At 50.4% G+C, this 68,375-nt stretch overlaps 2 protein-coding genes across 6 annotated transcripts; one reads left to right on the top strand and one right to left on the bottom strand.

Moving 5' to 3' along the window:
* Nucleotides 1–9,210: 9,210 nt before the first annotated feature.
* Nucleotides 9,211–45,468, top strand: TLE2 (TLE family member 2, transcriptional corepressor). 5 transcript variants are annotated; one of them, XM_053580563.1, is made up of 21 exons: nt 9,211–9,301; nt 9,761–9,814; nt 9,894–9,991; nt 10,292–10,355; nt 10,800–10,844; nt 12,812–12,874; nt 16,927–17,001; nt 17,181–17,364; nt 17,682–17,701; nt 26,647–26,754; nt 28,500–28,544; nt 29,278–29,427; nt 32,186–32,321; nt 35,398–35,522; nt 36,140–36,216; nt 37,692–37,941; nt 38,088–38,335; nt 38,449–38,596; nt 41,998–42,148; nt 42,771–42,847; nt 45,177–45,468. In XM_053580563.1, the coding sequence occupies exons 1-21, from the start codon at nt 9,251–9,253 to the stop codon at nt 45,282–45,284; spliced, it is 2,277 nt and encodes a 758-aa protein (XP_053436538.1). In that variant the 5' UTR covers nt 9,211–9,250; the 3' UTR covers nt 45,285–45,468. The 5 variants fall into 5 exon arrangements, with proteins under 5 accessions (XP_053436538.1, XP_053436545.1, XP_053436522.1 ...); XM_053580570.1 differs by having other exon boundaries at nt 35,452–35,558; XM_053580547.1 differs by having other exon boundaries at nt 9,212–9,301; nt 35,398–35,558.
* Nucleotides 45,469–47,704: 2,236 nt separating this feature from the next.
* TLE6 (TLE family member 6, subcortical maternal complex member) lies at nt 47,705–59,488 on the bottom strand. The gene is made up of 16 exons (XM_053608673.1): nt 59,437–59,488; nt 58,724–58,811; nt 57,548–57,630; nt 56,823–56,868; nt 55,268–55,309; nt 51,965–52,027; nt 51,602–51,866; nt 51,460–51,486; nt 51,005–51,229; nt 50,694–50,913; nt 49,893–50,145; nt 49,564–49,814; nt 48,790–48,931; nt 48,297–48,447; nt 48,027–48,103; nt 47,705–47,948 (listed from the first exon to the last, which is right to left on the bottom strand). Exons 2-16 carry the CDS (start codon nt 58,772–58,774, stop codon nt 47,844–47,846), a joined length of 2,001 nt encoding a protein of 666 aa, XP_053464648.1. The 5' UTR covers nt 58,775–58,811; nt 59,437–59,488; the 3' UTR covers nt 47,705–47,843.
* Between the last annotated feature and the right edge of the window lie 8,887 nt (nt 59,489–68,375).

Genomic DNA, 68,375 nt, shown 5'->3' on the forward strand with positions numbered 1-68,375 from the left:
AATCGCTTCAGCCCAAGAGTTTGAGGTTGCTGTGAACTGTGATGTGACAGCACTCTACCGAGGGCGACATAGTGAAACTCTGCCTCAAAAACAAACAAACAAAAACAAAAATAGGCCAAGATAATTTCAGAGAACATCAAGTTCTAGGAAGAAAATTCCAGCAGGGGCAAGAGATTGTGATAAGCCTGCTTGGACCTCTTTGAGGATGTGACATTTGAGCTGACAACTGGACCCTATTGTGGGGTGATGGCTGTTAGGGAGGGGAGGGTGCTCCTGGCAGAAGGAACTGTGAAGACAAAAGCCTCCACCCACCCCGCCCCCAGGTAGGAAGGTTCCCATTCTGTTGCAGGTTGTCAGCCTGTGGTTAAGAGGGCTACTGTGTGGGGCAGCGCCTGTGGCTCAGTCGGTAAGGCGCTGGGCCCATATACCGAGGGTGGCGGGCCCATATACCGCCCCGGCTGAACTGCAACAAAAAAATAGCCGGGCGTTGTGGCGGGCGCCTGTAGTCCCAGCTACTCGGGAGACTGAGGCAGGAGAATCGCTTAAGCCCAGGAGTTGGAGGTTGCTGTGAGCTGTGTGATGCCACGGGATGCCACGGCACTCTACCGAGGGCCATAAAGTGAGACTCTGTCTCTACAAAAAAAAAAATAAAATAAAATAAAAAGAGGGCTACTGTGTGAGACCCAAGGTAAAGTGAAGCCAAAAAGCTAACAAAAGCTGCAACAGGTTGCATTATCTAGGGATGTAAACCAGAAACTGAAAGAATAAAATTTAGATTGGGCCCTATCTGTGCTGCACCTCCCTGGGGCTGGGAGAGAAGGCAGGAATGGAGACACGGTCTGTAAGATACTAGGGAGTTGAGCTCCCCCTTGGCCACAGAAGAGTGGATGGTGTGGGGGTCGGAGGCTGGTGCAAGGACCAGAAGACCCCAGGTGTTTAAAATGGGGGTTCTGGGCGACACCTGTGGCTCAGTGAGTAGGGCGAAGGCCCCAAATACCAAGGGTGGTGGGTTCGAACCTGGCCCGAGCCAAACTGCAACTAAAAAATAGCCGGGCGTTGTGGCGGGCGCCTGTAGTCCCGGTTACTTGGGAGGCTGAGGCAAGAGAATCCTGTAAGCCCAAGAGTTAGAGGTTGCTGTAAGCCGTGTGACGTCATGGCACTCTACCTGAGGGCAGTACAGTGAGACTCTGTCTCTACAAAATAATAATAATAATAATAATCATAAAATTAAAAAATAAATAGCCGGGCATTGTGGTGGGCGCCGTAGTCCCAGCTACTAGGGAGACTGAGGCAAGAGAATCCCCTAAGCCAAGACCTGGAGGTTGCTGTGAGCTGTGATGCCACAGCACTCTACCGAGGGCAACAAAGTGAGACTCTGTCTCTAAAAAAAAAGAAAATTAAACTAGTGCCAGCCCCACTAAGCCCATTTCATCTACTGAGCTATTTGATACTGATACATCTCCATGAAGAAGTTTCAATAATTTACCCCCATTTTATAGGATGACAGTGACTCAGCTGTAGAGGTCGGGTTTGAACATTGTACGTATACCAGGTACACTGGCTCTCCAGGGGTACCTCTGAGATCTCAACTGACCTGTACAGCCCCACAGAGTGTGTTAGCACACAGGTTATTAGGGGACCTGGCATTCTGCCCAACACACTGGGTGGCCTTGGCAAGGCTCTGTCCCTCTCTAGGCTCATTCATTTATTCTCCCAATAAATATAGTGTAGCCAGCACTGTGTTGGGCATTAGCAGACAATAAACACAGAGGAAAATATACAGTAAGTGTTCCCAGAGCAGAGTCCTCTGAAGGAAATGCAATGAGAAAAGCTGACCAGGCAAAGCCTCTCAAGGATGTTCATATATATATATATATATATATATATATAGAGAGAGAGAGAGAGAGAGTATATATATATATTCCCCCCCCCAGGTTTTTTTTTTTTTTTTTTTTTGCAGTTTATGGCCAGGGCTGGGTTTGAACCCGCCACCTCCGGCATATGGCACTGGTGCCCCACTCCTTTGAGCCACAGGAGCCACCCCTTCCCCCAAGTTTTTGGCCAGGGCCGGGTTTGAACCCGCCACCTCTGGTATATGGGGCCAGTGCCCTAGTCCTTTGAGCCACAGGCGCTGCCCAATGATGTAATATTTGATTCCATACTGGAAAGAAGAGAAAGGGTGGCCATAATCAGGCAGAGGAAACAGTAAGTGCAAAGATAAAGAGGCTAGACACCGGGCAGTGCCTGTGGCTCAGTGAGCAGGGCGCCGCCCCATATGCCGAGGGTGGCGGGTTCAAACCCAGCCCCGGCCAAACTGCAACAAAAAAATAGCCGGGCGTTGTGGCGGGCGCCTGTAGTCCCAGCTACTCGGGAGGCTGATGCAGGAGAATCGCCTAAGCCCAGGAGTTCGAGGTTACGTGAGCTGTGTGATGCCACGGCACTCTACCGAGGGCAATAAAGTGAAACTCTGTCTCTACAAAAAAAGAAAAAAAAGAGGCTAGACACCAGCTGGTGTGTTGGAAGAACAGAGAGGAGGCCTGTGTGGCTGGAGCAGAGGGAAACAGTTGTGAGGGGCAGTGATGATGATGAGACAGTTTAGATTTTTTTTTTTCTCTGAGACAGTCTCACTTGGTCACCCTTGTAGAATGCTGTGGTGTCTTAGCTCACAGCAACCTCAAACTCTTGCGTTCAAGTGATCCTCTAGCCTCAGCCTCCCAAGTAGCTGGGACTACAAACACCCACAACAATGCCCGGCTATTGTTTAGAGACAGGATCTCACTTTTGCTCAGGCTGGTTTTGAACCCCTGAGTTCAGACAATCCACTCGCCTCCCAAGTGCTGGGATTACAGGTGTGAACCACAGTGCCTGGACCTGATTCACATTTTAATGGGTGATCAAAGATGTGGGAGGACTGGAGAGTGTATAGCCCAGATAGATGTGGGGTGTAAGGCCAGGCTGGGAGAGGGGCCCTTTACGTGATAGGTGTACAAGTGGCTACCCTCCTTGAGCATTTATTATGGTTATTTTAAGTACTTTTATAGACCTTAACTTCTTTGAAGATTCTATATCACCTTACTTTCCAGATGAGGGAACCTGGGGAGAATGAATAAACCCTTTATGGATGTTTGATGTTTTGTTTTCTCCTAGTTTCCTGACTGGCCAGAATGCATAGTGACTTTAGGACCCATGTGAAAGTAGTGGGGGTGGGGGGTGTCCACCTTCCCATTTCACAGCTGGATAATGTTCAGAAGTCTACACAGTAAGGCCAGGAGTCATAGCTCAAGGCTCCTCAGACCCACATAAGGGATTAAGTTTGTGCCATCTTTTTTTTTTGGAAGAGACAGTCTCCCCTTATCGCCCTCGGTAGAGTGCCGTGGCGTCACACAGCTCACAGCAACCTCCAAATCCTTGGGCTTAGGCGATTCTCTTGCCTCAGCCTCCCGAGTAGCTGGGACTACAGGCGCCCGCCACAGCGCCCGGCTATTTTTTGTTGTTGTTGCAGTTTGGCCGGGGCTGGGTTTGAACCCGCCACCCTCGGCATATGGGGCCGGTGCCCTACCCGCTGAACCACAGGCGCCGCCCAAGTTTGTGCCATCTTTCTTCTTCTGTTCACTTTAGGGTAGAGAGATGTAAATACACTGCTCAAATAAGGCAACTCCTATATGCATTCTGCAAAACCCCAAGTTAAATACCCACCATCCCAACATCTAGGCAGCCTTCCAACTTCTCCCGCAGAGACAGGCTCTGCTTCCCTTTTCTGCCCCACCCCCACCTCTTGTCCCTCCCTCTGCCCTAGCCCAGATCAGGATGGGGGAGGCGGGCTAACCGTGTTCTGTTGTCTCCCTTCCTCCCAAACTTCTTCAGTTCTCAGAATGGCTACTCCTGGCTCCTCACACTCAGAACATCAGAGAGCACTGATTTCGTGAAAGTCTAGTGGAACCATCTAACCATCTCACTTTATGGGTGAATAAACTGAGGCCCAGAGAGAGCCTCCCTTCCCAGTCTACCAAGGTCGGGGCTAGAACATGCATAGGGAGACGAGCTTCCCATGTTCCTGGGTGAAAGTAAATCTGTGTGATTTTTCCGGGGGGCTCACTGCCAAGCATGGCAGGGAACTGAGACTCAGAGGTCACCCGTGAGCCCGGGGCCAGCGGGAGGGGACAAGTCTGGCTGGTGGCCCAGCAGCTCAGCTGCGGGGGTTGGCGGGGACGCGGTAGGCAGAGGTTGGCGGTGTCGGAAGCCAAAGGCTTGGCCTCCCCGAGGGAGCCGCTTTCCCGGCCTGGGTCGGATCAATGGGCTGTAATTATACCGCGCCGGGCCTGAAGGCGGCAGGGAGGGAGCGGGAGCTGACGGGAGGGAGTAGGCAGGAGGGGGAGCGCAGGCGGGAGAGAGACCCACGTTACTTTGATTGACAGCTCGGGCAGGCACCGCGCGAGAGTTTCTGGGGATCGTAGTCTTTTTCCGAGAACTCCTGCTTGTCTCCAGGTTGCGCGCTCGGGGAAACTGAGGCACAGGGACCTGCACCCTCCCCACTGTCACCTACATACAGGCCTATTCCTCCTCCATCTGACTTCCTGGGGACAAAATCGACCCGGGCCAAGAGTCTCTAGATTCGGCTAAGGATCTCAGATCTTCCGTAAGCGCCCAGCGTAACTCAACTTCTTTACGTCAGTTTATCTATCTGTGAATAGGGCAAAAGGGGCATTGTCTGCCTTTCCAGTAGGCCGGGCTTTTGCAGCGTACCATATTGGACCAGAGACTCATGTTTTAAAGGGGAGATCAGCCAAGCTTAGGGGGTGACTCACTTCCTCCCGTTTTGGGGTAATAATGGACCCGGACCCCTCCCCGCCGCCCAAGCACCTAGGTCCACGAGGGTCTCAGATTCTCTTAAAGGGAGCCCCACTCTCCCAACCCGCGCCAGGAGCGCCCAAATGCCTTCCGATTGGCCAAACAGATCCTATTGCCTCCTGCCATTGGTTGCCGGTCTCCTGTTTTCCATTGGCCAATTCTTATCGTGACGTCACAGACCCATGTGGGAGCACCTCCGACCGATTGGCTAGAGTGCCTAACCAACCACCGCGAAGACAGGAATTTCCACAGTAGCTGGGGTGGCGAGGCTGATTTAAGGTGGTCTGAGCAATCTGAGGTCCCAGCGATGCTTCTCAGCTTTTTCCTTTAAAAAAAAAAGAAAAAAAAAAAAACCCCACATCCACACCATAAAATCCCAGTCAGGAACAGGAAGCTGAGCCTCTCTATATAGGGGGAGGAGGGAGATCGGAAGCAGCTAACCTCCTTTCCTCAGTTGCAGATGGGAAAACTGAGACCCTGAGATGTGTGTGATGTCATGGATAGCAGGGGAATTTGTTGGGGAAAGGCTTCTTGGCGATATAAGGAGGAAATTCATGCCTGGTGGGTTTTCATATTTCCTGCTGCAGGCGGATGTAGCATTTGAGGGAGTTATGGAGTAGTGGGCTACCCAGGGTCCCCCATCATTTCAGAGTGCTCTCAGCTGGGGGGGGCGCCCCACCCACTGCTGCTCAAGGCAAAAACACCCCCTTCCTGGCAGATCACACACGCCAAGGGATGGGTGTGTGTGGTCTTGTGGCTTCTCAGGCAATCCACAAATTTGACTTTACCCTGACCTGTGGAGTGTGCCTGGCTGAAAGATCTAAAGACCAATGGGTAAAGATCCCTTCCTCCAGGAAGCCTCTGACTCAACAGGCAGAGCCCCCTGTTCCCCTGTCTGGGTGGAGCCTCCTGTCCTGGCACTGACTAGGTGACCCTGGAGGGAAAGTGTTCAGCTCTGTCTCCCCTACCTGTCCTGGGAGGCCCTCCCTGGCAAGGCCTGAGTCTAAGTCCTCTCTAGGGCCATGAGAACTGTTTATAGAATAAATAGCCATTTATCTACCAGTGTTAGGCAGCCTGTGTTCGGTGTTGGGGGGTGGGGAGAAGGGAGGCTGGGGAAACGTTTTTGGAGGTTTTTTGGGTTGTGCCTTGAAAGAAGGGACTTTCTCCAGGCAGAAAAGGATGGGGAGGGAATTCCAAAAAGAGATAACAGCACAAGAAAAGGCCCAGAGGTGGAAAGGACAAATTAGATAATCTGGCCAGTATGTCTGGAGTTAGGGGAGGGGTGTGAACTAATGGAGCAAGGTAAAGCTGGCTGGGCCATTAGGTGCTGAGCTTCTAACCAGTCCACAGAGCTAAGAATTTGTCCCTCAGGCAATAGGGAGCCATGGGAGGGTTTTGAGTGAAGGAAATGCCAGGCTCAAATTGAAGGTCACAAAAGCAAAGTTTTCAGAGGAAGGAGGTGGCTTGTGGTCCAAACAGGAGAGAGGACAGAGGGCTGGTCCTGGAACAGGGGAGAGAGGTAGAGAGAAAAGTTAGGCTTAGGCTCTGGGTTGAAGTATCAAGGTGGGATGTATATGGCCTGTTAAGGAAAGGAAAATGCTGAGACTTGAGGGTCTAATGGGCATTCTAGGGGAAGATATACCCAGTTGGTGGTTGGACCCAGAGGGCTAAGTCTCAGAGTAGGAACCCTGGGTGGAGCCAGAGCCTGGAGCCATCCTCATGAAGGTGGTCACTGAAACCTTGAGGGGAAACTGGTGTCTCAGAGTGTGGGTAGCTAGAAGTGTGGGCCAGTGACTGGGCTAAAGGACAGAGACTTGTGCTTAGAGAGGAAAGAGAGCTGCCAAGTCAGAAGAGCACTGGAGAGGGGGTGAGGCTTCTCTGAGCAGAACTTTGAGGGTCCAGAAGGAGCCATTAGGCTGGGTGGGCATTCACACCTGTAATCCCAGCACTTTGGGAGGATCCCTTGAGTCCAGGAGTTGTAGTCAAGACTAGCCTGGGGTCCAGGTGGGTGTGGTGACTCACTGCTGTAAACCTAACACTGTGGGAGGCCAAGATGGGAGGATTGCCTGAGCTGAGGTGGTCTAGACCAGTCTGAGCAAGAGTGAGAACCTATCTCTACTAAAAACTGAAAAATTAGCAGGGCATTGTGGTGGTACCTATAGTCCCAGCTACTTGGGAGGGTGAGAGAGGAGGATTGTGTGAACCCAGGAGTTTGAGGTTGCAGTGAGCTAAGCTGCGGTCACTACACTGTACCCAGGGCAACAGAGTGAGGAAAAAAAAAGAAAAAAAAAGACAAGCCTGGGCAACATAGCAAGATCCCATTTCTACAAAAAATAAGAAGAAAAAAGAAGAAGGCATTGAATTTGAGGAGTCAGGAGCTTTGTTTGCTAAGAGAAGACCAAGGAGAAGATAAGGGGTAGAAAGGGACAGAGGAGGGGGGGAGCCACTGTTTGCAACTCATGTTGACTTCACAGACCCGTAAGAACTTGGAATCATGATGCCTTGGCAGTGTGGAACCTTGGAGCTCACTGTTTCTTACAGCAGGGAGTGTGGCCCCAGTGATTTCTGGCCTTAACTGGATCCACTGTTTCATCACCTCTCCTTTCTGTTCCTTTATTGGGTACTTACTATGTGCTAGGCCTTGAAGGGACCAAGAGAGGGTCAGTTCCTACACAGACTTAGTGAAGGAGACAAGAGTTGAACAATCTTCCATGGGCGGCACCTGTGGCTCAGCGGGTAGGGCGCCGGTCCCATATGCCGGAGGTGGCGGGTTCAAACCCAGCCCCCACCAAATTAAAAAAAAAAAAGAGTTGAACAATCTCCCAATAAACATAATCATGTCCCCCCCCCAAAAAAAAGAGGTAGGAGAGAGAGCGAATAGGAGAGAGTGTTAGAACATAATATGGTGAATGAGCAAAGGCTGCTTAAATGGTAGTCAGGAGGGGACCATTTTGCACAGCAGGCATTTGAGCTGAGACCTGAATGGTGAGAAGAGAATGCTCCAGGTAAGTGCAAAGGCCCTGAGGCTGGATTGTCCCTAGTGTGACTAAGACAGAGTGAGGGTGGAAATGGCTGGGCACTATGGGTACTTTAACATACACTGCAGCATTAATATCTTTCTTTTTTTGTTTTTCACTGTGGTCACAGCTCACAGCAACCACAAGCTCTTGGGCTCAAATGATCCTTTTGCATTAGCCTGCCCAAGCGCTAGGATTATGGGCTTGAGCCACTGTGTCTCGCAGCATTCATATCTTTCTCCTGTCAGGCTCTTTCTCCCTCTCCCTTCCTGTGGCTACCCAGTCATACACATCAGGTCTCAAATGTCAATCTCCTCAAAGAGCCCTCTCCCAGACACCCCAAGTAAGTAGGTATCCTCTTATTAATCTCTATTAATGCTTCCTAAGCTCTCCCTCTGTCCACACAAATAGTTCCATAATTACCAAGCCATGATTTTGCCTAGCCTGTTGGTCATCTCCCACAAACTCAGGCAGGATGTGCTGTCCATCCTTCTTTATATTTCTGGTGTCTTCTGGAAGGCTGCCTGCTTATGTAGTAAATGCTCAGTAAATAGCCTTGGGCCAAAAAACAAAGCCTTTAATTTTGATAAGGGCTTTTGTATTCTTTACTTGCTTCTCTACTAACACAAGTCCAAACATGAACACAGGGGCTACAGTACATGTTTGTTGATTGACTTCACAAACAAACCTGACCCTCTCTTATGCAAGATGGAAACAAGAACTTTTCTATCTCCCAGGTGAGTATGAGGGATTTACCCTGCCCTTGCAGTGGTTCTCAACCTTCTTAATGCAGCGGCCCTTTAATACAGTTCCTGTGGGTCGTGACCCACAGGTTGAGAACAGCTGCTAGAGAAACTTAAGTTTAATGGCAGAGTTGTGGTTCCCATGCCACGTGGGACATGGCTTCTATCTTCTGGAAGCCCACAGCATCTCTGAGATGGGAGACAGCCCAGAGCATCTCTGGGAGTTTGCTCTGTGCAGGGCCAGGCTGAGGGCTGTTCAGGTGCCATCACTTACATTTTTTACAGAGAATACCGAGGCCCTGAGCAGGGGAGGGCCTGGCCGGAGCTAGGAAGTAGAGCCAGCTGTCACCACTCTGCTTCGTCCCTCCCCAGGGTGTTTGCACATGCTATTCCCTTCCTGGCAGGTTTCCCCGCCAGCGCTTGGCAAGGCTGCTTCCTCCTGACCCTTAAATCCTAGCCCAATGTCACTTGCTCAGAAAAGAAGCCATTTCTAACCCCAGAATGGCCCCCCCATCAAGTTACTCCCCACAGCTGGGCCACTTGGCGTTCATTTGTTTACTTGCTCTTCTCACCTCATCCCTTGGTTCCTCCGGGAGGGGTAGGAGCACAGACTGCACACCAGCCTCAGTTTCCCCCCGGCCAATGGAGAGCAGCGGTGGATACACAGGAGACACAAGTTCCAGTGGGGCGCAGGTGTCGCAGGAGGGGGTGGGGTGTGCAGGCGGGGCGGGAAAGAGGACCGGGAGTGATGGGGAGGAGAGGGAGCGAGGTGGGGGCGGCGGCGCCACCTTAAGGCGGCTCAGCCCGCGGCTCCCGGCCGAGCCCCGCCGGAGGGAGGCGGCTCCGCGCGGGGGCCGGCCGCCCGCGCCGCCGCCACCGCCGCCGCAACCCGGCCGCGGCCGCCAGACCTTCTGCTCCGGCTGCGGCGGCCTTCGCAGGGCCCCCGCCCGTCCCAGTGCGCCGCGGGGAAGGGGCTTCTGTGCCCCCGTCCGCGTCTGGGCGACCCCCAGGGCGCGCGAACGGGGCGGGGGTCGCGGGGTCTCCTGGGTCTCCTGCCCCACGGCGTCTCACCCGCCTTCTTTCTCTGGACACCCCCCTTCACCTTCTTCCCTTCCCTCTGCTTGCTTCCCCCCACATATTGCCACGATCCAGTGGAGCTGGGGGGCTCATCGGATCAGCAGGATGTACCCACAGGGAAGGCACCCGGTGAGTGGGAGCTGTGGGGGAGGAGGACCCCCGGCATCCAGAAACTCAGACCCTGATGTCTCCCCCACACCACCCCCAGACCCCACTCCAGTCCGGCCAGCCCTTCAAGTTCTCGATCTTGGAGATCTGCGACCGCATCAAAGAAGAATTCCAGTTTCTCCAGGCTCAGTACCACAGGTGAAGGGGGCTGCCCCGCCCCGGGGCTGGGAGTTTGCCTGGGCGCCCCTGGGGCGGAGGGAAGGAGAGGGGGCTGAGGTGGGCAGGGCGAACCTTCCAGGTGCAGCTGAAGGTGGAGTGGGGTCTGGGAACCACCGGCCTTGGGTGCTGGGCATTTTGAACCCAGGAAAGGACAGGGAGGCGAGGGTAAGGGGGTGAGGGGGAGGTTAGTAAGGAAGTAGGGGGGGAGTGCCTCACTTTGAAGCTGGCCCAGATGGAGGCTACATATGGGACCCCCTCCATGCCCTCTCTCCCTCCCAGCCTCAAGCTGGAATGTGAGAAGCTGGCCAGTGAGAAGACAGAAATGCAGCGACATTATGTCATGGTGAGGGAGGTTGTGATGGGGGGCAGTTTGGGGTCTTTTCGGGATTGACTCACCCTACCATGACTGTGACCCTACCCCTGCTCTGAGCCTCCTCTTCCTAGTGTGCAAATTGGGCTGATGGGAGTTATAGGCTGTCTTGGAAGGCCCTCCTAGGAGCTGAGAGTGCCAAGCTGAGGATGTCCCCTCCCTTCATGGACATCTCTGGGGGACCAGGGTCTCTGGGCATCTTATACCTGCCCCCACCCCTTGGAGACAGCAGAGGGACCCTTCCAAGCAGAGTTCTGCTTCCTCCTCCAAGTGCCTCCCTGGGTCCCCCATGGGACTGGGGGACTCATGTCCTGCAATGGTTTCCCTGCCTAGGGACTCTTAGAAGACCCCAGTGTCACCCATCACAAGCCTAGGCACACAACTGCCCTATACTCAGACATTGCTTTTCCTTTGCAGTATTATGAGATGTCCTATGGGCTCAACATTGAAATGCATAAGCAGGTAACTGCTGGGGATAAAGGTGTCCAGGTGGAGGAGGCAGATCTGGAAGCCATGGGAGGGACCTAGTATGGGGCAGAGCAGACCCAGGGAACAAGGGTCTTGTCCTATAATCTCTCTAACAGAGGCAGATTTCAGCCTCATGAGAGGAAAATGATTCTCAACTTCAAGAGACATTGTCCAGCTGAGAGGCTAGCATTGGGCAGGGATCAGGCAGTGGCCAGGCATCCCTGTCCCAAGGAATGATGCTAGCAGAGACTGGGCAGCCAGGTCAGGGAGGCTGTGGCAGTGACTCCTATCACAGGACAGGGCTGGATGGACAGTCTTAGAGGTTACTTTTAGCCTAGAGAGTCTGAAGTTTTGAGGCGGACCCTGAGAATCAGTTGCTTTTTGAAAGTTCTAAGATTGATCCCAGTGGAATTTACCAGAAAATTCTGAGATTGTTCTCAATCTGAATTTGATTGCATGGTTCAGACTGACCCTGTCATTCCAAGATAGATCTTGAAATTCTGTGGCTGTCCTCAGGGCACTGAGATTGACCCCAGTGGTATAGTATGAGGCACAATGTTCTGAGACTTCCTAAGCAGAATCTGAGTTAATATGAAGATTCTGAGATAGACCTTAAGGTTCTGAGATAGACTTCAAGTTTCTGAGATTGACTCCTATGTACTGAAATGCAACACAAGATTCTGAGACTGCCCCAAGCTTCTCAGTGTGATCTCAGTGATCTCAATTAGATCCAAAGGTTTATTGACTCCAGTGGTCCAAGATAAAACCTGAAATCCTAAGATTGACAGATGGTTTCTTTCTTTCTTTTTATTTATTTTTTTTAAACAGAGTCTCATTCTGTTGCCCCAGGTAGAGTGCAGTGGCATCACCATGGCTCACTGCATCCTCAAACTCCTGGGCTCAAGTGATCCTCCTGCTCAGCCTACCAAGTAGCTGGGCCTAAGGCACTCACCACCATACCCGACTCATTTTTCTATTTTTTGTGGTGGCAGGGTCTCCCTGTGTTCATCTGGCTAGTCTCAAACTCCGGGCCTCAAGCAACCTTTCCATCTCGGCCTCCCAGAGTGCTAGGATTAGAGGAATGAGCCACCTGGCCCAGCCCTGACAAGTGGTTTCTAAGGGGATGAGAATGTTCCTAAGATTCTGAGTTCAATGAACTGTTAGATTTTATCCAACAGAATATTAGAATTAATGGCAGGAGGTTTGTGTTGGGGCTTCCAGGTGGGTGGGAAGAGGAGTGGACTGGGAATGTGTGGTGCCTGGGGGTGTCCATGTGGCAATCTTTCATGGGTTTGTTTTTGTTTTGCTGATTCTGATGTGGTAAGGAGGGGGCTTGTCTGCTGGGGTATGGCATGGACCCATGGGTGCATGCAATAGACCCCTTAATGGGGTGTAGGATACAGGGTAAGGCCTTCTGGTAGGGGGTAGGACACACACAGCACACCTGTAACTCAGGCAGAGAGGCGGGGTGCATAGCTATTATATACATACCCCCTTCCACCACCCTACTTAGCCTCTTTGGGGGACCCTGGCCTGGACCATGTCCTGGCTGAAACCCTCCCCTTGAGTGTAGGGTGCTAAGATCTCTGTCTCACAGTATCCCCAGATGCTAGATCAGCCCCACCTAGTCATGACTGGAAGGCAGAGGTGTCTCTCTGTTTGTTCCTTTATGTAAAGTCTTAAGTGTCTGTGTCTGGCCAGTGTGTGTTTGGTCCTGTAACTCCTAGGACCTCAGCCCTGGTCTTCTGGGCTCCAAGGCCACTAAGGGTTCTCTGCAGCTGGGCAAACAACCTGGCCAGGCTCTTAAGTCCCTCCCTCAGCCCCTGCCTCCCTGTGCACTCTTGGGGTGACAGTTTCCCTAGCCCTCAGTGTGACTTTGCAAATGTTCCATCTGCCTGGGAGTTGAGGGTCTGGGTCTCAGGTCTCCATCCTCCTCCAAGCCTCTTCTTGCTTTCTGCCAGGCTGAGATTGTGAAGCGCCTCAGTGGTATCTGTGCTCAGATTATCCCCTTCCTGACCCAGGAGGTGAGTGACAGCAGTGGGGAGGAGGGAAGGGGAGGTCCAGGCAGATGCCTGCGGCACTGATTCTGCCAAGTAGGCAACAGTACAGAAAGAGAACATTTTCTCATGTCAGAAAGTCCTACAGCCCCAAGAGGGAGGGAGGGAGAGGGGTGTTGGCTGAATATGAGGACTGGGGGCTTTATTTCCCCTTTGATTGGTAGGTAACAAGGTGTAGGGCTGAACCCCTCAAGCCTGCTGGTGCCTAAGTCTGAATCCTGACTCTGTGGCCTTGAGCTAGATGCTTGCCTTTCTGTGCCTGTTTCCTTATCAGTGTTGTCATGAGGTTTAAATGAGCTAATTAATACTTGGGAAAAGCTGAAGATGATGCCCAGTGCTTAGTCAGCACCCGACAAAAGCTAACTCTTACATTATGCTACTGAAGTGGCTTGGCGCCCATAGTTCAGTGGTTAGGGCGCTGGCCACATGCTGGTGGGTTCAAACCCGGCCCGGGCCTACTAAACAAAATGACAACACCACCGCCAAAAATAGCAGAGCATTGTGGCAGGCGTCTGTAGTCCCAGCTACTTGGGAGGCTATGGCAAGAGCATCACTTAAGCCCAAGAGTTGGAGGTTGCTGTGCGCTGTGATGCCATGGCACTCTACCGAGGGGGACATAATGACACTTTGTCTCAAAAAAAAAAAAAAAATGCTAGTGAAATAACACAAAAGGACAAATCCTGTGTGGTTCTACTCATTGAAGGTCCCTAGAGTCATCAGATTCACAGAGACAGAAAGTAGAAAGGTGGGTGCTAGAGGCTGGGAAGGGGAATGGGAAGTTAGTGTTTCATGAAGACAGTTTCAGTTTGGGAGGAAGAAAAAGTTCTGGATGGTGATGAAGCTTGTACAACATTGTGAATGTGCTTACTGCCACTGAATTCTGCACTTAAAAATGGTTAAAATGGTAAATTTTGTTACATATTTTTTTGCCATAGTAATACGAAGCAGATAGAACTAGGACATATATATAGTAAATAGAGTGAGCACTTCATGGAAACTTCAAAAGAAAAAGTTAGCCTTTGTGAGACTACCCCAGCATCAGGACCTTTGTACTGGCTGTTCTTGTTTCTTTTCTTTCTTTCCTCTCTCTCTTTTTATTATTATTATTATTTTTTTTTTTTTTTGGCAGTTTTTGGCCGGGCTGGGTTTGAACCCGGCACCTCCGGCACACGGGACCAGCACCCTACCCCTTTGAGCCACAGGCGCTGCCCTCTCTCTCTTTTTTTTAAAGAGACAGGATCTTACTATGTTGTCCAGGTTGATCTGGAACCCCTGGGCTCAAGTGATCCTCCCACCTCAGCCTCCTGAGTAGCTAGGACTCCAGGCACTCACCACCATTCTTGGTTTGGGTGTTCCTGTTTCTTTTTTTTTTTTTTTTTTGAGACAGAGTCTCACTTTGTTGCCCTCCATAGAGTGGCAACAAACTCTTAGGCTCAAGAGATCCATTGGCCTCAGCCTCCTGAGTAGCTGGGACTACAGGAGCCTACCACAATGCTCAGAGTCTCGCTTTTGCTCAGGCTGGTCTGGTCTCGAATTCCTGAGCTCAAGCAATCTACCTGCCTTGGCCTCCCAGAGGGCTAGGATTGCAGGCATGAACCACCAAGCCCAACCTGGTGTTCTTGTTTCTGTCTGAAGCATTCTGTCTCCAGAGAGACATAAGGATAGGTTTCACTTCAAAGTGGATAAATAGGGAAGGCCTTCATTGCAATGGGTACCAAAAAGAGAGGGGATTTGCTCAATTTGATTTGGATTCCACTGAGTCTGAGATTTCTGGAAGCTTGGGATGGGGAAAGGTCCTGTCTAGACACAGAATGTAGAGATGGTGGGGACAAAGTGGGGACAAAGTGGGGACAAAGTGGCCCAGAGTGAGAAGGGCAAGAAATGCAGGTAAAGAACTTTTGTTTGAGACAGAGTCTCACTATGTTGCCCTGGGTAGAGTGCTGTAGCGTCATAGCTCACAGCAACCTCCAACTCTAGGGCTTAAGCTATTTTCTTGCCTCAGCCTCCCAAGGAGCTGGGACTACAGGCACCTGCCACAATGTCTGGCTATTTTTTGTTGCAGTTGTCGTTTTTCAGCTGGCCCGGGCCAGTTTTGAACCTGCCAGGCTCGGTGAATGTGGCTGGCACTGTAACCACTGTGCTACGGGCACCGAGGCAAGTAAATGGACTTTTAGAATGAGTAAATAAAAGCACACATATTGGCTTAGTGCCTGTAGCTCAGCAGCTACGGCACCAGCCACATACACTGGACCTGGAGGGTTCGAATCCAGCCTGGGCCCACCAAACAACAATGACAACTACAACCGAAAAATATCCAGGCCTTATGGCAAGCACCCGTAGTCCCAGCTACTTGGGGAGGCTGAGGCAAGAAAATCTCTTAAGCCCAAGAGTTGGAGGTTGCTGTGAGCTGTGACGCCATAGCACTCTACCCAGGGTAACATAGCGAGACTCTACCTCAAAACAAAAACAAAGGGCGGCACCTGTGGCTCAGTCGGTAAGGCGCTGGCCCCATGTGCCAAGGGTGGCGGGTTCAAACCCGGCCCCTGCCGAACTGCAACAAAAAAAATAGCCGGGTGTTGTGGCAGGCGCCTGTAGTCCCAGCTACTCGGGAGGCTGAGGCAAGAGAATTGCTTAAGCCCAGGAGTTGGAGGTTGCTGTGAGCTGTGTGATGCCACGGCACTCTACCGAGGGCCATAAAGTGAAACTCTGTCTCTACAAACAAACAAAAAAAAAAAGCACACATATCTGCCCCGGGAACTTCATTATCTTAGACCAGGAAGTAGCAAACTACAACCCAAAGGCCCAGTGCAGCCAGGTTTGGTGGCTCACACCTGTAATCCTAGCACTCTGGGAGGCAGACAAAGGTGGATTGCTTGAGCTCACGAGTTCGAGACCACCCTGAGCAAGAGTGAGATGCCATCTCTAAAAAAAAAAAATAATAATAACCAGGCGTTGTGGTGGGTACCTGTAGTCTCAACTACTTGGGAGGCTGAGACAAGAGAATCCCTTGAGCCCAAGTGTTTGAGGTTGCTATGAGCTGTGACGCCACGGCACTTTGAGGGCAACAGAGTGAGACTCTGTCTCAAAAAACAAAAACAAAACAAACAAACAAACAAAAACAAAGTCCAGGTGCAGCCTTCCACCTGTTATTGTAAGTAAAGTTTTACTGGTACACAGCCATGCCCGTTGGTGTACTTATCCTCTAAAGCATCTTTCCCACTGCAAGGGCAGAGTTGAGTAGTTGCAACAGAGATCCTCTGATCTGGTGGAATATTTTTACTCTCTGGCCCTTTATAGGAAAACTCTGGAGACCCTCATCCTAGGTACACCCAAAGAGGAGTGTACCACTGCAGGAGTCTCATATCAGTATCCTAACCTCCTCTGTGGGGACAGCCCAAATTTCCATCTTCAGGCATGTGGATGTGCAAGCTACCTCAAAATACAGACAGTGGAGTATGTTACATCTCCACTCTTCCCCCACAGAAGCTACCAGACACTTGTGCCCATTTAAATTTATATTAACTTATATTTAAATCTATTATTTTAAACGTACATAGTACAGGGGGTCTCTAGAGGCAGGTAATTTCTGTTGTCTGGGTGGTTGGTACAGGGGTGCTAGTTTATAATAGTGGTTCTCTGCTGGGGGCAGTTTTGCCCCCAGAAGGTCTCAGTGGTTGTCATGACTGGGGGTGTTCCTGGGGCACAACATGGGTGGGGACCAGAGACTACTGCTCAGTGTCCAGGATGGCTCCAATGATCTGGACCCAAATGTCCACAGCGCTGAGGGAGAGAGAACCTGATTTAATATTAATTTTAAGTACACTTAGGTTTTGTTCTTTCCTCTATGTGCTTATTTATTTCACAATTCAAGACAGAAAGAGAGAGAGAGGGAGAAGAGAGGAGATGGAAAGTGTAAGGCAACAATGAGAGGGTAGGCAGGCAGAGGGAAGGCCTCTGAGGGTGTTGCCGGGGTGGTTGGGGGCTCCAACCACCTTGTCCCTGGTGGTCCCCATCCCCAGCATCAGCAACAGGTGCTCCAAGCTGTGGAGCGCGCCAAGCAGGTGACCGTTGGGGAGCTGAACAGCCTGATTGGGGTGAGTGTTCCTAGCTCCTGCCCTGTTGTCAGGAGACACTGCATGTCCAGGTCCCTGGCACCCCAGAGGTGCCAAAGCTGGGGGTGGCATGTGGGTAGCTAGCCTGGGGTTGGGTTGCCCTGGCATCTCCAGGGGCATTCCCTGGTGCCCTCCTCTGGCCCATCCTCCCTCCTCTCTAGCAGCAGCAGCTCCAGCCACTGTCTCACCATGCCCCGCCCGTCCCCCTCACCCCTCGCCCAGCTGGGCTGGTGGGTGGCAGTGCCACGGGGCTGCTCGCCCTGTCTGGAGCACTGGCTGCTCAGGCCCAGCTGGCAGCAGCCACCAAGGAGGACCGCGCAGGTGTGGAGGCTGAGGGGGCCAGAGGTGAGTGGGCATTTCAGGGTCTGGTTGACAGGGTGGGGGACCAAGCTCATTGCCGTATGAGGGGATGAATGAATATGGCTGCACGGCTCAACAGGGTGTGTTGAGCAAGTCACTAGCCCTCTCTGGGCATCTATCTGAATGTGGCAGGAAAGGAACAACCCACTACTTGGTAGGCTGGTGGAAGGACTGGGGAGATTCTCAGCTGGGAAGGGGGCTTTATAATCATAGAGGGATCTACCTACCCTCTGATGCCGTGAAATGCAAAAGCCTCATCGTTTCTCCTTTTCTCTCTCTTTCTCTCACCCCCAATCTGCCAGTGGAGAGAGCCCCAAGCAGGGTAAGTCAAAGGGCCCCCAGAGGCTTGCTTTGTCTTGCTGTGGGGCTCAGGTCCCTTGTTCTGAGCTGACGGAACCACAGAACAAGACGCCCAGTCCAGTTTCCACAAGGCGGGATTATATATATTTAAACTATTCATCTTGAGCTACTTTTTGGGGGGAGGGGGAATCGAATAAATGAATGTACTCCCTTGGGATCATTCTTCCCATCCTTCTGTTCATTCATTTATCTATCATCATTACCTACAAGAGTGCTGCCCAGTAGACATAGAATGCAAAGACATAGGGTGTGTAATGTTTCAAAAAGCAGTTTAATTTAGAAATAATTATAGATACAAATAAATATGTGGGGAGGTCCCAGACACCCTTCACCCAGCTTCTCCCACCGTGTAACTAGTGTATCAATGAAGGGAACTGACATTGGTCCCGACACAGAGCTTTTACTCATCTGTGTGTGTGTGTGTGTGTGCATGAGCCGTTTTATCACCCATTTGGTCTCACACAACCATCACATAATCTCTCATGTAATTTAAAATTTTCTAGTAGCCATGTTAAAACAGTTAACCATGTTGGTGAAACCGATGTCAGTAGTATTTTATTTAACATAACTTATCCAAATATTATTCTTTCAATCTGTAATCAATATTTTTGAGACAGAGTCTCACTTTGTCACCCACTGTAGAATGCCGTGGTGTCACAGATCACAGCAACCTCAAATTCTTGGGCTTAAGTGATTCTTTTGCTTCAGCCTCCCTTGGAGCTGGGACTATAGGTATCCGCCAGTATGCCTGGCTATTTTTTTTTTGCAGTTTTTGGCTGGGGCTGGGTTTGAACCCGCCACCCTCGGCATATGGGGCTGGCGCCCTACTCACTGAGCCACAGGCGCCGCCCCCTGTTTGTTTGTTTGTTTGTTTGTTTGTTTAGCAGGCTCAGGCCATTTCAAACCCACCAGCCCTGGGGAATGTGGCCCGTGCCCTAGCAGCTGAGCTACAGACACAGAGTCTAATCTGATATTTTACTTTCTTTTTCTTGTCTTTCTTTCTTTCCTTTTTTTTTTTTTTTTTTTTCTGCAGTTTTTGGCCGGGGTTGGGTTTGAACCCGCCACCTCCGGCATATGGGGCCAAGCGCCCTACTCCTTTGAGCCACAGGCTCTGCCTCTTTTTTTTTTTTTGAGAGTCTCAGTCTGTCATCTTGGGTTGTATGCTTTGGCGTCATAACTCAACAGCAACCTCAAACTCTTGAGCTCAAAAGATCCTCTTGACTCAGCCTCCTGAGTAGCTGGAAATATGGACACCTGCCACAATACTCAACTAGTTTTTCTATTTTTAGTACAGAGTCAGTCTCACCCTTGCTCAGGCTGGTCTTGAACTCCTGAGCTCGGGATCCTTCTGGTTTGGCCTCCCAGAGTGCTAGGATTACAGGCATGACCCACCTTGCCTGGCCAGTATTTTATATTTTTTGTTGTTGTTTTTTTGTTTTTTTTGAGAGAGAGAGTCTCAAGCTGTCACCCTGGGTAGAGTGCTATGGTGTCATAGCTCACAGCAACCTCCAACTCTTGGGCTCAAGCCATCCTCTTGACTCAGTTTTTCTATTTTTAGTAAAGACGGTGGGTGGGGTGGTCTTGATTTTTGCTCTGGCTGGTCTCATGAGCTCAAGCAATCCACTCGCCTCAGCCTCCCAGAATGCTAGGATTAGAGGCATGAGCCACCACACACAGCTTATTTTATGTTTTTAAAATCATACCAACTCTCCAGGATCTGAGTATATTTTGCACTAGAATGTGTCCCGTTGTAAGGTCCACTCTAATATGCTGAGCACTCTAAAATGTGCTGGAAAACAAACCAGCAATGAAACAATGAAACAAACAGAGGTCAAACAGTGCAAAGATACTGAACAAGGAAAAAGGAAACCTGTCTTCTTACTAAGTCCCCAGTGCAGCCACCAGTGCGAACGCTATTAATAGTTTTTTTTTTTTTTTTTGACAGTCTCACTGTTGGGGTAGAGTGCTGTAGCATCGTAGCTCACAACAACCTCAAATTCATAGGCTCAAGCCATCCTCTTGCCTCAGCCTCTCTCAAGTACTGGACTACAGGCACCTGCCACCACACCCAGCTAATTTTTCTATTTTTAGTATAGACGTGGTCAGGCTGGTCTCAAACTCCTGTGCTCAAGCGATCCTCCCACCTCAACCTCCCAGAGTGCTAGGATTGCAGGTGTGAACCACCGTGCCCAGCCACTATTAATAGTTTTTAATGAATCGTTGATAAAACTGCTATGGCAACAGGTTATATTGCTGTTCTGTGCCCTGCTAGTTGAGAAACGGGTGTTGGGAACTATTTCCCATAGGTTGCCCTGGCACACTGCTCACTTTCTCATTAAGGTAAACAATGCTACCCATGTTTCACAGGAGGATCTCTGGGTCTGAGGTGGGTGTGTCAGTAGGAGACATTCCTGAAATGTGATTTCAGAGGCAAACGGGTGCTTTGTGAAACATTGCCAGTTGCCAGCTTTGTTCATTGTTATTTATTTATTTATTTATTCATTCATTTATTTTTTTAGAGACAGAGTCTCCCTTTGTCATCTTCAGTAGAGTGCGGTAGCATCACAGCTCACAGCAACCTCCAGCTCTTGGGCTTAAGTGATTCTCTTGCCTCAGCCTCCCGAGTAGCTGGGACTACAGGCACCCGCCACAACGCCTGGCTATTTTTTGTTGCAGTTTGGCCATGGCTGGGTTCGAACCTGCCACCCTCAGTATGTGGGGCCGACACCCTACTCACTAAGCCACAGGCGCTGCCTATTCATTGTTTTTTTTAAAGATAAAACAGGCGGGACATGGTGAATGCCTGTAATCCCAGCACTTTGTGAGGTTGAGGCATGAGGATATAATAACCCAGGTGTGATGGCTCCCATCTATAATCCCAGCAACTCAGGAGGCCGAGGCAGAAGGATTGCTTGAGCCAAGGAGTTCAAGGCTGCACTGAGCAGGGATTGCACCACTACACTCTAGCCTGGGCAACAGAGCAAGACCTCATCTCTAAAAAGAAAGAAAAAAAGAAAAAGAAAAGATGATGCGTGCTGCTGAAATGAATCTCAACACAGAGACTGGAGAAAGTGACTATTAGTTTTCTAGGGCACAGTAATAAATTAACACAAATTGGATGGCAACAAAAAATTTTCTTCCAGAGTGCTGGAGGTTAGCAGTCCACAGGGTGTGCTCCCCCTGCTTTCGGGGGAGCACTTTTAATCTCACGGCACTTTTTTTTTTTTTTTTTTTTTTTGTAGAGACAGAGTCTCACTTTATGGCCCTCGGTAGAGTGCCGTGGCCTCACACAGTTCACAGCAACCTCCAACTCCTGGGCTTAAGCGATTCTCTTGCCTCAGCCTCCCGAGTAGCTGGGACTACAGGCGCCCACCACAACGCCCGGCTATTTTTTGGTTGCAGTTTGGCCGGGGCCGGGTTTGAACCCGCCACCCTCGGTATATGGGGCCAGCGCCTTACCCACTGAGCCACAGGCGCCACCCAACGGCACTTTTTTTTTGAGACAGAGTCTCACTCTGTTGCCTTGGGTAGAGTGCCGTGGTGTCAAAGTTTGCAGCAACCTCAAACTCCTAGCCTCAAGTGATCTCTTACCTCAGCCTCCCAAGTAGCTGGGACTATAGGTACCACCCTAACATCTGACTAGTTTTCTATTTTTAGCTTAACGCTAGGTCTCTTGCTTGCTCAGGCTTGTTTCAAACTCCTGAACTCAGGCTGTCTACCCGTTTTGGCCTCCCAGAGTGCTATGATTAGAGGCATGAACCCCTGCACTCAGCCAGAATTTTTTTTTTTTCTTTGAGACTAAGTCTCAAGCTGTTGCCCTCAGTAGAGTGCTATGGCATTACAGCTCACAGCAACCTCAAACTCTTGGGCTTAAGCGATTCTCTTGCCTCAGCCTTCCAAGTAGCTGGGACTACAGGTGCCCCCAATAACACTTGGCTATTTTTTTTTTTTTGTAGCAGTTGTTGTTTTAGCAGGCCTGGGCTGGGTTCCAACCTGCCAGCTCCAGTGTATGTGGCCAGCACCCTATCCACTGAGATATGGGCATTGCCCAGAACTTGTTTTGAAAATAATTTAATGAATGATCTTATGTTTTTATTTTATTTTATTTATTTCTTTTTTGAGACAGAGTCTCACTTTGTCATCCTTGGTAGAGTGCCGTGGTGTCACAGCTCCCGGCAACCTCCAGCTCTCGGGCTTAGGCAATTCTTTTGCCTCAGCCTCCCGAGTAGCTGAGATTACAGGCACCCGCCACAATACCAGAGTATTCTTTTTTTGTTGTTGCAGTTTGGTCCGGGCAGGGTTCAAACCCACCACCATCAGGTGGCGCCTGTGGCTCAGTGAGTAGGGCGCCGGCCCCATATGCCGAGGGTGGTGGGTTCAAACCCAGCCCCGGCCAAACTGCAACAAAAAAATAGCCGGGCGTTGTGGCGGGCGCCTGTAGTCCCAGCTGCTCGGGAGGCTGAGGCAAGAGAATCCCGTAAGCCCAAGAGTTAGAGGTTGCTGTGAGCCGTGTGACGCCACGACACTACCTGAGGGCGGTACAGTGAGACTCTGTCTCTACAAAAACAAAAAAAACCCTGCCACCATCAGTATATGGGGCCAGCGCCCTACTCACTGAGCCAACGGCGATGCCCTATTTATTTATTTATTTATTTATTTTGAGAAAGAATCTCAAGCTGTCACCCTGGGTAGAGTGCTCTGGCATCATAGCTCACAGCAACCTTAAATTCTTGGGCTCAAGCGATCCTCTTGCCTTAGTTTTTCTATTTTTAGTAGAGACAGGATCTCACTTTTGCTCAGGCTGGTCTCGAACTCATGAGCTTAATCTATCCACATGCCTAAGCCTCCCAGAGTGCTAGGATTACAGGTGTGAGCCACTGCACCTGGCCTAATTAATGATCTTTAAAATTTTTCACGGCATACCTAAGATCCTCTCTTGGCTTCCACACGGGTTGAAAATCACTGCTCTAAAGCCTATAGGGGAGAAGCCATCCTCACCTCTGCTAGCCTGGTACCCCTGCAGTCCTTGAGGTCCCTTGGTTTGTAGCTGTATCTCACCACTTGGCCTCCATCTTTATGTTTCCTTCTTCCCCGTGTTTGTCTTTATATGGCCTCTTATGAGGACACTGGTCATTTGATTTAGAGTCTACCCTCATCTCACCCTCATTAATCTCTCTTTTTTTTTTTTTTTTGTAGAGACAGAGTCTCACTTTATGGCTCTCGGTAGAGTGCCGTGGCATCACACAGCTCACAGCAACCTCCAACTCCTGAGCTTAAGCGATTCTCTTGCCTCAGCCTCCCGAGTAGCTGGGACTACAGGCGCCCACCACAACGCCCAGCTATTTTTTGGTTGCAGTTCAGCCAGGGCTGGGTTTGAACCCGCCACCCTCGGTACATGGGGCCAGCGCCTTACTGACTGTGCCACAGGCGCCGCCCCCACCCTCATTAATCTTGCTAAGTACACCTGCAAAGACCCTGTTTCCAACTAAAGTCTCCTAAAGGCTGTGTGTGGTGGCTCACACCTGTAATCCTACACTCTGGGAGGCTGAGGTTGGTGAATTGCCTGAGCTCACAGGTTTGAGACCAGCCTGAGCAAGTGTGAGAGACCCTGTGTCTAAAAAATAGCTCCAGCTTGGCGCCTGTGGCTCAAGCGGCTGAGGTGCCAACCACATACACCTGAGCTGGTGGGTTCGAATCCAGCCTGGGCCTGCCAAACAACAATGACGGCTGCAACCAAAAAATAGCTGGGCATCGTGGCAGGCACCTGTAGTCCCAGCTACTTGGGAGGTGGAGGCGGGAGAATCGCTTGAGGCCAGGAGCTGGAGGTTGCTGTGAGCTGTGATGCTACTGCACTCTACCCAGGGTGACAGTGTGAGGCTCTGTCTCAAAAAAAAAAAAAAATAGCCGGGGCGTTGTGGTGGGCACCTGTAGTCCCAGCCACTCTGGAGGCTGAGACAGTAGAATTGCTTGAGCCCAAAAGTTTGAGGTTGCTGTGAGCTGTAATGCCACGGCACTCTAGAAATAAACAAAATAAAGTCTTCTGAAGTTCCTGATGTACATGAAATTGGGGGGACCCTATTCAACTTACTATAAGGACTATGGCTTTCCTTGCCTCCAGCACTGACACTTGCCTCCCACACGCCCTGCAAACCTAATCTCTCCTAGAATGACCCCTATTGTCAATTTGGAACATCTCTTCCTCCTGTGCAACATACGTACATGCAGGCAGAATTATCTGTAGGGAACCCCCTGGGAGAGCAGGGTCCCTGGAAGGCCAAGGGTGTGAGAGGAAATGGTGGTTCTCAAATGTGCCATTCTGCCCTCCAGCCAAGGGACATTTGACAATGTCTGAGGACATTTTTGTTTTCATGACTTAGGGTTGCGTGTGTGCACCTGGCATCTAGTGAGTAGAGCTCAGGCATGCCACTCAACACACTACAGTGCCCAGGACAGTCCCACCCCAGAGAACAACCCAGCCTTAGTCAGTAGTAGCAAGAAACCTGGGCGTGCATGATGTGTTTCTTCAGAGCTGAGGGTTGGCACTCACTCTGTGCCAGGCACTCCACTAAGTGCTTTTCCCACAGTTGTCACTTTCTTGTCTTCACAACAATCCCAGGAGGTAGATACTATTGTTATTCCCATTTCACTGAGGCAGAGAGTTTAGTGACTTGCCTAAGGAAACACAATGAGAAACCAAGCTGAGACTTGAGCTCTGGCAGACTGCTTTCCTATATATGGTTTTGCAGCTTTTTTTTTTTGCAGTTTTTGGCCAGGGCCAGGCTTGAACCCACCACCTCCGGCATATAGGGCCAGCACCCTACTCCTTTGAGCCACAGGTTCCGCCTGCAGCTTGTTTTTTTTTTTTTTCAGTTTGGTAATATATTGTGGCCATCTTTCCATGTGTCTCAGCTCTTCTACCCCCCCACTTTTTTTTTTTTTTTGTAGAGACAGGTCTCACTTTATCACCCTCAGTAGAGTGCTGTGGCATCACAGCTCACAGCAACCTCCGACTCCTGGGCTTAGGCGATTCTCTTGCCTCAGCCTCCCAAGTAGCTGGGACTACAGGCGCCCGCCACAACGCCGGCTATTTTTTGGTTGCGGTTTGGCCGGGGCCGGGTTTGAACCTGCCACCCTTGGTATATGGGGCTGGCGCCTTACTGACTGAGCCACAGGGACTGCCCTCCTCCCTTTTATTTTCTTTTCATTTAATTAATTTATTTGAGAAAGAGTCTCACTCTGTCACCTGGGTAGAGTGCCATGCATTATAGCTCACAGCAAGTGGGCTCAAGTGATCCTCCTGCCTCAGGCTCCTCAGAAGCTAAGACTGTAGGTGCCTGCCAGGACATCTGGCTACTTTTTCTATTTTTATTAGAGACGGGGTCTCACTCTTGTTCCAGCTGGTCTAGAACTCCTGAGCTCAAGCAATTCAACTGCCCTGGCCTCCCAGAGCAGTAGGACTACAGGCATGAGCTACCACACCCCACCTTTCCCTTTCTTTTTTTTTGCAGTTTTTGGCCAGGGCCGTGTTTGAACCCGCCACCTCCAGTATATGGGGCTGGCACCCTCCTCCTTGAGCCACAGGAGCTGCCCTCTTTTTTTTTTGAGGCAGAGTCTTACTATGTCACCCTCAGTAGAGTGCCATGGCGTCACAACTCATAGCAACCTCAAACTCTTGGGCTTAAGTGATTCTCTTCCCTCAGCCTCCCAAGTAGCTGGGACTATAGGCCCCTGCCACAATACTTGGCTATTTTTTTTATCATAGTTATCATTGTTGTTTTAGCTGGCCCAGGCCGGGTTCAAACCTGCCAGCCTTGGTGTATGTAGCTAGCACCCTACCCACTGAGCTATGGGCACTGCTCCTCCCTTTCTTTCTTTTTTTTTTTTGAGACAGAGCCTCAAGCTGTCGCCCTGGGTAGAGTGCTGTGGCATCACAGCTCACAGCGACCTCTAACTCCTGGGCTCAAGTGATTCTCCAGCCTCTGCCTCCCAAATAGCTGGGACTACAAGTGCCCACCACAACGCCCAGCTATGTTTTGGTTGTAGTCATCATTATTGTTTGGCGGGCCGAACTGGATTCAAACCAGCCAGCTCTGGTATATGTGGCTGGTGCCTTAGCTACTTGAGCCACAGGCGCTGAGCCTGCTCCCTTTCCTTTTAAATGGCTGAGTGGTCTTCCCTTTTGGGGTTGTGTGCACTTTATTTCCTGACTCCCACTGTGCTGTGTGTGACTGCCATTCCTTGTGTGTCCTTGTACGCATTCAGGGAGCTCCATAAGCTGAATTTCTTTACTTGTCTGGTAAATCGGGCTTCAACATTAGATCTTGAAGGGGTTCTGCAACTGGAGTGTTTGAGATATCCCTGCTTGTGAGTCTTCTTGTACAGGTGGAGAGGCTGAAACCTAGGGAAGCGGAAAAGCTGCCTGCAGATGATGCAGGTGGGCTGACCCCAGGGGTGTGTCTCAGGGCCAGCCCCACACCACAACCCCCTGTTTCTTGCCCCCCAGGGCTGTGCCATTGGCATCTGGTGGGCTGGTTTGCTACCCTGTTTTTCCATGGGTCTCAGTTTTCCCATCTATGTGAAGGGATTAACCATTGCTCCCCTATGAATTTACTGGGGGGTTGAGAATTCAGCATCCAGTTTTGCCCTTGGAAAGTCCAACTTCACAGATGGGAAGCATGAGATACAGACCCTAATAACAGATGTGGGAGACTCTCAGTCTTTTTTTTTTTTTTTTTTTTTTTTGGCCGGGGCTGGGTTTGAACCCACCACCTCCGGCATATGGGACCAGCGCCCTACTCCTTGAGCCACAGGCACCACCCGAGACTCTCAGTCTTAACAGGACCACAACACAATCTAGGGGCCCAGAGTGCTGATACCTCCTCCAGTCCAGTTCCTATCTCTCTGCAGAGTGTGTCATCATCACCTCCTGAGAGTCTGGTGGAGGAAGAGCGATCAAATGGCCCCGGTAGCAATGGGAAGCAGAGAGCAGAGGAAAAGGATCTGCCAGGACCTTATGTGAGTGGGGGGCAGGTGGGGTGGACATGCATGGCTTAGACTAGCCCCTAGTCTGACCCCTTGGAGTCTCCCAGAACCCAGTTCTTGCCATAACTCTTACTCCTGAGCCTTCCAGAGCTGCCCATTGCTCAGAATACTGGCCAATCAGAAGAGATCCCGTGGTGCCCGGCTTAACTATTTACTCTGACTCCAGGGCTCGAGTGCGGTGGTGTCAACCTAGCTCACAGCAACCTCAAACTCCTGGGGCTAATTTTTCTATTTTCAGTAAAGCTGGGGTCTCCATCTTGCTCAGTCTGGTCTTGAACTCCTGAGCTCAAGCTGTCCTCCCTCCTCCAAACTTGGCCTCCCAGAGTATTGGACAAAAGGGCCTGAGCCACTGTTGTCTGCCTGCCTGGCTTAACTCTTGAATTGCTCTAAGTCTATGTACCCTCTGGGCCACACAGCATCCTCTAGCTTTTGTTCCAGCTGTTTTTTCCCCTAGCTTCTCCCACTTCTCAGAAACCAGCTTCTCCACCAAGGCACAAAAGCAGTCTGCTGCAGGAAGCCTTCTGTAACCTACTCTTACAGGGCTGGGTCATCCTCTCATTGTCACAGCACTGCACACCTTCAGTCTGAAATGCCTGAACCCTAGGGGCCAGGCTGAAGATAGGGGCCTGGGCAGTGGCTGAACCCCCTCCCCTCTACAGGGCTAGCTACAACCTAGTCCCAGCTGCCTGGCAGGCACAATGTTAGCTGTTCCTGCTGTTTCTCAGAGGGGAGCCTTAAATCTTCCTTTTTGTATAAGATTTTGTTTTGTAAATGTTGGCAACTAATTTTTTTGTTTGTTTGAGACAGGGTCTCACTCTGTTGCCCCAGGCTAGAGTGCCTTGGCCTCAGCCTAGCTCACAGCAACTTCAAACTCCTGTGCTCAAGTGATCCTCTTACCTCGGCCTCCCAAGTGGCTGGGTCTACAGACACCCACCACAATGCCTGGCTAGTTTCTTTATTTTTATTTATTTATTTACACAGTCTCACTCTGGTGCCCTGGCATCATCATAGCTCCCAGCAACCTCTAATTCCTGGGCTCAAACGATCCTTCTTGCCTCAGCCTCCTGAGTAGCTGGGACTCCGGGGGTGTGCCACAATACCCAGCTAAGTTTTCTACTTTTAGTAGCAAATGGGTCAGGCTGGTCTTGAACTCCTGACCTCAAGCTGCATCATCCTCCCAGTGTGCTAGGATTTTCATTTAAAGAAGGGGGCATAGCAGGAGTGGCAAAGAGAACCCACTTGAAGGGTGGATTTGGCTTCCATGCTGCTGCCCATTTTCTTCCCTTGGTTTTTAGCCAAACCAGAGGTCTCAACATGTCAGTGTCCCCATTCTCCCCCAACCTCCCTGCTTGCTCACGTGCCCATGATAGTGTTTTTTGCATCTGTGAATGGAGTTGGAGCTTGATCTTGCTCCCAAGGGCGATGGGATGCAGAGCAGATATGGGGCTAAGTCTTAGGAAAAATTTCTGGGGCCAGGTTGGGGGGCTACCTGGAGAGGACAAGACTGAAGGCCTGCAGCCCAAGGAAGGGTGGGTGGATGGCATGTGGGGTGGGCAGACAGGTGGGCGAGGTGGGTATGCTGTAGGTTGCTTTGCACGTGCAGCCTTCTCTTCTGAGTCTGAGAATCCCCATTTACTTATACTGGCTTGCCAGCTGTTAGGGGGTGTGGGCAGGGATGTGAGCAGGAGAGCCTTTTCCCCATCTCCCTCAACCCCCAGGAAAGCGATGAAGATAAGAGTGACTACAACCTGGTAGTGGATGAGGTAAGCCCAGGGGTTCAGCCTCCTCTTGGACTGTGGAGGCAGCTGTGGGCACAGAGGAGGAGGGGTGGGTTTTCTGGAATGGGAGTCCCAAAGGGATTGGGGAACCTGGTCCTCGCTCTGTGGGATGGTAGTGACGGGGTCAGAAAGAGTGGGGACATGTCTTGGGACACTTGGGCCAGACTCCTCTCCATGGCACAGGTGGGAAAACTTAGGCCCAGAGAACACAGGAAACAGGCAGACATGGCTGAAAGCCCTAGCTTACTGTGTGCTTTGGCGAGGGGTGTGACATCCCCTTCTCTGGCCTCACTTTACCCCATCTGTTCAATGGGGAAGACAAAACCAAGCCCTCGGGTAGTCATTGCTGTATGTGTGCTTTTGGAATAGATCCTATTAAATGTAATAGATCCTATTTAATAGATCCATTAAATCCATTTTAAAGCGTCTGTCACCTTTTCTCATTCATGAGAGGGACAGCACTTCCAACTTTCTTTGGAAGTGCTGTAAACTTTCTCTTTGTTTTTCTTAAATAAAGTCTCTCTTTTGTTACCCTGGGGGGAAAATAAACCCATTTTATAGATGAGTAAACCAAGGCACCGGGAAGTTTCATAATCTTCCCAAGTTTGGTCATCAGTGCCCTGACTAGAGGTTGGAGTGGGAGTTGGGTAGAGGATTGAGAGGGGCTCTTCCCCTCTTCCCTCTTCATCTCCACTCAATGTCACCTCCTTAAACTCAGGACCAACCCTCAGAGCCCCCCAGCCCAGCCACTACCCCCTGTGGAAAGGTGCCCATCTGTGTTACCACCCGTCGGGACCTCGTGGACAGTCCAGCATCCTTGGCCTCCAGCCTGGGCTCACCACCCCCCAGAGCCAAGGAGCTTGTCCTGGTAAGGAGCAAGGGAGGGCCTTGAAACTCACTTTATTCATTCAGGAAGCCTGGAAAGAGACTACCACAACAGACACAAGGCTGTAAGGAATCAGGCTAGTGTCTACCATGTCTTCTTAATTTTTCTTTTTCTTTCTTTCTTTTTTTTGAGACAGAGTCTCACTTTGCTGCCCTCAGTAGAGTGCTGTGGCATCATAGCTTACAGCAACCTCCAGCTCCTGGGCTTAAGTGATTCTCTTGCCTCAGCTTTCCTTCTTTTTTTTTTTGTGGTTTTTGGCCGGTGCTGGGTTTGAACCCGCCACCTCCGGCATGTGGGAACAGCGCCCTACTCCTTGAGCCACAGGCGCTGCCCTTTTTTTTTTGTAGAGACAGAGTCTCACTGTACCGCCCTCGGGTAGAGTGCCGTGGCGTCACACAGCTCACAGCAACCTCTAACTCTTGGGCTTACGTGATTCGCCTGCCTCAGTCTCCCGAGCAGCTGGGACTACAGGCACCCGCCACAACGCCCAGCTATTTTTTGTTGCAGTTTGGCCGGGGCCAGGTTTGAACCCACCACCCTCGGCATATGGGGCCAGCGCCATCCGCCTCAGCCTTCCAAGTGGCTGGGACTACAGGCACCTGCCACAACGCCTGGTTATTTGTTGTTGTTGTTGTTGCTGCAGTTTGGCCTGGGCCAGGTTTGAACCTGCCACCCTCAGTATATGGGGCCAGCGCCCTACTCACTGAGCCACAGGCGCCGCCCAATTTTTCTTTCTTTTTTTGCTTCCTAGGTTGAATCACTTTGTTGAGCTTAAATAAATATTACAAAGCAACTTCCTAAAGAAATATCATTATTCTAAATAAATATTAAAAGCCAACTCACCACCACCTTACATGGCAACCAAGTATCTCTTGCAGTAAATAGGAAATCCTGTGGAAATAAGCACAATGAAAAAGCCCCACTAGAGAGAATGGGCAGCTACCTGAGCTGGGCTCCAAGCCTGCAAGTTTTAAAGCCTTTAAGAGGTGTTTAGAGACTCACCTGGCCCCACCTGAGATGTTGGGAAGATAATTTATACAGGAACAACTTTCCCATTGCACCCTGTAGTTTAATGCCAGGTGTGGGGCCATCTAGAAAGCACCTCCGGGTGCATTTGAAATTCAACTCTGTTTGTGGCTTCCCTCCCTCCCCCAAATCTTCCCCCAGACTCCTCCCCTGCATTAAAAGGGGGGAGAACATGTCAGTTTCTAGGCCTCTGAGCCTGCAGGTTGCCATGGCAACTGCCTGACATTGGGGCTCACTGTCCATCTTAAGTGCCCTCCTCTCACTGCAGGGAGATATTAAAGGGGGAGGGCATTGCTCTGTCTGGAGAAGCCTCGGAGTCCTCCCTGACCCCCTGGTTGTCCTACTCACTTCCTCTTGAGGGTGCCTGTGCCGGGCTGTTACCATTTGTGTGATTTTGTGATGGAAAACCCAGACAGAAAAGAAAAGGAAGCAAAGTTTCTTGGAAGACAGAGGAGGGAATGACCTAAAGCCTAGATGACAGTATATTCCTACGTGGAGGTCTGGTTGCCCCTTTCCTGAAGTCTCCCCTTGGGGAGGGACAGCTGTGGGTGACAGCCCTCACCCCACAGGGAACTAGGATGATTGCACTGTGTGCTAGGTGCTTGTCCTTCACCCTGGATTGTGCCACTCTGAGGTCTCCCATGTCATGAGCCCATCCCAGGATTTCTCATTCACTGTCCTTCAAGGATCTCAACAGGCTCTAACTTTATTGACTTCTCACAGGGGACACCACTGTCCCCTGGGGACCCTCACCACCTGCATGGTATGCAACACCCCACATACACCCACAGTCCTAACCCTGTATTTATACCTTATCATATCCATGCACCCGTGTACCTCCCTCCCTGTGGGCACACCCTGTGTGTCCATCATGCTCAAGTGCCCACCAGGCATTCCAGTATATGTAGACACTCACATGCCCTCCTTGTTTAGGCAGTCAGCTGTGGGGCACGCCCCCTGGTGTGAGGGTACCTGTGGTAGCAGAGTTACTACTACACACCTGCTGGCACCTCCCATGAGCTCATTCAAGTGTACCTGTTCCCTTCCCCAGCCAGTATTTCTTTTCTTTTTTAAAAACAGGGTTTCGGGGCGGCGCCTGTGGCTCAGTCAGTAAGGCTCCGGCCCCATATACCGAGGGTGGCAGGTTCAAACCCGGCCCCGGCCGAACTGCAACAACAACAAAAAAATAGCTGGGCGTTGTGGCGGGCACCTATAGTCCCAGCTACTCAGGAGGATGAGGCAAGAGAATCGCTTAAGCCCAGGAGTTGGAGGTTGCTGTGAGCTGTGTGATGCCATGGCACTCTACCGAGGGCAATAAAGTGAAACTCTGTCTCTACAAAAAAAAAAAACACACAAAAAACAGGGTTTCACCGTTGCCCAGGATGGAGGTCAGTGACTTGATCATAGCTCACAGCAACCTCAAACTCCTATACTAGAGCAATCCTCATCCCTCAGTCTTAGGTAGCTGGGACTACAGGTGTGCATCACCACATCTGGCTAATTCTTAAATATTTTCTAGAAATGGAATCTCATGATATTCCCCAGGTTGGTCTCAAACTCCTGGCTTCAAGTGATCCTCCTGCTGTGCCCTCCCCGAATGCTGAGATTACAGGAGACACTGTACCCAGCCCCTCCCATCTAGTTTCTGGCTAGATCCTTGAGCCACCAGGCATCAGGTGTCTAGTGGTATTCAGTCCTGTCCTTTTCTCTGCAGAATGACCTTCCCACCAGCACTCCTGCCTCCAAGTCCTGTGACTCTCCGCCCCAGGATGCATCTACACCCGGGCCCAGCTCAGCCAGTCACCTCTGCCAGCTCACTGCCAAGCCAACGCCCTCCACAGACAGCATTGGTAAGCACCCTCCCTGCTCATGCTTGTCATAGTAGGCTTCATCTCTGGAAGTTTCCAGAGAAAGGTAGGATTTGGGGAGGCAGGAGGTTTGAATTCCAGCCCTGGTATTCATTATCTTGGCCCTTTTCTTCCTATCTTTCTTTTTTTTCCCCCTTTCTTTTATTTATTTTATTTTATTATTATTTTTTTTTGAGACAGAGTCTCGAGCTATCACCCTCAGTAGAGTGCTATGGCATCATAGCTCACAGCAACCTCAAACTCTTGGGCTTAAGTGATTCTCTTGCCTCAGCCTCCCAAGGAGCTGGGACTACAGGTGCCCACCACAACGCCCAGCTATTTTTTGATTGCAGTTGTCATTGTTTAGCTGGCTCGGGCCGGGTTCGAACCTGCCAGCCTTGGTGTATGTGGCTGGCACTGTCACCACTGTGCTACAGGTGCTGAGCCAAGACTTTTTTTTTCTTTTTTTTTTTTTGACTTTTTTTTTTCTTGAGACAGAGTCTCACTTTGTCACCCTTGGTAGAGTACTGTGGTGTCATAGCTCACAGCAACCTCCAACTCTTGGGCTCAAGTGCTTCTCTTTTTTTTTTTTTTTTTGTAGAGACAGAGTCTCACTTTATGGCCCTTGGTAGAGTGCCATGGACTCACACAGCTCACAGCAACCTCCAACTCCTGGGCTTAAGCGATTCTCTTGCCTCAGCCTCCCGAGTAGCTGGGACTACAGGCGCCCACCACAACGCCTGGCTATTTTTTTTTTTTGGTTTGCAGTTTGGCCGGGGCTGGGTTTGAACCCACCACCTTCAGTATATGGGGCTGGCGCCTTACCGACTGAGCCACAGGCGCCACCCTCAAGTGCTTCTCTTGCCTCAGCCTCCCTAGTAGCTGGGACTACAGGTGCCCGCCACAGTGTCCACCTATTTTTTTATTGCAGTTGTCATTGTTGTTTAGCAGGCCCTGGCCAGGCTTGAACCTGCCAGCCTCCGTGTATGTGGCTGGTGCCCTACTCACTGAGCTACAGGCACTGAGCCAAATTTTTTTTGAGATAGTCTCACTGTGTCGCCCTCAACAGAGTGCGATGGTGTCACAGCTCACAGCAACCTCAAACTCTTTTTTTTTTTTTAAAGCTTTTTTTTTTTTTTTTGTAGAGACAGAGTCTCACCTTATGGCCCTTGGTAGAGTGCCGTGGCCTCACGGCAGGCACCCGTTTTTTTTTTTTTTTTTTTGAAACAGAGGCTCAAGCTATTGCCCTGGGTAGAGGGCTGTGGCATCACAGCTCACAGCAACCTCAAACTCCTGGGCTCAAGGGCAGTGCCTGTGGCTCAGTGAGTAGGGCACTGGTCCCATATACCAAGGGTGGTAGGTTGAAACCTGGCCCTGGCCAAAATGCAACAATAAAAAAAAAAAAAATTAATTAATTAATTAAAAAAAAAAAAAAACCTCCTGGGCTCAAGCGATTCTCTTGCCTCCGCCTTCCAAGTAGCTGGGACTACAGGAGCCCGCCACAACGCCTGGCTATTTTTTGGTTGCAGCCGTCATTGTTGTTTGGCAGGCCCGGGCTAGATTTGAACCTGCCAGCTCAGGAGTATGTGGCTGGCGCCTTAGCTGCTTGAGCCAGAGGCGCCGAGCCATCAACCTCAAACTCTTGGGCCTAAGAGATTCTCTTGCCTCAGTCTCCCCAAGTAGCTGGGACTACAGGCGCCTGCCCATACGCCTGGCTATTTTTAGAGGCGGGTTGTTGCTCTTGCTCAGGCTGGTCTCTACCTGTGAGCTCAGGCTATTCACCCACCTTGGCCTCCCAGAATGCTAGGATTACAGGCATGTGCTACTGTGCCCAGCCTTTTTTTTTTTTAGTTTTTGAGACAGAGTCTCACTTTGTTGCCCTGGATAGAATGGGGTCATAGCTCACAGCAACCTCAAACTCCTGAGCTTGAGTGATCTTCTTGCTTCAGTCTCCTGAGTAGCTGGGACTACAAGACATGCACCACCATGCCTATTTAGTTTTTTCTATTTTGGAACCTCTCTCATGCTCAGGCTGGTCTCAAACTCCTGAGCTCAAGCAGTCCACCTGCCTCAGCCTCCCAGAGCACTAGGATTATAGGCATGAGCCGTGGCACCTGGCCATTGGCCCTTTTCTTGACTCTAAGCTAGATGCTGCCTTACTTTGGTCCAAGTTTACTCATTGTCTCAGCTGGACAGTTAGGGAACCAGATAATGGAAGTGACTTATTTGGGGGGCTTCAGCCTAGTACACTGGATTTTTTTTTTTTTTTTGTAGAGACAGGGTCTCACTTTATGGTCCTCAGTAGAGTGCCATGGCCTCACACAGCTCACAGCAACCTCCAACTCCTGGGCTTAAGCGATTCTCTTGCCTCAGCCTCCTGAGCAGCTGGGACTACAGGCACCCACCACAACGCCCGGCTATTTTTTGGTTGCAGTTTGGCCGGGGTCGGGTTTGTACCCGTCACCCTCGGTATATGGGGCCGGTGCCTTACCGACTGAGCCACAGGCGCCGTCCCCCTAGTACACTGGAAAAACAAGTTTTGGAGTCAGACAGTTTGAGTTTCAGGTCAAGGTTAGCCACTCACCAGCTGGTGACCTTGGGTGAGTGACCCAACTCTCTTTAAGTCTCAGTTTCCCCATAAGTAATCTTGGGAATGACAATACTTATCTTTTCTTAAGGCCAGGTTCTGTGCCAGTTCTGGGGTTCCAAAACCTTGGCCTTGAAACCTTATGAGTGACAGGGGAAGAGACCCAGACCTCAAAACTCCCAGTCCTGTATAATCAGGGTAAGGGTAGAAGGTCGAACCCAAGATGGGCAATGCTGGAGGTTGGCAATGGGGAGACTCAAGGATGTTTCTAAGAAGTTGATTGGACACTTCGGTTTTGAAGGATTTGTAGTTCACCAACTAAAAGAAAGGGTGTTATGTCAGCCAGAGGAACAATATACACAGAGGCCTGGAGGTATCACATAACATGACCAATGTGGGATGAGAGCACTAGCCAAGGAGAGCCCAAGGCAATGGGAAGCAGGATCTGAGTCCTGGGTGTCTGAAGACCTGTCCTTGACTCTTCTTGCTCAGCCCTGAGGAATCCCCTGACTCTGTCCAGTCCCTTCACCACGTCCTTCAACCTAGGCTCCCACAGCACCCTCAACGGGGACCTCTCTGTGCCTAGCTCCTACGTCAGCCTCCACCTGTCCCCCCAGGTCAGCAGCTCTGTGGTGTATGGACGCTCCCCCATGGTGAGTCCCCAGTGGGGGGGAGGGGGACTAGGAGGTATCAGAAGGTCCAGGGATTGGGGGCTGGGAAGAGAAACTAGCTCCATAAGGAGAGACAAAGGAATGGAGAAAGAGAAGGGAGGATTGGCTCAGCAAGTATGTGTAGGAAGATAATCTGTGGGTCTCAGTAGCTCCACAAGCTTAATACAAATCAGCACTTGTGACTGTGGAAAAAGCAACTATGATTAAGCTATATGAGTAGAAGCAGTATGCTCTGGCCCTAAGAGATTATGCACAAAGATTGACAGTTTGATGGATTTGTTCTGAAGGCTGTAGTTTGGAGACCCCTGTTCCAGATCAAGTGAGCATGAGAAGGATATTTCTTTAGGACCTTCTGTCCCTGGGGTTCTAGGATTCCCTGGACAGAGACTTTGGGATTCTCTCAAGTAAAAACTTCAGCTTTCCCATCTGTAGTAGAGGAGAGAACATTTCTGCTTCCTTGGGAAGGGGCTGATAAACAGAGAGGGACATGGTGAGTAGACATGGGAGAGCACAGAGGTGGATGGAGTCACCGCCTTGTGATACCCCCTCTGGCATTCTGACAGATGGCATTTGAATCACACCCACATCTTCGAGGGTCGTCCATCTCTTCCTCCCTGCCCAGCATCCCTGGGGGAAAGCCGTGAGTACTAGGGCAGGGTTCCCTGCCTGGGGACCTGGTCAACCTCCTGCCTCCTTTGTATGGAGTGGAGGTTGGGGGTTTCCCTGCTACCCTTCCAGAAAGTCTCTTCTGTAAGATAAATGGAGTTCCCAGGGGAGTTGCCGGGGGTGGGGGTGGGGTGGGGGGTGGGGGAAGGTACATAAAGAGCAAAGTCTAGACAAGAATAAGTGGTCCTTAATTGCAGTAAAGTCTGCCCTCAATCCCCACCCCCACCCCCGCCAGTCTTTTTTTTTTAGAGACAGAGTTTCACTTTGTCGCCCCCACCATTGGGATGTTTGCGGTTGTCACAGCTGGGGTAGGGGTGCTCCTGGCGTGGAGTGGGTGAAGGCCAGGGACGAGGCTTAGCACCCTGCAGTGCCCAGGACAGCATCACCCCAGAGAATGATCTGGCCCCAAGTATTACTAGAACTTTCTTTCTTTCTTTCTTTCTTTTTTTTTTTTTTGGAGACAGAGTCTCACTGTCACCCTGGGTAGAGCACTGTGGCGTCATAACCTCACAGCAACCTCAAACTCTTGGGCTCAAGCAATCCCCTTGCCTCAGGCTCCCGAGTAGCTGGGACTTCAGACACCTGCAACAACGCCCAGCTAGTTTTTCTGTTTTTATTTATTTATTTATTTATTTTGAGACAGAGTCTATGTTGCCTTTGGTAGAGTGCTGGGGCATCACCGCTCACAGCAACCTCAAACTCTCAGGCTTAAGCGATTCTCTTGCCTCAGCCTCCCAAGTAGCTGGGACTATAGGCACCTGCCACAACACCTGGCTATTTTGTTTTGTTGTCACTGTTGCTTAGCTGGCCGGTGCTGGGTTCCAACCTGCCAGTCTCAGTGTATGCGGCAGGCGCCATAACCACTGTGCTACAGGCGCTGAGCCAGTTTTTCTGTTTTTAGTAGAGATGGGGTCCCACTCTTGATTAGGCTGGTCTGGAACTCCTGTGTTGGCCTCCCAGAGTGCTAGGATTATATAGACTTGAGCCACCCTGTCCGTTCTCAATAGAACTTCCTGCAATGATGGGAAGATTGTAGTTCCTGCTGCCCTCCGTCCAATCCAGTTGCCTCCAGGTGTGTGTGCTTTTGACCACTTGAAATTTGCCCACTGCAACTGAGGAACTGAAAATTTTTAATGTATTTCATTTCAGAGCATTTAAGTTGTACTGGCCACACGTGGCTGAGACTCCTATTGGGCAGCATGCTCTGGAACTCTCAGGGCGTCTTCGTGGATCCTCTGTTCAGACATTTATTAGGTGCTTGCTGCTCAGGGCGAAAAGTCAGACCTTTTGCCTTTGTGCTGCCCGTCCCAGGTCACCTGCCACCATGTTGTTGCCCCTCTCTAAGCCATCAGAGGGTACCAGGCATGGCAAAGGCCCTTCTTTACCCTCCTGGGTGAGGGTGCGAAGGGGCAGTCCCTGAGCCTGGGTCACGCCCCTGCCTTTGTCCAGGGCCTACTCCTTCCATGTGTCCGCTGACGGGCAGATGCAGCCTGTGCCCTTCCCCTCCGACGCTCTGGTGGGCGCAGGCATCCCGCGGCACGCCCGGCAGCTGCACACCCTGGCGCACGGCGAGGTGGTCTGCGCGGTCACCATCAGCGGCTCCACGCAGCATGTGTACACGGGCGGCAAGGGCTGCGTGAAAGTGTGGGACGTGGGCCAGCCTGGCGCCAAGACGCCGGTGGCCCAGCTGGACTGCCTGGTGAGGGAGGGGCGGGGTTACAGGTGAAGGGCGGAGCTTATGAACAAATGGGACGAGGCATGCGGGCCAACCTGGGCAGAGCTTACAGGTAAATAGTGACGGGGAACAAGGACCAACCTCAGTCCTTGCTTTCTTCCTGGCCCCAGAACCGAGACAACTATATTCGTTCCTGCAAGTTGCTGCCTGATGGCCGGAGTCTGATCGTAGGGGGCGAGGCCAGCACCTTGTCCATTTGGGACTTGGCGGCACCCACCCCCCGCATCAAGGCCGAGCTGACCTCCTCAGCCCCGGCCTGCTATGCCCTGGCGGTCAGCCCTGACGCCAAGGTCTGCTTTTCCTGCTGCAGCGATGGCAACATTGTGGTCTGGGACTTGCAAAACCAGACTATGGTCAGGTGGGTGGTGGCAGTGCTGTGACCTTGAGTGGCGGGGGTGGGGTGGGAGTGACCTGGGAGGATGCTGGAACAGTCTCAATTGTAGATGAACGCCTGGACCCTTCTCCCTCCAGGCAGTTCCAGGGTCACACAGACGGTGCCAGCTGCATCGACATTTCTGATTATGGCACTCGGCTCTGGACAGGGGGCCTGGACAACACCGTGCGCTGCTGGGACTTGCGCGAGGGCCGCCAGCTGCAGCAGCACGACTTCAGCTCCCAGGTGCCATTCGGGATCTGGTGGGAGGTAGATGGAAACTCTAGGACCCAGTACCCTTTCTTCTCCCCTGGGAGGTGCCCAATTCCAGAGGCAGGACAAGACTAATATCTGCTATGTTGTTCATCTTTTTATCCTCCAGACATACCCACAGGCTTCCCCTTTAATTCTCCAAAAAGGCCGAGGCAGGTGGATTGCTTGAGCTTAGGAATTGGAGACCAGGCTGAGCAATAGCCAGACTCCATCTCTACTAAAAAATAGAAAAAACTGAGGCAAGAGGATCGCTTGAGCCCAAGAACCTGAGGTTGCTATCAGGCTATCAGTTATAATGCCACAGCACAGCACTCTATTCAGGGTGCCAGAGTGAAACTGTCTCAGAAAAAAAAAAAGAAGTGGGAGGGCGGCACCTGTGGCTCAGTCGGTAGGGCACCGGCCCCATATACCAAGAGTGGCGGGTTCAAACTCGGCCCCGGCTGAATTGCAACCAAAAAAAATAGCCGGGGCGGCGCCTGTGGTTCAAGGAGTAGGGCGCTGGTCCCATATGCCAGAGGTGGTGGGTTCAAACCCAGCCCCAGCCAAAAAAAAAAAAAATAGACAGGCGTTGTGGCGGGCGCCTGTAGTCCCAGCTACTCTGGAGACTGAGACAAGAGAATCACTTAAGCCCAGGAGTTGGAGGTTGCTGTGAGCTGTGTGAGGCCACGGCACTCTACCCAGGGCCATAAAGTGAGACTCTGTATCTACAAAAAAAAAAAAAGAAGTGGGGCCACTAAGATTCTCTGATCATCTTCCTGTATGGTCTGGTCTTCTCCTCTTCCCCTTCCCCTTCCCTTTTCTTTCTTCCCTTCCTTCCTTCCTTTTTTTTTGATAGAGTCATGTTCTGTTGCCCTGGGTATAATGCCATGGCATCATCACAGCTCACAACAACCTCAAACACTTGGGCTCAAGAGATCCTCTTGCCTTAGCCTCCCAAGTAGCTGGGACTACAGGCGCCTGCCACAGTGCCCAGCTACTTTTTCTATTTTTAGTAGAGATGAGGGTCTCACTTTGCTCAGTCGGGTCTCAAACTCCTGAGCTCAAGGGATCAACCTGCCTTGGCCTCCCAGAGTGCTAGGATTACAGGTGTCAATGAACATACCTGGCCTTCCCACATGGTCTTATCTAGCCACTCCCAGGAGTATCTTTCCTTGTACAGCTGGTTTCTCCCACAGCCCTTTGGACCCCACTGAGGACTCATCGGGGGGAGCACCCATACACCACAGAGCTGCTGGTGTAGGAGCTGGGTGTGAAGAGGTTCTTGTTGAGGGTACTGTGGGAGCCTAGGCTAAAGAGCATGGTAAAAGGGCAGGATGGAACAGGGGCTCCTCCAGACTGAGCAAAGAAGAGTCAAATGACAGGTCTTCAGGCACCGTGAACCCAGATACTTCCTCTCACTGCTTCTGGGCCAAAGTGTGAGCTCCTTGTCCTGTCAGTCAGGATTTCGTGGGCTAGTCTCACACTCACCATACCCTGGAACACCTCAAGACCTGTGTACATATATTTTCTCTGGCCAAAATGCCTTTCTCTTCCTGTTTTTTTTTTAGAGACAGAGTCTCACTTTGTCAACCTTGGTAGAGTGCTGTGGCGTCACAGCTCACAGCAACCTCCAGCTCCTGGGCTTAGGCCATTCTCTTGCCTCAGCCTCCTGAGTAGCTGGGACTATGGGCACCCACCACAACGCCCGGCTATTTTTTTTTTGTAGAGACAGAGTCTCACTGTACCGTCCTCGGGTAGAGTGCCATGACTTCACACGGCTCACAGAAACCTCCAACTCTTGGGCTTACACAATTCTCTTACCTCAGCCTCCCAAGCAGCTGGGACTACAGGCGCCCGCCACAACACCCGGCTATTTTTTTGTTGCAGTTTGGCCGGGGCTGGGTTTGAACCCGCCACCCTCGGTATATGGGGCCGGCGCCCTACTCACTGAGCCACAGGCACAGCCCCGGCTATTTTTTTTTTTTTTGACAGTCTTACTATGTCACCCTCAGTAGAGTGCTATGGCATCACAGCTCACAGCAACCTCAAACTCTTGGGCTCAAGCGATTCTCTTATCTCAGCCTCCCAAGTAGCTGGGACTGGGTGGCGCCTGTGGCTCAAAGGAGTAGGGCACCAGCCCCATATACCGGAGGTGGTGGGTTCAAACCCAGCCCTGGCCAAAAACTGAAAAAAAAAAAAACAAAAACCAAGTAGCTGGTACTACAGGCACCCACCACAATGCCTGGCTATTTTTTGTTGTAGTTGTCATTATTTTAGCTGGCTGGGGCTGAGTTCAAACCTGGTATATGTTGGCCTGCATCGTAACCACTGTGCTACAGGAGCCAAGCCTTTCTTCCTTTTTTTTTTTGTCTCATTATGTCGCCCTCAGTAGAGTGCTGTGGCACCTCAGCTCACAGCAACCTTCAACTCCTGGGCTTAAGCGATTTTCTTGCCTCAGCTTCCCTTTGGGTACCCCCAACCTGTATTTTTATAGGGAACATTTCTGTATGGCCAGGAAAGAACATCCAAAGATTACAGTCTTCTGGAAAACTTTCTAGTCTTCTCTTTGCTGTAGATGTAAGTTATTTCCACAGGAGTCTTTTTTTTTTTTTTTTTAGAGACAGAGTTTCACTTTGTTGCCCTTGGTAGGGTGCTGTGGTGCTACAGCTCACAGCAACCTCCAACTCTTAGGCTTAGCTGATTCTCTTGCCTCAGCCTCCTGAGTAGCTGGACTACAGACGCCCGTCACAACGCCCGACTATTTTTTTGTTGCAGTTTGGCCAGGGCTGGGTTCGAACCTGCCACCTTTGGTATATGGGGCCAACACCCTACTCGCTGAGCCACAGGTGCCGCCCTTTCCACTGGAGCCTTAATGAATAGTTTAGGACTGGAGAGCTTAGGGTGGAACAGAGGATTCTTCCTCTTTGTGCCTAGCAGGGCTGGGGTGGAGAATGATGAGGTCACTGAGTCCTTCCAACTCAAGACAAAAAGAAGTGTTGCAAGTGGGGGGAGTTCTGGTTTGGGGTCAGAAGTCCTTGCTCCCAGGTCTGGTCCATTGCTGTATAACCTTGAGAGGGCATTGCCTCAGCTTCCACCATCTGCTCAAGGGGAGTGACTGTCCTTGCCTGGCTTCCTCCTCTTCCCTGCCCCTCTCAGAGCTGTTGTGTGCTCAGAACAGATAATGGATGTGCGGCCCTGGGGTTCTGTGTAATTCTGATTAATATTAATGATCCAACATGCAGTTGCCTGCTGCTTTCCAGGCTCTGGGCCAAGTGCCTCTCTCCATGGGGGCTGGAGTGGGAGGATGTTGGGCCTTCATCTCCTTCTGCCAGCCCTGAGCATCACCCAACATCCCAAGGGGCTGATGAGGCTATCTCTCCCCTCTCCACCCCTAGATTTTTTCCTTGGGCCACTGCCCCAACCAGGACTGGCTGGCTGTCGGGATGGAGAGCAGCAATGTGGAGATCTTGCACGTCCGCAAGCCAGAGAAGTACCAGCTGCACCTGCACGAGAGCTGTGTGCTCTCCCTCAAGTTTGCGTCCTGCGGTGCGACCCCCGCCCCAGTGGGGTGGGGCCCAGGGACCTGGGGCAGGGGCTGTACTCCTCTAGAAAACTCCGGCAAAATCCAGAATGCCCTGTTAAATTTGAATCTTCGATAAGTATGGGGGGACATACTGATATTAAAAGGCAAATCATTTGTCAAGTATATCCCAAATAGTGTGGAGCGTATGGAATTTGCTTATACTACAAACTTTAACGTTTTATAGTGATGGAGGTCTTGCTGTGTTGTCCAGGCTAGTCTTGAATTCTTGGCCTCAAGTGATCTTCCCACCTTGGCCTCCCAAAGTGCTGGGACTATAGGCATGAGCCACCATGCCTGGCCTGAGATACAGATTTAACTGGGCATCTTGTATCTTATCTGGCAACTGTCTAGAGGGGGTGCCCCTTTTTTGAGGGCCAGGTGGAGCCTCTTGGAGCCTTAACTTTACTATCTGGAAAGTGTGGGGGAAGGATTAAGCCTCAGCTCTCTAGGCAGCTTTGTGCCCACTCAGTAAGGGCAGAGGTGCCTGGAAAGAGGGAGAGGCGGGACCCAGCCTGGCCCACTTCCCCCTGTGGCCACAGCCCTGGACTTTTAGTGCTCCCTTCCAGAATTCTCCTCTTTCCTTAGGGCGGTGGTTTGTGAGCACCGGGAAGGACAACCTGCTCAATGCCTGGAGGACGCCGTATGGGGCCAGCATCTTCCAGGTATGCAGTAGTTTGGCAGCTCTCATCCCTGGCTGGATGTTGCATGTCCAGGTGCACAGGGTTAGAAGGGAGTGCTCCTAGCCACCTGCCACTGTGACCCATCCCCAGGGTTCTACCAGCTTCCTTATTACCAGCTACTAAAGCAGAGCTTGGCCTCATCTACCCATAACATGTATTTTTTTTTTTTTTAGAGACAGAGTCTCATTTTATTGCCCTCAGTAGAGTGCCATGGCATCACAGCTCACAGCAACCTCCAGCTCTTGGGCTTAGGCAGTTCTCTTGCCTCAGCCTCCCAAGTAGCTGGGATCACAGCCGCCCACCACTCTCAGTATATGGGGCTGGCGCCCTACTCACTGAGCCACAGGCACCGCACTGCAACCTCCAACTCTTGGGCTCAAGTGATTCTCTTGCCCCAGCCTCCTGAGAGGCTGGGACTATAGGTGCCCACTACAAGTCTCGGCTATTAACACCTGGCTATTTTTAATGGTGTGGTCTCACTCTTGCTCAGTCTGGTCTTGAACCTTGGAGCTTAGGCAATCCACCCTCCTCAGCTTCCCAGAGTGCTAGGATTACAGGCATGAACCACCATACCTGGCCTAACCTGTTTTTAAAGAATATTTTGGGGCAGCGCCTGTGGCTCAAGGAGTAGGGCGCCGGTCCCATATGCTGGAGGTGGCGGGTTCAAACCTAGCCCCGGCCAAAAACCAAAAAAAAAAAAAAAAAGAATGTTTTGGTTTTGTTAAACTACATATATTACAAAACTTAATCATATTAACTAATTTTAAGGGCACAGCTCAGCGGCATCAAGCATACTCACATTGCTGTGCAGCCACCACCACCCTCCCTTTCCAGAAATTTCTCATCCTCCCAAACTGAAACCCTATTCCTTGAAACACTAACTGTCCAGCCCCTGGCACCCACCATTGTAATTTGTCTCTCTGACAATTCTTAGGACCTCTTGTGAGTGGACTCAGGATGTGTCCTTCTGTGTGTTTCTCTCACCAAGCATCATGTCATCACAGTTCACCCATGTTGTAGCCCATGTCAGAATTTCTTTTTATGGTTAATATTCCATGGATGACATTGTGTTTATCCACTCATCAGTGATGGACATTTGGGTTGTTTCCCCTTCTTGGCTACTGTGCATAATGATGCCATGAATATCCACACACGTTTTTGGGTGGACATATGTCTTCATTTCTCCTGGGCAGATATCTTGGAGTGGAATTTTTTTTTGAGAGTCTCAGAATGTCACCCTCAGTAGAGTGCTGTGGCATCACAGCTCAGCAACCTCAAACTCTTGGACTTAAGTGATTCTCTTGCCTCAGCCTCCCAAGTAGCTGGGACTACAGGTGCCTACCCACAACACCTGGCTATTTTTGGTTGTAGTTGTTGTTTGGCAGGCCTGGGCTGGATTCAAACCTGCCAGCTCTGGTGTATGTGGCTGGTGCCCTAGCTGCTGAGCTACAGGTGCCAAGCCTTTGGAGTGGAATTTTTGAAATACAGTCTCAACTCTGTTGTCCTGGGTAGAGTGCTGTCACATCATAGCTCACAGCAACCTCAAACTCTTGGGCTCGAGCAATCCTCTTGCTTCGCCTTCCAAGTAGCTTGGATTACAGACACCTGATACAACATCCAGCTAGTTTTTCTATTTTTATTAGAGACGTTTTTCTCACTTTTGCTCAGGCTGGTCTCGAACTCCTGAGCTCAAGGGATGCTCCTGCCTCTGCCTCCCAGAGTGCTAGGATTACAGGTGTGAGCCACCAGGCCCATCTGGAGTAGAATTTCTGTAACCTTTTGTGGAACTGCCAGACTGTTTTCCAAATTTTATATCCTCACTAGCAGTGAGTGAGCTTTTAAAATTCTCTACATCTACACCAACATTTATTGGCTGTCTTTATTATATCCATCCTAGTAGGTGTGGTTTTTACATATTTAAATGGTTACTAAAAAGAAAAACCCAGAATGTGTCAGACATGTTTAGAATTTAGGCAACACCTAAAATATTTACTATTGGGACCTTTATGAAGATTACTAACCCCTGGTTTGGGTCATTGTGCTGTGTACTTTAGCCCTCTGCTGTGGATTCCACTGTCCCTGGAATATACTCTGAGTTTCCCAGAAAAGCAGCTTTCCTTTTCATCTCTCTTGGTGTCAAGGGAATAGACTCTGCTCTTTCTAGGATAGCATCACTTATCCAGGATTCAGCTCCAAAGCACCTCACCTCCGCTGGGGGAGTCCTGGCTCCACTCCTGGCCCAAAGGAACCACACACCCATCCTTGGGGGGGGCCTCACTTCTCCCTTTTCTTTCCCTCTCCCTGCTGGCAGTCTAAGGAATCCTCCTCAGTCCTGAGCTGCGACATCTCCAAGAATAACAAATATATCGTGACAGGCTCGGGGGACAAGAAGGCCACCGTGTACGAGGTGGTCTACTGAGAACTCCTCTTCCTACATGCCCAGCCTGACTCATGGGGGAGAGGGAATCCTGGACAGAGCCAGCAGCTCCCTCTCCAGCCATGCTTGTGAGCGTTAAGTCCCATGTGCTGTACGGCTACCTCCCACCTTCCTTGCTGGGTATGTGGCTAAGGGGCAAGGGGTGTTGGGGGAAATAAAGGTATTTATCACAGCCACTTTTCTGCCTTGGGCTGGGGAGCCAGCAAACATTGCTTCTCTTGGGCACCATTCACTGGGATGAGGCAGCTTCCTGATTGTGTGACTCTAGGTAATGAGGATTAATTCCATGTGAAGGCCACTAAACTACTAAGACAGTTGCATTGGGTATGATCAATTCAGGGGTCCTCAAACTTTTTAAACAGGGGGCCAGTTCACTGTCCCTCAGACCGTTGGAGGGCCAGACGATAGTTTAAAAAAAAAAAAAAAAACTGAACAAATTCCTATGGACACTGCACATACCTTATTTTGAAGTAAAAAAAAAACAAAACGGGAACAAATACAATCACACCACCTCATGCGGCCCACGGGCCGTAGTTTGAGGACCCATGACTTAGATGCTGCTGTGTAACAGATAGGGCCAACTCCCCATCTCAGTGGTTTTTTTTGAGACAGAGACTCAAGCTGTAGCCCTGGGTAGAGTACCATGGCATTGTCATAGCTCATAGCAACCTCCAACTCTTGGGCTCAAGCCATTCTCTTGCCTCAGTTTTCTAATTTAGTAGAGACAGGGTCTTTTGCTCAGGCTGGTCTCTTTAATTCCTAGAGCTCAAGCAATCCACCCATCTCAGCCTCCCAAAGGGAGGGCTAGGAATATAGGCACGTGCCATAGTGCCCAGCCTATCTCAGTGGTTTAACACAACAGAGGTTTATTTCTTGCTCTCACTCAGGTGGCATGCAGGGCTTTACTCAAGCAGTCACTCTGGGCTCCAGACAGGAAGTTTCCCTACCTTAGCTTCAGAGTCTGAAACAGCATAGGAGACAAGTTGCCCACTGCTTTCAAATACTCTGGCCAAGACCGAGGATGATAGCTTATGCTTATAATCCCAGCACTTTTTTTAAACCTAGAGTGTTACTGTCACCCTGGGGTTGAGGGCCATGGTGTCATCATAGCTCACAACAACCTCAAACTCTTGGCCTTGACTGGGAGCTGTGGCTCACACTTGTAATCCTAGCACTCTGGGAGGCCTGAGCTCAATAGTTCAAGACCAACCTGAGCAAAGCAAGACCCCAGTCTCTACTAAAAATAGAAAAAAACTAGTTGGATGTTGTGGTAGGTGCCTGTAGTTCCAGCTACTTGGGAGGCTGAGACTAGAGGATCTCTTGAGCTCAAGGTTTGAGGTTGCTGTGAGCTATGATGCCACAACACTCAACTCCAAGACAACAGAGTGAGACTCAAACAAAACCTCCTGGGTTCAAGCAGTCCTCCCACCTCAGCCTCCCAAGTTGCTGGGACTACAGGTGCCTGGGTATTTTTAGAGATGGGGTCTTGCTCTTGCTCAGGCTGTTCTCAAACTCCTTAGCTCAAGCAATCCACACGCCTTGGCCTCCCAGAATGCTAGGATTACAGGAGTGAACCATCATGCCTGGTCTCTAAAAAAATTTTTTTAAATTAACTGGGCGTGGTGGCACACACCTATAGTCCCTGCTACTTGGGAGGCTGAGGCAAGAGGATGGCTTGAGCCCAAGAATTGGAGACTGCAGTGAGCTGTGGTGATGCCACTGCACTCCAGCCCAGGGTACCAGTGAGACCCCACCCTCTCAAAACTAAGTACTCCAGTCCCAGATTTCCTGGGGGAGGGGTAATAGCAAGGATGTTGCTGGAACACGTTAGCTGGAAATGGCAGGGAAACAGAGGGCACACTCAGAGCGAAAGTTTCTGAAGATGCTGCACAGAGGTGGGATAATTCCCCGGGTTAAGGAAACAAGACCCACTGAAGACATCTAGGCTTCTTTCTAGCCTGGAAAGGGTGAAGATTGTTTCCTGAGCCCTATTTGGTATAGAAGGGAGGCCAAACAGCAAAGCTACCGTTAACAGTTATTCAGGTCACTAGGGCAGGATTGTTCTCCGAGATAGGGCCATCCTGGGCCCCTGCAGGATGCTGAGCAGTGGTCCCTGCCTACAATCACCCAATACCAGGAGTAACCCCACAACCAAGGTATGACAGATCAGATCTCCCCAGATATTACAGAGGGGGACAGAATCAATTGTTTGAGACCCACGGGTCTAATGGGACAAGTCATGGGAAGGACCTCACATCTCACCCCTAGAATCACACAGCAAGCACCAGATGAGGACAGGTTAGAAAAAGTCCTTCCATACTTCAGTTAGACAGCAGGGCCAGGACAGGGGAGGCCCCCCGTCAGGACAGAATACACCTGCTCTGCTTTTCCTGGTTGCTTTATTACCTGTGACAAAGATGAGTTTGTAAACCATTCTCTTGCAATGCATGGATGATCCTTCCCAGTTCCCTCCACCACAAAAAAAAAAAAAAAAAAAGACAAGAAGAAAGGAGCTTGAGTTGAGTGACAAAGGGAAGTCCCTCAGTAGGTGATCTGGTACACGGAGGCACGGTCCCCAGACCCCGTGATGACCAGGCGGTTGTTGGAAGACACGTCACAACACATGATCGAGGAGGTCTCAGGTGCCTGGGAGGGCAGTGGGTCAGGGTGAGCCCTAATCTCCATCCATGGAGGCCAACACAGGGTCCTGCCCCACTGAGGTACCTGGAACAACTTCATCCCTGTGGGCATGCTGTGGATGCTGACCAAGTCGTCCATGCCAACGCTCACCCACCACTGGCCTGGGAGTAAACAGAGGTGCCCAGTGGTGGGGAAGCTTAGCCGCTGAGGGTCAGATCCACCCTTCTCTCCTGCTTCCCCCCTGCAAGAGCATCCCCGAGAATGGTGTCTGCTTTGGGGTGTCCTACAGGAACATAGGGTGGTGTCTTGTGGAAGGCTGGGGACCACAGGGGACTTCCCACAACTGCCACTTACCAAACGGGGAGAACTTGAGGCCCAGGACGGTGCTGCCATTATCTCCCACCATGCGTGCCTTGTCTCCATTGGTATGCTGTAGCCACTGCTGCCCATTGGCCAAGCCCAGCAGCACCCAGTCCTCCTGGGGACTGTGGGACAGGCTCATTATCTGGGGGAGGGAGACAGGTAGCACACAGGAACCTAGTCAAGTCCCAGCCTGGCCAGGAGGTGGGCAAGAACCCAGGTACCCACCCTGTAGGCTAGCCACCTGACCACTTTGTAGCTGTACAGCCCCAGGCCAAGAAGCCTCACCCTGTGGGTCTGTAAAATGGGCACAATCCTCTATTTTGCACCTGATACTGAATAAGGGTATTCAACATTATTTGGGCAACAGCAGAGAATATTCCTAATGACCCTTATTCTTGCAGTATTACTAAGACTCAGGACAAGTCCCCTTCCCACCCTCAGTTGCTTGACCAAGCAGCCCTCACCCCCACCCACACACCCACACCTGGGACTCAAATTGGTACTCCTGAAGCGTCTTCACCATCCTCTGGTCCCAGCACCTTAGACAGGCATCCAGACCCCCTGTCCAGATGTTGTGGTTTTTGACCACCATGCTTTTGGCTCCATTTGGGTAGCCCATGAAATCCCTAGCCAGAAGGGACATCAGATGGGGGTCAGGACAAGACTCTAGGGGTTGGGCCCCACCAATCACCACCACTACATATAGGTGCCAAAGGGACAGCGTTACCACCCAAAAATCTCTGCCTTCATAGAACAGAAGGCAAAGCCATCAGAAACTGGACACCAAATCCCAGTGCTGCCTCTCTCCATTCATCTGGGGCCATGAAGAACCTCTAGCATCCTCCTCTATCCTCCCTCAGTCTACCTTCCCTTTTAGGTGGCTCTAGGGGATCCCTTCAGAGTATGGGAATGTGGGTGTGGGTGGGTAGGCTGTCATAGGTTAGCCATCAACACCTGGAAACATATCATTTTATATTTTTACGACAAATTGGCCCTTCTATGAAACTTCTGACTTTGGGGTTGTCATACTCTGTTGAGCTGGGAAACTGAGGCAGACAAAAAAAAAAACAAAACCCGAGGCTGCAAGGCAACAGCCCAGTCAACACTTGAATCTGTCTGCAAATTTCTCAAATGCAAGTTTAAAGTGGCAAGGGCCTTTTGGCTTTGAAAGTGCAGGATCCCAGCCTCAGGGTGGTCACAGGGTGCTGGAAACAGGACCCAGCCCCTCCTGTGTCTCCCACCCCAGCCTGGGCCATACCTGATCACGCTGTGATTCCGCAAGTCCCAGACCCTGACTGTACCACTGGAGAAGCCGGCAAAAATCAGGTTATCATCAAGGTTGGCAGCCAGGGCCTGGCAGGAGAGACCTTCACAGGGCAGCTCATCTTTCACATGCAGGGAGGATGCTGCCAGGTCCCACACGCTCACACTGGCCAGGTTGTAGCCACCTGTGAGCAGGACCCTGCTGTTTGAAGAAAGCAGGCAGGTGCGCAGATAGGCCCCTGGGGTCTGGGATGGGCAGAGTCACCATGAGTAGGCAGCTCTCACAGCCCTTCCCCACTAAAAGCCTACCCTGCCACCCCTTACCTGTACAGGCAGGTGGCTCTCATAGAACCTGTCCCTGGCCATCTGGCCAGTCAGGCTCCATATCTTGACACCACCCCTGCTGCAGGTAAATGCATGCCTCGTGAAACTGCTGACCGTTGTGGCGAGCACAGACTCCCCATGTTCCAGTGTCCGCATCTTTTCCAGTTTGAACGGCACAGCCATCTTCTTGGATTGCAAGGACATGGTGTCTGGCCTCTTCCATGCATCTTCGAAGTCCTCAACATCCCAGGATCTTGGGAGGGTAGGCCTTGGGTAACTGGCCTGCCTGTGAGCCCCTCAGTGGGAGCCATGAATCCAGCCCCAGAGGGGCTTTGGTCTTTATTGGATATTGAGGTCTTCTTAGGCCTTTGTTTCTCTACTATATTCCCCCCAAACATCTTACCAAATAGGCCCCCCCTTTCCTTCTGCCTGGAGTGCTTTGCCCCATAAGGGAGAACTCCTATTCATCCTTTAGGGTCCCAACCATTAAGCCTCTTCCTCCAAGAAGCCTACTCTTCCCTCTATCTGGGCTTTCCCAGCCTCAAACTACAAGATTAGGACTATTTGCATCCAGCTCTAACACAGCCCTGCCTCCTTCCCTAAACCCTTTGAACCAAGGGTGGTTGTGTAAAAAAGGAGTAGTGATGGACTCTGCAGGTCCAGGTGGAGAGGACGGCATAGTGGTGCTGGGAGAGGGGAAACAAACCTGCACCTCTGGTTCCCACCACCTGTCCAGGGCAAGAGTAGGTAGCATGGACTCCCTGCCACTCCCCTCCCCAAGCAAACAGTATAGACACTTACATGGGCTTCAGAAATGAAAAGGGTTTTCCCGCAGCCTCCTGCAGGTGGGTGACATCACAGCTGCCCCCATTCCGCCCACTTGTGCCCACTGCCCCATCCCAGCAGCCTTGATGGAGTGGTGCCAGGTCAGGCCTGGGTCTTACCTGAGGCATTCCCTGGCTACTGCTCCCATCTTGGGAACGCTTCAGGGGCCCAGAGGTGGTCTTGGGCAGATTGGGAGCTGGACAGAGACAACAGGGCCTAAGCAGTGTGCACTGGCCTCTAAGGGCCAGCTGCATCCTCCACCCAGCCTGGCGTCAGCCCTTTCCTACTAGGATTACTCAAGGCATCCTCGGTACACAGTTCTCTTCCTTCACACGAACCTGGAGCTTCACTTTCCTGCCCAAGGGGAAGGGAAGAATCTGTCAGGCCAGCTGACCTGTACAGAGCATCAAAACCAGAAAACATCAGGGATACCCAGGCAGTGCCTAGGAGAGGACTTGTCAGACGCCTGGGGTCCCAAGTCTTCCTTGTCTCGGCAGAGATGCAGAAAGAGTCTCAGTGCATGGTCCTGGAAGCCCCAAACTCAGACTGTAGGCTATTCTAACACAGCCTGTCTCACTAGAGTCCTCCGGGGGATCCAAGGGACAAGGTAGATAGCAGGGTAGAGGTGAAGGAGGTAGACCGATCCCATGGAAACCCCACACCTTGACCCAAGAGAGCCCAACCAGGATAGCCACCCAGCTCAGAAGCCCACTCCTGTGGGTACAGGCCACATGTTATTTACTTACCAGCCCTGGTGCCTGCTCTGTCACTATGACAACAGGGAAGAGGTGAGAGATGGGGAGACAGCACAGCCAGGTTCACTGTACAGCCTCAGGACATAGCCTGAGACCACCCCATTTCCCCTCACTCCCAGGGAGACTCACTTCTGTGTCTCAGGTTTTTAGGCTCATCCTGGACACCAGCAAAAATCTGCCAGAGCTGCTCGGTCAAAATATCTTGCCCAAACTGGGGTTCATTACCCCAGGGCAGCTGAGTTTCCAGCTGTGTGTCTGTTCCAAAGGGCCGCTGGAGCCAGTCAGATGACCTCATGGCCAGGACCTCTTCAAAGTTGGACTCCTGCGGGGTCTTGGGCTTTAAGTGCTGGAGAATTTCAGGGCTACTTGGATTGGCAGATGAGATCTCGGCCACCTGGAACAGCAGGCACAAGGGTAGTAGAAGACGCAGGGATACACCCTTCACCCAAGCCAGGAATGGGACCGCTGGTCCTCATGAACACAGAAACCTACCTCCACGGATGAAATACTCTGGGGCTGGCTATGGCTCTCCACAATCTGTAAGAGGTTTCCTATCTAGAGGGAAGTTGGCAGTATGACAGTTAAACGTTAATGCAGTTAAGGCTTTGTAAGCAACAGTGCACCATTTTCTCCATCTGTAAAATGGGGACGTACAACCTACCTTGAATTGAGGTTTTGGTGCAAATTAATATCCTGCATAAAGTTCTCAATACATGCAGAAGCCAGCCTTGGTGGTTGGTGATAAAAATCTAATCCTGTTGGCTGGTCACCACTATGACACAAATAGATTCAAATCCTCCCTGTTTTTTTAAGGATTTTTCAAAATGAAAACCTCCACATCGCCATTCTTCACTTAAAATGGCTTTGAGACACAAAACAGTGCAGACATGCCTCCCTCGGTGAGGAAGACATTTTAATTTGCTTAAATAAACCTTGGATAAAGATACTAAAAAACTCAGTTATCTACTGGGAAAAAGGCATTGGAACAGGACAGCAGGGGAAACCCATAAGTGTGTAACTTTACGGCCTTTTTTTTGTACAGACAGAGTCTCACTTCACCATCCTCAGTAGAGTGCCATGACATCACACAGCTCACAGCAACCTCCAGCTTTTGGGCTTACGTGATTCTCGTCTCAGCCTCCCGAGCAGCTGGGACTACAGGCGCCCACCACAACGCCGGCTATTTTTTGGTTGCAGTTTGGCCAAGGCCAGGTTTGAACCCACCACCCTCGGCCTATGGGGCCAGCGCCCTACTCACTGAGCCACAGGTGCCACCCTATGGCCTTTTTATTTAATAAAAAGCCATATGACCACTACTGATTCCAAACTTAAAAAGTATTTCCTAACAAATGGGATAAAAACTAGACCAGCACCATCCAATACAAGTATAACTAGAATTGTGCACAGAATTGAGTCATGCATATACAATGTTCTAATAGCCACATTCAAAGTATAAAGAACTTGGTGGCACTAACTCTAAATATATTTTATTTAATCCAATAGGTCTAAGATATCGTTCCTGTGTACAACTCATAAATCATGGAGCTTATTTTTCATTCTTTTTTTGCTTTCAAAGTGGGGTGTGTAATTCATATCATAGCTTGTCAGAGTTTAGATCAGACCCTGGTGGAGTGCCCAGGGGCCAGGGTGTTGGTCATCACATCACAAAAGCAGCTGAGTGTTCTAGAGCTGTTTTTTTCTTTTTTTCTACAACAGTTTTCCTTCAGCTGGGTAGATATGGGAGGGGCTGGGAGCTAGGACCCTCCCTGGGAGTTCTCGGCTGCTGCCTCCTGGGGCAGTCAGTGATGGATTCCTGGGCTGTGCCAGCCCAGCGGCACAAAGCCCAGGGGAGCCCTCTCCAATTCACCCTGGCTCATTAATGCGCAATTTACCAGCACTTTAATGTGCTCAGCATGAAAAAGTATGGCTCCCTCCTGCCTGCTAGCTGGCCCTCCCTGGGGAGGGCAGCCTGACAAGTGCAGGCAGCTCTGGGGTGGGGATTTTAAAAGCACAACAAGGAGGCTGGGAAAACAAGGAGCTGGAAGTAGAAGGGTAGGAGAGGGGGAAAGAGTCTGCTTTGGAGGGGCTTGGCAGCTGGGGATCCTGGGGCCTCCTGCATGGGGCCTGGGTAGGGACCCTCCTGGGAGGAGCAGTAACAGACAGGTTCATCATGGCCCTCTCATCCCCCACATCCTGATGCTCAGGAACTGTGGCTAGATCCACAATTCAATTACTTCTTACCACTAAGCCACCATCAGTCCACACCTGGACTGTTTTAACTGGCCCCTTGGCTTCTGCCCTCATCCACCACCCAGTCTGTCTGCCCTCTCTGCAGCAGGCCCAGGGTATCTGTGAGTACCTGAGTTAGGCCCTATCCCTCCTCTGCATACATCCCTCATGGCTCCCATCTTCCTCTGGGGAAAAGCCCAAGTAATCCCCGAGGACCACCAGGACCTGCCCAACCTACCCTCCCCTCCCCTTCTTTCCTTCCTCTCCACACTCCTCACTCTGCTCTAGTCACACAGGCCTCCTCACTATGCCTTGTAGGGTTTGGTCTCAGGGCCTTTATACAGGCTGTACTCTCTGCCTGAAATACTTTCCCCTGTCCCAGACTGCTACACTTCTTCTAGTTTCTTTTTTTTTTTTGTAGAGACAGAGTCTCACTTTATGGCCCTTGGTGGAGTGCCATGGCATCACACAGCTCACAGCAACCTCCAGCTCCTGGGCTTAAGCGATTCTCCTGCCTCAGCCTCCCAAGTAGCTGGGACTACAGGCGCCCACCAAACGCCCGGCTATTTTTTTGTTGCAGTTTGGCTGTGGCCGGGTTTGAACCCGCCACCCTCGGTATATGGGGCCAGCGCCCTACCGACTGAGCCACAGGCGCTGCCCTCTTCTAGTTTCTTTCAATGAATCACTCAGATGTCACCTTCTCAGCGAGCCTTCCCTGACCACCCTGAACTTGCAACCCATACCCCCTTGCTTCTCCCCACCCATGGGGCTGGTCTATTCCACCCCCTCTCTGGCCCAGCCTTTACCACTTCACACACTCTGTACCAAGCTCCGCTCACCCCAAAGGCAGGGAGCTTTGTGTTCTTTGCTATTTCCCTGGCTTCTACAACAGTATTTGGCAAGCAGGTGATGGATAAATATCTGTTGAATGAATAACCATGTTCCAGTTGCTTCCTGGCCCCCCTCTACCCTACTAAGTTGAAGACATGGCCCTGGGCCCCTGCCAGTTACATCTGGCATAAGCGGAAAGTCCTGCCAGCATCCAGGAGAGAGGGCCAGGTGGCCGGAGGACAGACAGGGGTGGAAGAAGTACTTCAGCTCGAGCCAGGCGCCCCAGGCTGGCAGGTGGGAGCCTGGCTCCACCCCGGCTTCCACGTGATCTGGGTCCTTGGCAACTCTCAGACACATGGAGGACCACAGCTTACAGCTTGGCACATCACAGGCCCTTGCTGTCTGAAACAACTGACTTATAGAGGATCACTCAGGCCACACAGGGACCCTCGAGCAGACCAGAAAGGACTAGCTCACCCAACTTCTGAAAGAGACTCAGAGAGATAACAGATGTACCCCTGAGATGTGGGAGGCCCACTAACATCTCATAGTGAGCTCCAAGTCAGGGGCTGTCCCTCTTCTACCCACAGCCCTCCATGGCTCCCATATCCCTCAGGGTCAAAGCCCAAGTCCTCTCTACAACCCAACAGTGCTGCATGACCTGCCCCATCCCTTCCTCCCTCTCTCATGCACTTCCAGGAGGGATAGCCACATCCCAAGCCCCTGGACACTTACCTGCTTGTGGTGTTCTTCAAGATCATGCTGGACCTTGTGGAGCTGCAAAGGAACAATTGACATCATGCTAGGTGGTGGGCCCCAACAGCAGGTGAGAATCAGGGTTTGAATGCTGTGTGCTTTCCCCTAGCTGTGTGACCCTGGCCAAGTCTTTCCACCTCTCTGGTTTCTACTTTTACATGGGACAGCTCCTACCACTCTCAAGATGGGATAAACTGGGAGCTCTCTGGATTTCATTCTTGATGTAAGGTGAAAGTCAAATCCTTACTGCAGCCCACCAGGTCCTCCCCCTCGTTCTTACTCTGTTCCAGTTGAAAGGGTCTCCTCACTGTGTCTCTAACACCCCAGGCTCTGTCCTGCCCCAGGGCTTTTGCAAAGGTTGTGCCTTCTGCCTGGAGCACCCTTCCCTGTACTCTCTAGGGCTGGTAGTTTCACCACTGAACGTCACTTCCTGTGACAAGACCTTCACTGCCTTGCCTTTAAAAAGTTTATTTTCTTTGAGACAGTGTAACTTTGTCGTCTTCGGTAGAATGCTGAAGTGTTATAGATCACAGTAACCTCAAACTCTTGGGCTCAAGCAATCCTCTTGCCTCAACTTCCCAAGTAGCTGAGACTACAGGCACCCGCCACAATTTCCAGACTATTTTTTTCTCGCTCTTGTTCAGGTTGGTCTTAAACTTGTGAATGCAAGCAATCCACCTGCCTCGGCCTCCCAGAGTGCTAGGATTACAGGTGTAAGCCATCATGTCTGGCCTAAGCTGCATTTTTACACTTAATAGCTTCATGTAGCTTATGGGTGCCATACTAGACATTGTCTAGAATCAGAGCATCCTGAGGCCAGGCACAGTGGCTCATACCTGTACTTTGGGAGGTCAAGGCAGGAAGATACCTTGAGGCCAGGAGTTTGAGACCAGCCTGAGGAACATAGTGAAAGCCCATCTCCATAAAAAATAGAAGAATCAGCCAGGAGAGGTGGTAACATGCCTGTTGTCCCAGCTGTTCAAGAAGCTGAGGCAGGAGGATCTCTTGAACCCAGGAATTCAAGGCTCCAGTGAGCTGTGACCTTGTCATTGCATTCCAGCCTGGGTGACAGAGCAAGAGCCTGTCTTAAAAAAAATAATTCCTGTGGCTCAAAGGAGTAGGGCACTGGCCCCATATGCCGGAAGTGGCAGGTTCAAACCCAGCCCCAGCCAAAAAAATAATAATAATAATAATAATTCTAGAACTTTCTGGGATAATAATACCGCACTGCGGTAGGCAGGGACTTTGTCTCTGCTGTATCCCTGAGCAACAAACTGTGGCCTGAATGAACACCCACTTTGAATGAGAAATTTCTAGTTTTTGAGGCATGGTTAATACTAATTAAGAAAAACTCACATGAAGATCATTCGCTCAATGTGTTAACTCACTTGCTCAGGAGTAAAAATAACTATGGGGGGAGGTTCCCCCATCAGGCAGCTGAGGATACAGAGAACAGCCTTTCTAAAACGCTTGGTAGGCAGGGTGGAGGGACAGCTTGTCCCTCCTGGGTAGAGGCGGCTTGGGTCTGGCTTACCGACTTACAAATGCTCTCCAACTTTCCAGCCAAATGAGGGGGAAACCTGAGTGGGAAGAAAGAGTTGTTGAAAGATCTATGGCCTCAGGTCCCTTCCCCAGAGCAAGCCCCTCCCTCAACCCTGAAACAGGGCCCAGTATGGGTGAGGACTTGCTTTAAAATCCAAATTTAAAGCAGTGTCAAAAAAAGTTCAGTAAGATTTTAATGCAGTATTTCCAATAAAATTAAATTTATGCTGAACAAGGAAATCTCAAATTTATTTATTTATTTTGAGACAAAGCGTCAGTTTGTCACCTCTGGTAGATTGCCATGGCATCACAGCTCACAGCAACTTTTAACTCTTGGGCTCAAGCAATTCTCTTGCCTCAGCCTCCAGAGTAGCTGGGACTACAAGCACCTGCCACAATGCCTGGCTGTTTTTAGAGATGGCATCTTCCTCTAGCTCAGGCTGGTCTCGAACTCCTGAGATCAGACAATACGCCCACCTTGGCTTCCCAGAGTGCTGGGATTACAGGCATCAGGATTACTGCACCAGGCCTGAAAATCTCAAATTTAAACCTAAGCTAGGATCAGTTATTACTGGGGTGTTCTTTTGTTTCATACTTCTGTATGAATGTCACTCATTGGGTTGGGGCTTCCAGACCACTCACCCACAAGACCCTGGGGAGAGGGACCAGGTGGGATTCCTTTCCCGTGGGAACGAAAGCCCTTGGAATTAACCTCACCTGGTAAACTGCTTGAACTGCTCCAGGATTCCCTGATAATTTAAGGCTGGAGAGCTCTCTGCTGTAGAAACCCCAGGATGAGGCTGGAGAGGTCAAAGAAGAGATAGACAAAATCTCCAGCTTTCCAAATGTCCAAACCCCCACCCAGGTCTCCATCCCATCCAGAGTTTTAGGTATAGCCTTATAGATGGTAGTATAGGGTGGGATCTCCTAAACCGGAATTTGTTTTCTCTCCAGTTAAGTACCTAAGGAGTATTTTCCATTTTGTATCTTGGTTTAAGTCTAAAATATTCACCATCTGGCCCTTTTACCAAAAACAACAACAAAGTTTGCCCACCCTGGGCTAAACTGTTAGAAATGGTCTTCTCATATGGCACACCTTCTGGGTGCAGAACACAACCACAACAAGGACACCCCTAACAAATGCAAACATTGTAACCTAATTGTTAGTACCCTCACATTAATCTGAAATAAAAAAATAGGTATGTGGGGGGTGGAGGCGGAAATGGAATTCTCCAGACCATTGCTGACCATTTCTGGCTGCAGTGGTTGACATCTATGATGTGAGCAACTCAGAAGGATCCCTTGAGGCCAGGAGTTCAAGACCAGCCTTGGCAACACAGACAAAAATGAAAAAAAATTCTCAAAAATATTGTGAAAGTGCTTGCTTTGGCAGCACATATACTAAAATTAGAGCAATACAGAGTAGATTAACATGGCCCCTAAAAAAAAAAAATGAAAAATGTTAGCACCAGCTACTCAGGAGAGGCTGAGGCAGAAGGATCCTTTGAGCCCTGTCGTTCGAGGCTGCAGTGAGCTATAATTGTGTAACCCCTTCTCTAAACAAAGAAGTTTTTAAAAAGTCATCTCTAATGACTTTTAGTAAATAAACTGTGTGTGGTGGGTAGTGGCTTTTGTTTGAAAAATATTAACTAAATACATGATGTGTCCATGATGTTTTATCACATGTGTGATTAGGAGTAAGCTTAATTTTAAGAAGACTGCACCTTGCCACCTGAGCTTCAATGTGGCTGTGGTGAATTACCAATTCCATCTGCAAGACCTGGCCTGGGCTAGCCCAGTTCACAGGTGGATACAAGATCAAAAGGGAACAAGAAAACTGGGATTGGAGTTTGGGCTCTACCCAGGGCTAATGCCACCTCATGTCCTCCTCACCAAAGTTTCTTTGAGGGTAACCTTGGGGCTGGGCTGGTCCCTAGAAGTCATCTTCAGGCAGTAGCCTCCAGGACGTTAGCCAGAGACCCTAAAAAAATAATAAGGAGATGGCAGGTCTTGAGGGCATAACAGTTCCAAGAACAAAACCAACCCCTACCTCACCAGGGATAGGGAGAGCCTCCTGCACCACCCACTTTGCCAAATTTAAAGACCCAAGACCCACTCCTGGACCCCTCACTCACTTCCTGACCTACAGTAGAACCCCACCGCATTCCTTATTATCCTTGATTCTTTCTTCAATGCCTCTACCCGCCCTGATTAACGATGGGGACCCAGATGGGACTAAGTCATAGTCGCCTCCTTCCCGCCAGACCTCACCCTTTGAGGTGGAGGGAGGTAGTGCTGGGAGCAGTCAGGGATAGGTAGCCCAAAGGTCGCCACAGCTCAACCTTAGTTTTGAGTTAATTTCTTTTTTTTTTTTTTTGGCCGGGGCTGGGTTTGAACACCACCTCCGGCATATGGGACCGGAGCCCTACTCCTTGAGCCACAGGCACCGCCCAGTTTTGAGTTAATTTCTAAAGCATGAGATCAGTGGAAAGGGGTTTTGAAGGATGAGTAAGAGTTAGCCTGGTGAATAGAATTAATTTCTCAGACAGAAGGAGAAAACTCCTTCCTTTCCCATCACTATTAACAGCACCAAGCTCCTTCCTTACTTCAGTTCTGCCCTCAACGCCTCTCCAGCTCCCTCCCTCGGTCAGGAACCACGGAGTCCCCTCTGGGAAATGAGTCCAACAACTCACCCCACCCCACTTGGGTGAGGCGGAAACTGCTGAGGTCGGCCAAGTTCAGGCCAAGAAAAAACACCTCCTTCTCACCAGTCCACCCTCAACCCCCACTGGGGGCCATTTGACCCGTCGGCCCCGCCCCGCCCCGCCCCAGCCCCGCCTCGACCCCGCCTCGACCCCGCCTCGACCCCGCCTAGCCTCCGCCTGGACCGCAAAGCTGGTCATTGAATGCCCGGCAGCTGCACGTGGGCTCGGGCTCCGGGGAAGGCGGCCGGAGGCGTTGGCCAATCGTAAGTCCGCTTGCCCACGTGGGCCACATCCTCTCTTTCTGATTGGTCAACTTGCCCAGGTCGCCGGCCGAGCCGTCAATCAACGAGCTGTGAGCCTCCTTTAACCCTTGCGGTCCCGCTGCCCGGAAGCGAGCTGTGCAGAGCCACCGGAAATTTGGGGGTCCCAGCAGGGGCGGGGATGTCGAGGGCGTGGGGCTTGGGAGGTCAGAGTGTGGGACCTGGGGAGGGGTTGGTGACGAGTAGTTGCATTGTTTATTGAGTCTGATAATTTTCAGCATCTTTAGTACTCTTACCCCAATTCTTAAATTTGGGCTAATTACAGTTTTCCTGAATACTGAATGAAGTGCAAGGCCAAGGAAGCTTCAAGTCCCTTTTCTGGTGAGAATTTACTAGCTCTGGTCTCCTAGATCCTGCGCTTCCTGTGAACCCAGCCCAGAGCTACAAATAAATTTGTAGCCCAACTGCTATCCCAGCCCTGTGACAAAAGATTTGAGAACTAAAGCAGAAACAGAAAAGGCTGGAGGCTGTGGACAGTATTGTCAGATGCTAGACTAGGTTGCAAGATTGTAACGGTTCTAAGGTAGGGCAGAACTAGGCTGGTTAGGGAAGCACAGGAGGCCAGTAGGGCAGGATGGGCCTAGAGACAGGCTTGGGATGGTGTCAGAGAGAAGATACCTGGGAGAGAGGTGCATGGATCCTTAGGGAGGGAGGGAAACCTCTTGCATGTGGGTAGTAAAGTTTAAAGAGTTGTTTTTGGCTAGATGTGGTGGCTCACACCTGTAGTCCCAGCACTTTGGGAGGCCAAGGCAGGCAGATTGCTTGAGGCCAGGAGTTTGAGACCAGCCAGAGCAGGAGCTATATCCTGCCTCTATAAAAGATAGAAAAATTAGCCCAGCATGGTAGTGGGTGCCTGTAGGTTGCTGTGAGCCAGGCTGATACCATGGCACTCTAGCCTGGGAAACAGAGTGAGACACTGTCTCAAAAAAAAACACAAGGGCAGTGCCTGTGGCTCAGTCGGTAAGGCGCCGGCCCCATATACCGAGGGTGGCGGGTTCAAACCCGGCGCCGGCGGAACTGCAACAAGAAAAAAAAATAGCCGGGCGTTGTGGCGGGCGCCTGTAGTCCCAGCTACTCAGGAGGCTGAGGCAAGAGAATCGCTTAAGCCCAGGAGCTGGAGGTTGCTGTGAGCTGTGTGAGGCCACGGCACTCTACCGAGGGCAATAAAGTGAAACTCTGTCTCTACAAAAAAAAAAAAAAAAAAAAAACAAACAAAAACACAAATTCCTATTTGGAATATGAATGATCAGTCCAGATTTCTGGAGTGAGAGATCTAGTTTTTTCCTGCCCCCCAAATCTTTGCACTGGCTGTTCCCACTGCCTGGGATAGTCTCCTTGGATAGGCACTGGCTAGCTGCTTCACTCTGGCAACTCTCTGCTCAGAATTTATCACCTCAGTGAGGCTTCCCAATCCTTCCTTCCCTGTATCTCCCTCTTATTATTTTTCTCCCCCAAAATTGGTTTGGATAGGAGCTAATTTTGTAATTTCAGTGGCTCCTGTGCTGGGAGCCTCCCACGATGGCTCTTAACCCTGCTGTGTTCAAAATTCATATCATGCTGTCAGGATTCTCCTACAGAGAGGCATCCTTTCCATCCTGTGACCTCCCAGTGTGACACAGGCCCCCCTGGGTAGGTCTGATGACTTGGGATCCAAACCCAGCCAGAGAATTCTTCCTCAATTTCCCCTGTTCTGGTGGGAACTGGAGGGTTTGAATGTTGGAATGAGTAACCCCTGGAGCTTATAATGTAAACACGTGACAACATGTGGGTTTTGCGGCTGGTCTATAGGGGAGAAATTGAGGGGGTCGCTGTATAAGAGAAGCAGAAAAGGTTTCCCCTTTTCATCTTTCACTCACCCTTAACTGAAGTGTATTTTTATTTATGGTCTGGTTTGCTAATTGCTGTCCGCTGTGCTGTGGGCTATGCTCCTCCCTTCTTCTGGGCTGTGGATGTTCAGCTGGGTTGTCTCACACCCTACCCACTAGGCACATGTGGCTATCTAAATGGAAGTTAATTAAAATTTAAATTTAAAATTCCATTTCTTGGGTGCACTATCCATGTGTTAAGTGCTCAGTAGTGACATTGTCTAGGGGGCTGGTCACTGTACCGTACTGGACAGCAAATATCTAGAATATTCCATCATCACAGAAAGTCCCCCTGAACAGTGCTGATCTGAGAGTCTTAGAAAAGAGAAAGTCTGGGTTCATATAGGAATCAGAAGCATGTTTAACAGTCTGCATTTCTACTTGTTAAAGGCCCCCCTGCTGTTGGGGTTGTTGTGATATTTGGTGCTTCCATTGTTAGGTTGTCACCCTTGGTTCTTCCTTTGTCTCTGGCCAGCAGAAGGCCACCTTCCTTGAGCCTTTGAGCTCTGGGTGGGTGACAGATGACACAGCAGACAGAAGGGGAGGCCAGAAGCTCCTTCCTGTTCTTGGCTTTTGAGTTGCTACAGTTTACTTGGAAACTCAAGGTCTGGCGGAACGTTTGAAAGAAAAGGCTTTTACAACCCCAAAGCTTCAGAATTTTTCTTTCTGCATTTAAAAAACATTTATTTAGAGACAGAGTCTCTGTTACCCAGACAGGAGTACGGTGGCATAATCATAACTCACTGCAACCTCTGACTCCTGGGCTCAAGTGATCCTCATGTCTCAGCCTTCCGAGTAGCTGGGACCTGGTGCACATCACCATGCTCGGCTAATTAAAAAAAATTATTTTTAGTAGAAATGGGTTCTGGCTATGTTGCCCAGGCTGACTTCAAACCCTTGACCTCCAGGGATCCTCCTTTCTTGGCCTCCCAAAGGGCTAGGACTGGAGGGAGGGGCATGAACCACCAGTCCAGCCTTGGAAGTTTTGTTTAAAAATGAAAACATCAGCTGAGTGTAGTGGCTCACACCTGTAATCCTAGCACTCTGGGAGGCTGTGGCAGGTGGATTGCTTAAGCTAATGGGTTCGAGACCAGCCTAAGCCAGAGTGAGGACCCCCCCACCCCATCTCTAAAAATAGCCAGGCATTGTGGCAGGCACCTGTAGTCCCAGCTACTTGGGAGGCTGAGGCAAGAGAATCACTTGAGCCCAAGAGTTTGAGGTTGCCGTGAGCTGTGATGCCATAGGACTCTACTGAGGGTGACAAAGTGAGACTCTGTCTCAAAAAATGAATAAATACGGCTCACATCTGCAACTACACTATTTCCTGTAGCTCAAGCAGCTAGGGCACCAGCCACATACACCAGAGCTGGCGGGTTAGAATCCAGCCCAGGCCTGCCAAACAACAATGACAACTACAACCAAAAAAATAGCCAGGTGTTGTGGTGGGTGGCTATAGTCCCAGCTACTCGGGAGGCTGAGGCAAGAGAATCGCTTAAGCTCAAGAGTTTGAGGTTGCGGGCGGCGCCTGTGGCTCAGTGAGTAGGGCGCCGGCCCCATATGCCGAGGGTGGCGGGTTCAAACCCAGCCCCGGCCAAACTGCAACAACAACAACAAAAAAATAGCCGGGCGTTGTGGCGGGCGCCTGTAGTCCCAGCTGCTCGGGAGGCTGAGGCAAGAGAATCACGTAAGCCCAAGAGTTAGAGGTTGCTGTGAGCCGTGTGACGCCACGGCACTCTACCCGAGGGCAGTACAGTGAGACTCTGTCTCTACAAAAAAAAAAAGAGTTTGAGGTTGCTGTGAGCTGTAACAGGCGGGCACTCTACCCAGGGCAACATAGTGAGACTTTGTCTCAAAAAAAAGAGGGCGGTGCCTGTGGCTCAAGGAGTAGGGCGCCGGTCCCATATGCTGGAGGTGGTGGGTTCAAACCCAGCCCCGGCCAAAAAAAAAAGTTTATAGCCGGGCGTTGTGGCGGGCGCCTGTAGTCCCAGCTGCTCGGGAGGCTGAGGCAAGAGAATCGCGTAAGACCAAAAGTTAGAGGTTGCTGTGAGCTGTGCGACGCCACGGCACTCTACCCGAGGGCGGTACAGTGAGACTGTCTCTACAAAAAAAAGAAAGAAATGTATTTTCTGCACAGTTCTGGAGGGTAGAATCCAGGTGTGAGCAGGCTCATGCTCCCTGGGAAGTCTGGGGGTTGGGGGAGGACCTTTCTTGCCTCTTCCAGGCTCTGGGGTAGCTGGCAGTCCTCCCTGTCTTGTCCCTGGGCTTCATCCCGGTCTCCGCCTCCGTCTTCCTATGGCCTTCTACCCTGTGCATCTCTGTGTCTGTGTCTGGATTCTCCTCTTTTTATAAGGACACTAGTCATGGGATCTAGAGGTCACCTTAATCCAGTGTGAAATTATCTTAACAAATCACATCTGCAACTACACTATTTCCTAAAAAGGTCACATTCCCAGCATTGGATGGAGGGGGCCATTATGACTTCAACATACCTTTTTGGGGGGACACAATTCTACCCACTGCAAGGCTCAGAAAAGAAATTAAATGTCAACCTAAATAACAAAGAGAGATGTTCTCTAAAGGAAAATGATACTTCTCTGGGAATGGTGCATTGAATTCGGAATTATGTGCAGATTCAGGGAGGCAAAGGAAGACAAAAATTTTTAAAGGAAAAATGAAGATTACATAATTGTATTGAGATAATTTTCCTTGGCTACAGGAATCACTAACAAGGCTGACTCTAGTCTGGGGTTGGATCAGCAATTGCTGGGTAGATGTCCTCATAAAAGTATATAACTTTTGTGTAAGCTCGTGACAACTTGTATGCCAGGTTGTGATTTTTGCAGTCTTTTGTGGTAGTTTTTGTTATCAGAAATTTATGTATGAAGGCCTTCTCTTTATAGTCTCCCCCAGATCTATTTGTTAGGGGGTTTGTGGGGGTTTTTTTGAAGAGGGTGAGCAAAGTCTCACTCTGTTGTCTAGGCTAGAATGCTGTGGCATCAGTCAAGCTCAAAGCAACTGCAACTCCTGGGTTTAAGCAATCCTCCTGCTTTAGCCTCCAGACTACAAGTCCCCACCATAACACTCAGCTAATTTTTCTATTTTTCTATTTTAGAGACAGGGTCTCACTCTTGGTCAGGCTGGTCTTGAACTCCTGAGATCAAGGGATCTTCTGCCTCTGCCTCCCATAGTGCTAGGATTTCCTGAGATCAAGGGATCTTCTGCCTCTGCCTCCCATAGTGCTAGGATTTCCTGAGATCAAGGGATCTTCTGCCTCTGCCTCCCATAGTGCTAGGATTAAAGGTGTAAGCCACTGCACCTGGCAAGGTTTTTGTTTTGTTTTCTTTTTTTCAGTTTCTGGCCAGGGCTGGGTTTGAACCCACCACCTCCGGCATGTGGGGCCAGTGCCCTACCCCTTTCAGCCACAGGTGCAGCCCTGTTTTTTTTTTTTTTCTTTTAGAGACAGAGTCTCACTTTGTCACCCTTGGTAGAGTGCTGTGGCGTCACAGCTCACAGCAACCTCCAGCTCTTGGGCTTAGGTGATTCTCTTGCCTCAGCTCCTGAGTAGCTGGGACTACAGGCCCCCGCCACAACGCCCGGCTATTTTTTGTTTGTTTGTTTGTTGCTGTTGTTGCAGTTTGGCTGGGACCGGGTTTGAACCCAACACCCTCGGTATATGGGGCCGGCGCCCAACAAAATCTCACTTTATAGCCCTTAGTAGAGTGCTGTGGCGTCACACTGCTCACAGCAACCTCCAACTCCTGGGCTTAGGCGATTCTCTTGCCTCAGCCTCCCAAGTAGCTGGGACTACAGCCGCCTGCCACAGTGCCCAGCTATTTTTTTGTTGCAGTTTGGCCTGGGCCACTGAGCCATAGGCTCCACCCTGTTGTTTTTTTTAATAGTAGTAGTTAATGTTTATTGAGCTTCTCTGTTTCAATGTTTTACATCTGTTATCTTATTTAAAATCCATACAGCCCAAAATAGTGGTAGATACTATTATTATCCCAATTATTCCATATTTTCATTATTATGATTATCTCAGTGTTTTATATTAATTTATTCAATAATTTGATAAATAGGCTTGGTACCTGTGGTTTGAGCAGCTAAGGCACCAGACACATACACCTGAGCTGGCGGGTTCAAATCCAGCCCGGACCCACCAAACAACAATGATGCTGCAACCAAAAAATAGCCGGGTGTTGTGGCAGGCGCCTGTAGTCCCAGCTATTTGGGAGGCAGAGGCAGGAGGATCACTTGAGCCCAGGAGTTGGAGGTTGCTGTGAGCTGTGATGCTACAGCACTCTACCCAGGGTGACAGCTTGAGGCTCTGTCTCAAAAAAATAATAATTTGATAAATATTTATTGACCACCTACTGTAGGATTTTGTTTTTTAACACAAACCACTCCATTTTTTTTGTGTGTGTGTGTGATGGAGTCTCACTTTGTCATCTTTGGTAGAGTGCCGTGGTGTCATAGCTCACAACAACCTCAAACTTTTGAGCTCAAGTGATTCTCTTGCGTCAGCCTCCCAAGTAGCTGGATTTACAGGCACCCACCACAACATCTGGCTATTTTTTTTTTGTTGCAGTTTGGCCGGGGCTGGGTTTGAACCCGCCACCCTCGGCATATGGGCCGGCGCCCTACTCACTGAGCCACAGGCGCCGCCACATCTGGCTATTTTTATTTGTTTTTTTTTGGTTTTTGGCCAGGGTTAGGTTTGAACCCGCCACCTCTGGCATATGGGACTGGCGCCCTACTCCTTGAGCCACAGGCGCCGCCCTTTATTTGTATTTTTTATTTTGAGACAGTCTCACTTTGCTGCCCTTGGTAGAGTGCTATGGTGTCACAGCTCACAGGAACCTCAAACTCTTGGGCTTAAATGATTCTCTTGCCTCAGCCTCCCAAGTAGCTGGGACTATAGCACCTGGCTATTTTTTTGTTGCAGTTGTCATTGTTGTTTGGCAGGCCCGGGCTGGGTTTGAACCTGCCAGCCCTGGTGTATGTGGCCAGCGCCCTAGCCACTAAGCTGGTGCCAAGCCACCCGGCTGTTTTCCGAGATTGGGGTTTCGCTCTTGGTCAGGCTGGTTTAAACTCCTGAGCTCACTCCAATCCACCTGCCCTGGCCTCTCAGACTGCTAGGAGCTCCCAGCTCCAGACTGCATGAGCTACTGCACCCAGGGATTCCATTTTGATTCTGACAACTTTTACATAAGTAATTATAGCAACTCACTTAACCCTTTCATCAACTTCTATATGCCCATTTTACAGAAGCGGAAACTAAGGCCCCAAGAGATTAGGTGACCTACACAGGATGTGTAGTTACTAAAAGGCTAAGCTAGGACTTTAACATAGGCCATCTTGCTCTGTGTTCCCTTGTAGCATAGCGGGGTTTTTTTTGCAGTTTTTGGCCGGGGCCTGGGTTTGAACCCGCCACCTCTGGGGCCGGCGCTCTACTCCTTTGAGTTACAGGCGCCACCCAGCATAGTTTTTTTTTTTTTTTTTTTTTTGAGACAGAGTCTTTTTGTTGTCTTGGTAGAGTGCCCTGGTGTGATAGCTTACAGCAAACTCAAACTCTTGGGTTCAAGTGATTCTCTTGCCTCAGCCTTCCAAGTAGCCGGGACTACAGGCACCCACTTCAATGCCTGGTTATTTTTAGAGATGGAGGTCTCACTCTTGCTCAGGTCTCCAACCCCTGAGCTTACTCCAATCCACCTGCCTCAGACTCCCCAAATGCTGGGATTACGGGTGTGAGCCACCATGCCGGGCTGCCTCATAGCATAATATTGAGATCCACATTGAACTGTTCAGGTGATGGCATTAGATTGGATCTCTCCACAGATGCAAGGTTGGAGTAAGGAGCAGTCATGTCCACTGCAGCAGTGTTTTTTTTTTTTTTTTTTGAGACAGAGTCTCATTATGTTGCCCTTGGTAGAGTGCTGTGGTATCACAGCTCACAGCAACCTCTAACTCTTGGGCTTAAGCGATTCTCTTGCCTCAGCCTCCCAAGTAGCTGGGATTACAGGTGCCTGCCACAACGCCTGGCTACAGAAGTAGGTTTTGGATCCTCTGGACTCTGCTCTCTCCTCAAAAAAAAAAAAATCCAGGGCGGCGCCTGTGGCTCAAGGAGTAGGGCGCCGGTCCCATATGCCCAAGGTGGCGGGTTCAAACCTAACCCCAACCAAAAAAAAAAAAATCCACATGTATTAGTTAGCTATTGCTGTATAACAAATTGCCCCTAATCTCAGGGGACCATTTGCAGTAATTGTTGAAACAATCGTTTATTATCTCCCCTAGTTTCTGATGGTTAGATGTCTGGGAGTGGCTTTGCTGGTTCAGTGTAGGGTCACTAATGAGTAATTATCTCTGTTTGAGCCTTTGTTTTCCCTGTGTTCAGTTGAAACTTTCTGGAATCCACAACTGAATTTATTTTTTTTAATTAATTTTTTTGTTGTTGTTGTTGCAGTTTGGCTGAAGCTGGGTTCGAACTCGTCACCCTTGGTATATGGGGACCGGTGCCCTACTCACTGAGCTACAGGCGCTGCCCTCACAACTGAATTTATAAATGTCTTCGCAGCCTTGTCTCTTCTATCTCCAATAGTCTGTCTCTCCTGAGTTCCTGACCATACTCCCCACCTTGTAATATTTGTCTTATTTATTT

This window comes from Nycticebus coucang, chromosome 2 (assembly GCF_027406575.1).
Source record: "Nycticebus coucang isolate mNycCou1 chromosome 2, mNycCou1.pri, whole genome shotgun sequence".
NCBI lineage: Eukaryota > Metazoa > Chordata > Mammalia > Primates > Lorisidae > Nycticebus > Nycticebus coucang.

Bases quoted from the DNA above. Each gene is read 5' to 3' on its own strand.
- TLE2 (XM_053580547.1), top strand. From the start codon at position 9,251: ATGGAGAGCAGCGGTGGATACACAGGAGACACAAGTTCCAGTGGGGCG. The intron at 9,302-9,760 runs GTGTCGCAGGAG...GCCACGATCCAG, and splicing joins CAAGTTCCAGTGGGGCGCAG to TGGAGCTGGGGGGCTCATCG. The intron at 37,942-38,087 runs GTGAGGGAGGGG...TCCTGGCCCCAG, and splicing joins TGGCCCAGCTGGACTGCCTG to AACCGAGACAACTATATTCG.
- TLE6 (XM_053608673.1), bottom strand. From the start codon at position 58,774: ATGACTTCTAGGGACCAGCCCAGCCCCAAGGTTACCCTCAAAGAAACT. The intron at 57,631-58,723 runs GTGAGGAGGACA...TGACCTCTCCAG, and splicing joins TTACCCTCAAAGAAACTTTG to CCTCATCCTGGGGTTTCTAC. The intron at 49,815-49,892 runs GTAAGGGGTGGC...TGCCCATCCCAG, and splicing joins AGAGCCACCTGCCTGTACAG to ACCCCAGGGGCCTATCTGCG.